General features: G+C 40.3%; 2 protein-coding genes across 2 annotated transcripts in view; both read left to right on the top strand.

Annotated features, from left to right (window-relative positions):
* Positions 1 to 14,107: 14,107 nt before the first annotated feature.
* Positions 14,108 to 44,584, top strand: LOC149281734 (solute carrier family 22 member 6-A-like). Its single transcript, XM_089499039.1, has 10 exons — positions 14,108 to 14,494; positions 16,902 to 17,005; positions 17,471 to 17,625; positions 27,174 to 27,342; positions 30,111 to 30,234; positions 41,122 to 41,237; positions 41,523 to 41,737; positions 41,866 to 41,974; positions 42,950 to 43,153; positions 44,434 to 44,584. Exons 1-10 carry the CDS (start codon positions 14,108 to 14,110, stop codon positions 44,582 to 44,584), a joined length of 1,734 nt encoding a protein of 577 aa, XP_089355165.1.
* Positions 44,585 to 59,734: 15,150 nt separating this feature from the next.
* Positions 59,735 to 72,089, top strand: part of LOC149281733 (solute carrier family 22 member 6-B-like) — a 15,305-nt gene continuing 2,950 nt past the window's right edge. The window contains exons 1-10 of the mRNA XM_089499038.1: positions 59,735 to 60,097; positions 60,375 to 60,478; positions 63,594 to 63,748; positions 64,019 to 64,187; positions 64,428 to 64,551; positions 66,411 to 66,529; positions 66,647 to 66,861; positions 67,393 to 67,501; positions 68,118 to 68,329; positions 71,824 to 72,089. The exon at positions 71,824 to 72,089 is cut by the window's right edge and continues 33 nt beyond it. Coding sequence (XP_089355164.1) covers positions 59,735 to 60,097; positions 60,375 to 60,478; positions 63,594 to 63,748; positions 64,019 to 64,187; positions 64,428 to 64,551; positions 66,411 to 66,529; positions 66,647 to 66,861; positions 67,393 to 67,501; positions 68,118 to 68,329; positions 71,824 to 72,089 — 1,836 coding nt within the window. The remainder of the gene's footprint in view (positions 60,098 to 60,374; positions 60,479 to 63,593; positions 63,749 to 64,018; positions 64,188 to 64,427; positions 64,552 to 66,410; positions 66,530 to 66,646; positions 66,862 to 67,392; positions 67,502 to 68,117; positions 68,330 to 71,823) is intronic.

Below are 72,089 nucleotides of genomic sequence, written 5' to 3'. Positions count from 1 at the left end.
TGTATGTATGTTCGAGGTATTAGAGTGGCTATATGTATGTATGTGTTAGTGTAGAGCTGCTCCCATCATCACCAACCCCCAACATTCTAATTCATCATTATCTTTATATACATTCTTTAATTCCCTTAGTACCCTTCCCTTAGCATGCCCCCCTTCATACTTCAATACTACAATATTCAACAATACATTTCATTAACTCATACAATTTAACACAGGGGTGTAACTAGAAACCACAGGGCCCCAGTGTAAAAATTGCCCCCCCTCCCTACGACTTAACAAGCAACATGCGCCACCTTTGTGAGTCCTACCCATGCCCCTACCTTTTGCCCCTCTGTGTAATCAGCTTGTCTGTGTAATAGCACCCAAAACAGCTTATTTGCACGATCTTTGCTCACCAAATAGCTTACTTGTGCCATCCTTGCCCCCAAACAGCTTGTCTGTTACATCAATAAGGTATAGGGATATAGCAGGGAACTAGAACAATCAAGCAATGAAGGTACATAGCTGCAGGTTTAAATAGCCCGCCAAAGCCTGACTCTTCCTATACGCCCTCCTTCCCCTATATGCCACATTAATGGTGACTGTCCGTCACCGCTTTATCCCGCCTCCCTGCCTGCCCACCTACGTCACTGGACCACAAGACACGCCTCCCGGCCGTCACTCTCCTTCTGGCGTGAGCCCTACATTAACACACATCATTCTAACAAACATTCATACATACTCATTCCTTTACCCTCCCACTCTGAAAAATGTTATTCAAATAAATGACACTAAACAGAGAGCTTCTTATATCTGATCACAGAGGAAGAACCCTCACATTACGAATATGCAGCTACACAAACAACTTTTTATTTTGTTTATATTGACAAAAGGATTAATCCTCATCCTATAGTCCACATTCACTATAATTATTTATATTAGATCACCCATGCAGAAGGATTAACCTTCACTTCTGTACCAAAAAGGAATTAAAATAAATAGAGATTCACTCACAAGCACCTTTCTATATCTGAAGCTGTAAGGCGAAATGCATCAGACCAACCACCGAAACACAAAAAATATTTGTATTGAAGAACTTCTATGGATATTGATCAACTGTGTAAAATAATTGTATTGTTTTATGTGTCTTAATACGCCTGATTTTAAGTAAAATATTTTACTATACTAAAGGATATATGGAAATCCCTACCTATCCCTGGCACTAACACCCACTACATTCACTTTACCATAATAAATCTACCCCAATTCATCCACCTTTTAAATTAGGAAGTATTTTATCTACGTCTTAATATAATCAGTACAGAATTATTTGAGAACATAGTCATATACATCATTAACCAATAATAATCTCCTGGCGTGATCCTATGGATCTCCATTCTCATTAACCCTTGTGATGCTACGTAGACAAGGTAGACTAGAGGCAGTGACTTCGTGTACGTTTACCCGCCGCCATATTAGTTTATTCAGTATTTGGTTTGAACAACGAAAATGCAACATTTGTGTTTGTTTTCATGTTCTTCTGAATCCCAATGCACAAGTCAAATATCAATTATAGTAACAAGACAATACACACATAATATTCAATACACTACAGTATGTAATTAAAACATGTTTTTTAAATATATTTTAATGGCATTTTTTTAGGGCTGAAACAACTAATCGATAAAATCGATAAAAATCGATAATGAAAATCGTTGTCAACGATTTTCATTATCGATTAGTCGAATCGATTTTTATCGATTATAAAAATTATAATCCGACCTCAAACAGAGATCGGATTATAACACTAGAATCCAGATCCCCCGCAACGCTGCAGGGGACCTGGATTCCCCTCACTGTCGGCCGGTCTCTCACTTCCGTCTCTCTCCCCCTCCCATACATCCCTCTGACTCCTCCCCCCTCCCATACATCACTCTGCCTCTCTACCCGGCTCCGTTACTGACTTCATAGAAGCCTCAGCGTAAGTGAAGAGCAGTAACGGAGGCTGTCTGTGCGCATCGTTTAGACCCCCACCGGCTGACAGAGGATCATCCTCTCTGTCAGCCGGTGGGGGTCTGCATCGCACAGACAGCCTCCGTTACTCACCTTCACTTACGCTGAGGCTTCTATGAAGCTGCAGTGAAAGTTACTGTCAGTAACGGAGCCGGGTAGAGAGGCAGAGCGGTGTTTGGGTTCTTGTAGCTTTTATTATTATGTCAGTAAAATAAGAAGGTGAATAGGGAGAGGCCATTGTGATAAAGAGATGAAAGTGTAAATTGTACGTTTTTTATTACATTATTTTAAAGTGGAAATTTTTTTTTTTTATCCGATTAATCGATTAATCGAAAAAATAATCGGCCAACTAATCGATTATTAAAATAATCGTTAGTTGCAGCCCTACATTTTTTTATTCTTTTCTTTGTTTCTTTATTTAGCTATTTGTGAACTACAACCCTCACAGTCCTGTTAATCAGTTACATACTGGCTAAGAATAATAAGAGTTGGAACACACCGAATCTAAAGACACAGTTACATATTTCCAACCATGGCTTAATGTTTTACCATCCTTACTATTTATTTACCTTTACTAGAGTAAAATTTCAAGCAAACGCTTACTACGCTTCCTCCTGCCGGGACACCAGCAATTAACCCCTTCAGCTGCAGACAGAACCAGCATTGTAGAGAGAAGGGGTGTGCCGCTGCACTGGAGCTGCGTTGGCGCTGTGGCTAGCCATGACTTAATGTATTCAGCGTATGTACTGTCCTGAAAAGGACAGTGAGTTATTACAGCAGCCCACCCCATGCATCAGACCGTACCAATGTTGAGGTGTACACAGGACTCCGTTTATTTGGAACAAGCATAGCTATTTATACACAGAAACATAATTGGATCAGCAACATAATCCCATCACTTCCAGACAGCCCAGGGCCTTCATACCGTACTATGGCCAGCAATGCCAACCAGACAAAGAGTCACTTTTCATGGGTGATCCCGAGGGAGCGGCATCAATCCCGGGGTACCAATGGAGAGTTTAGGGTCAGAGGATGTTATATATAAAGCAACTTGATCCAATGTCGGGACCCTGAGCGATAGCGTTGGAAACATCCCTGGGAATAGTCTGTGCGGGAGTTTCATAGCCGCGGCTGGGTAAACCCTGACCCTAAAGATTGGTTACCCTAGGAGCAATGGGTATCTTAATTGGAAAAAGCTGGTCCAACAGGAGGTAGAGCTGGACAACCTCTGGCCTGGACTATTCCCAGGTAAGTTTCCAACTCTGTCGTTCAGGGTCCCCACATTAGATCACGTTGCTTTATGGACCATGCGCTCTCCATTGGTACTATGGTATTGACACCGCTCCCTTAGGATAACCCTAAAATAGTGACTCTCTGTCAGGTGGGCATTGCTGGCCATACACCTGTATGGCGGTGCCGGACTGTCTGGTGGTTGATGAGATTATACCCCTAATCCTATCATATGTTGTATATAAATATCTGTGCTGTCTTCAATAAACTGAGTTCTCAGCTAGTGCTAGGGGGAATATGAAGGGTTTATTCCCTGAGCAATTGAACTTTCAGCAGCAAGGAAGATCTCTACGGTGAAGCTACTCAGTCAGAGCACCGGTCTCCTTCACAAGTAACTTTAGCATTTTTATGCTTCACCCTAGTATTTGCCTATCCCTAATCCTCTTGTATTTGTGAAGGTAGTTCTTGCAACTTTGAAGTCCCTTGGAGATTGGAACATGACAACAATTGTGTCACATGTGAAGCAGTGTTCAACGATATTGCATTTATTTATGCCTAATTAAGTCGGTCAGGAAAGGCCACCTCTATAGTGAAGTATAGCGAACAGTGGCTTTGCAGCTGGTAAATCACACTGTGAAAACAGAAACTAAGGGTCACCCATGAAAAAAAGGTTATATAGGTTTTCCTGCACTTTTGCTTCCAAAAGCGACAACATACTTACCACATATTGCTAGATGCTCCATTGATAATATAAATGTGACACCAATAGAAAGCAAACCAAAATTGTCAGGAGAAACACTTTACGTAAAAACAATGTGTAAATAAGATATATAAGACATATCATGCATATAGGAGATTTAAATGTGAAAAAAACACATCTTAACTATATCCTTCATTGTCATTGAAATATCCCAAATTCTCATCTTCAATTTAGGAAAGAGGCCCATTCACATACAACAAACCCAGTAGTGTACTAAAATGTGTAAGACAATGCAAAAAAAGTTAGTCTTTAGCTAGGTAGTATGACTAGGTGCTGTTGTATGCAAAATTTGTCAGGCCACTACGTGATGGTTGAGGACAGCAAAACTAAAGTTGTGTGAAAAAGTACACTCCTTGAATTTAAGGGTTGTACATATCAGGACAACAACAATCATGTAGGTAAATAAACCCTTTAGATGAACAACAACATATTACATTGTGTCATGGTTTGTTCAGCGAAAAAAAATAAAAATTGAGAAGACGTGTGAAATACATAACGTATACTTTTTGGTTCCATAGCTTGTAGATTCACCTTTAGCAGTAATCATTTTCTGTAGTGTCTCACACTGTTGTGGAAGAATTTTGTCCCACTCTTCTTTACAACGATGCTTCAGTTAATTGAGGTTTCTGGGCATTTGTTTATGCACAGCTCTCCTAAGGTCCCATCACAGTATTTCAATTGGGTTGAGGGATCATTGTCCTGTTGCATGACCCAATCTCGGACAAGCTTTAGCTGTTGAACAGATGGCCTCGGATTTGACTCTAGAATACTTTGGTATACAGAGGAGTTCATGGTCCTTTTAAAGACAAGAGGCTTTCTCCTGGCAACCCACCCAAACAAACCATAGTTGTTTATTTTTTTCCTAAATGTACTATCATGAACTTCTTCAAACCTCCCTACAACACCTTGCATTTAAACTCCACAAAGATGTTTGTACAAGACTAAACTCTATCCTCCTTATTCCTTATCACTCAGCAGATGTGACAGTCTCTGGGTCACTCTGGCAGTGGCTGCTTCCAAAGTCATGCTGGAATGTGACATGTGATAATAATGACAAAAGACTGTGGGAGACTAGTGACCTTAGACTGTTGGACCTAACAGTTGGACCCATATTTGCCTATATGTATATATCTATATATGTTTTTCTATTATCACTTGCATGAGACATCAATAAGAAAGAGAAACAGTCTGAGATACCTTCCAAGCAAAATATTAGTCACTAGGAGGCACAGTGGCTGTAAACCTTTTAAAAAAACATTTGTACATGCTTTTCTCTACATTACTGTTTGTCTCTTTAGCTTATTTATGCACTTAAAAATAATAAATACCCCAATTTAGACTATTACATTGTTGTTTTCACATATTCTTGCAGTCTTTTTCATTACTTACAGCAGTCCAGTGGCCCTACATAGTTACTAGAATCTGTGCAAGTGTGTGCAAAAAGAATTGCAAAGAGCAGTAAATTAACAAACTAAAATTAAAGTAAATTATATTGTCAAGGAGCTGGATAGTCCAACCGACTACCTCTGCTGACTTGTGCTCCCTTAGCCTGGGACAACATTATTATTATTATTATCTTTTATTTATATAGCGCCAACAGTTTACGCAGCGCTTAACCCCTTCAATCCCAGGGGTTTTTGGTACCTCAAAGCCCGGAGCAATTTTGCCATTTTTGCGCTATGTTGGTTCAGAGATTATTCTCTTTTCCTGTGAATAGTGTACCCATGTAAACTATATATTGTTTTTTCAAGTAGAGATAGAGCTTTCTTTTGATACCATAGTTGGATGATTAGCTGAAAATTTAGAATGAGAAATTTAGTAAAAACTAGAGAAAATTAGATTTTTTTTAAATTTTCCCTCGGAAGCCTCACAAAATTAGGTAAAGTGATGGAAAATCCCCTCCAAATTTATCAATTCAGGTGTCCTGATTTCAGAAATACCTAATTTATATAGATTTTCCATACTTTCCCAGCACCAGGGAACATACTATAAGGTGTACATTTTTTGTATAATTTTTATGCCTATGGCTTAACGGGTTTGGGGGTTGTGAATGGAGGCAGGAGGGTTATACTGGCTAGATGTTATGCTAGGGCAATGGGATGTAAGGTTTTTTTTTTATTATTTTTTTTAATTATCTTTTTTTATATATTTTTATATAATTTTATTTTTTTTCTATTTTTATATATATTTTTTTACACAAAAATGGTTAGAGGCCCTCTTAGGGACCTCCTGAACATGCCAGTGATGTCACAATGACATCACAGCTCACATTATTTTTTTATTATTATTATTTATATTATTATTTTAATGATTTTTTTTACTATTATTTTTTAAATGAATAAACTTTTTTTTTTCTGCTTTTCTGTTTCAGGACGGGAGGGGGAGTGAGAGACCTGGTTTCTCACTCCCCTCCCCAGGATTCCCCTGCACCGATCACACTGTGATCTCTATGCAGGTCCTCACAGACGTGCATAGAGATTGCAGCGTCTGTGCCTCATCGGAGGACAGGATATCCCCTGCAGGGGATATCCTGTCCTCCGATGACCTTCCGGTATCGCGCAATCGGGCAGTTTGAAATGTAACAGTATAGGGTATAACCAAAATGACGACTACTTTATTTTAAACACACAGGGCTAGATATATCCAGCGAAACACACATTGACATAAAACAAGATATTGGGATACAAACCGCCCGCTTAATCTGCCTCCCAGAGACAACAAGGACAGTAAAGGGATTAAAATCAGTTCCAGCGATTGGCCGGGGTTAATGTCTATAGTGGTGGAATTGGGGATTGGGGGGTTGTGAGACTAACTTATACAACATTAAACTGAAAGAATGGCGGTCACCCCTGGCTGCAGATCATGTCTGTCTGCCAGAGATAATCCCCTCAGCAAGTTATGAGATGATATACTGCTGGGGGTAGCCACACGAGTCTTTACAAAATCAGGGCCCATAGTCGGTAGGGAGGAGGCTGGCTGTCAGGCCTCTCCAGTGGCCCGAGTGCTGGAGAGTTCTGTCACATATATATTCACGTCATCTGTTGTTAGTGCCACACAACTTACCTCCAGCAGCAGATCGGGTCCAGCAATGCACTCTAAATGATGTATGTACATCTGGATATGCATGCCGGCATGCTGAAAGATATAAAAATGTAACATATATCTGTGGGTATCTAGCCAGCGATCGCTGGTCTTAAAAGTGCCAGGATCTCATTCCAGCCCTGGATATATCTTAGTTGCACAATTTACATTAAAAACACAATTTTCTAATACTGTTTAATACTTTTAGGTTTGCAGGACATGCAAACCCCCTCTAATAGTCTGAGCTCCTTGAAAAGAGGGAAATCAGGGAAGGAAAAAGAGACTGTCTCTTCTTCTCTCTGGGATTATGTGTAATGGTTTCTGAGAACAGTTTAGCAGGATGTTGATAGTTATGCTTAGCTCTGTAGCCCTAACATTATGACTTTTTAACAAATATAAAGCTTTTAACACAAAACAGAGTGAACAGGCTAGGCAGACTAAACCTTGTATGGCAAGTCCAAAGCCCATAGCCACTGTAGGTGCTTTGGTTTGTTTTATTTAGGTGAAACCAGGTTGTCTCCTTTCATGAGCTATATCACTCCACTACATACTAGCATCATGGCAGAATCTTACCCTTGGAGAAGGAACCTCGTAACATTTAGCCAGGTCAAGAACACTCTCCAGAGGATAGGCATATCATTGTCAAAGTATACAATCAAGAGATAACTTCATGAACGTACATACATACAGTTTACCACAAAGTGTGATTTCTAGACTGTACATTTCCCAAGAGACACAGATTCACATGTGAAGGAAAAGAGATAGTGTATCTCCATACTAAAAGTTAAACTTTTATTATAACAGACTCTCAGAAGTAGTATTCAGAGTCCAGCTCTAGTGCAAATAAAGCATATTGATGCAGGTTACCAGTCATATACTCTCCGCAGTGGAATGCTTGGAAGTTGGGTGCTACCTGACGAAACGTGTAGTGTGTAGAGGTGTCATAATTTATTAGCTTATTTATTGATTTTTCAGAGTAATATCTCCTTACATCAGTTTTTTTTCTCTCATATGGGTTCTTTTTTCAGTGATTTTCTCTAAGAGCAGTCTTGTTTTTTTCCGTTGCCCTCTGTAAGGAATTTTAATATGTTTTCATGCAGCTTTGCACATGCTGACAAATCCACTGGACTGTATTATTCACAAAGCATTGTGTGTTTATGCATGGAATACTGACTGTGTGCTAAGCCTAGTTTAGGGATGAGTTTGTTAAACATAAAAGTGTGAAATACCTTTCTTACTCACCCTTTCTGTACCTATTGTTTTTGCTTGGGTGCCACTTCTTTTAGACTCAGTGAAGGGATATATATATATATTTAAAACAGTACTAAGTAGTTCCTGTAAGTTAAAATGTATTATGATGAATCAATCTATTCCCTTTACAAAGACCTAAAATATAAATACTAATGGACATAAATACACTTGGCCCTACACAGACACAGTTGTTCATGTTTGCCCTTATACACAAACATCCAAGAATACGCTTGCTCTTACACAGTCAAACATGCAAACTTTCCTTCACACACTCTATCTTCATTTTCTCCCTCTCTTCCCTTTCTCTCAGAATCAAGCTGGTGCACAGTAGTCATGTCCGGATCATGAACGAATCGTTCTTTTGATCCGATTCTTTTCAGTGATCCGGTTGAATCGGTTCAGTAGACTGAACGATTCATTTGTAGCAGTTCAGTCTGTGAATCATGCAGTTGTAGCCTGATCCTAGAGTGAGTCATCTGCACAGCACTCAGAAAGAGACTCTGGGATCAGATTACAGCTCATTGATTCACAGAGGAACGATGACTCATAGAGTCAGTGTCATTCAAAGATTCGAATGATTCGAATCTTACAGAGATTCAAATCATTCAGAAAATATCACTGACACCATACTTTTATAAATAAATACATTAATAATCTTCACTGCCCCCAGGATTTAGATTCCCCTTAGTTTGCCCACCTTTACCTCTAACTGCACCTTAAGTTAACTTTATTAAATTAATTAAATTAACCCTCAGTCATCAGCATTAAATTAACCCTAAACACCCCATTAACCATAACTGCCCCTAAATTAACCCTAAAGACCCCATCAACCATAACTGCCCCTAAATTAACCATATATACCCCAAATTTTACATGTTACATCACTTTTTAGATTATATTTATATACATATACTCCACACACTCTGCTGGATCCACTCTGCTGTCCATCACCTTAAAGGGGGAGTACTGCCCTAAGTCAGTACAGTGTTCTTTATCCCTGGAGCCAGGTTATAGGCTCTAGGCAAGATATCTCCATTCAAGTACAGTTGGGTGTGGGATTCCTAATCACACCAGGCGCTGATGATTTGAGTCAGTCTTTTACTCATCAGAATGTAAGTTTTTTATAAATGTTTTTTTTAAAAATCGCTATATTTTATCATACAGAGTGCACTATTATCTTTTTTTTTCTCGTCATTTTTTTTTTAATGTCATTTATTCTACATAACACATTAGGGTGAGTTACGTTTATAGTTACTTCTGTCGCTCCGCTCACTGTTGGTGGGTTGCACCACCAATACCTGTCTTTTATTTTGTTGAAGTGTGGGAGAGTGGGATTCCCACGGAGTGTTGTAGCGCATGTACACTTTAACCTATTGTTCTTTTAATGTGATAGCCTAATGACTGATCTTATCATAAATCTATGGTCAATGTACTACACTTAATAAACGCAATACATGTTTCACTCACTAGCCTGTTAAATCAAAATTGTTGTCACAATGCCAGTCAGCAATCCATTAAACTTTACCATAAACTCAAGGGTTTGTGAAAAGGAAATTATGAATAGTGAATTATTAATTGCATAATCAGTAGCACAGCTTTCATTTATATGTTCCTGAAAAGGTGGCAGCCATAATAATAATGTATGCACACACAGAGCCCTAAATAAAGTTAATATACACATGCTCACAAAACAATTATTTAACCCCTTAAGGACAATGAGCGGTCCCTAAACGCATTTTGAGCCCGTACATGTATGGGTTTTGTCATTAAGGGGTTAATTTATGAAATTATTTTAGACTCAATAAAGGGCAATATACATACCGTATTTGCTCAATTATAAGACTACCCCCCCAAAATTTTAATATTAGTTATGCACAACTGCCCCCAGATATGCTTTATATCCCTTATATATGCCACTCTGCCCCAGAAATGCCTTATACCCCCTATATGGCACTCTGCCTCCCTGATATGCCATTTTACCGCCAGATATGCCTTATACTCCCTATATGCCACTCTGCCTCCTAGATATGCCTCTTGACCCCCCATTTGCCACTCTGTCCCCCCAGATATGCCTTATACCCCTATATGCCACTCTGCCTCCCTGATATGCCATTTTACCGCCAGATATGCCTTATACTCCCTATATGCCACTCTGCCTCCTAGATATGCCTCTTGACCGCCCATTTGCCACTCTATCCCCCCAGATATGCCTTATACCCCCTATATGCCACTCTGCCTCCCTGATATTCCTTTTAACCCCCTATATGCCACTCTGCCTCCCTGATATTCCTTTTAACCCCCTATAATCCACTCTGCCTCCCTGATATTCCTTTTAACCCCCTATATGCCACTCTGCCTCTCTGATATTCCTTTTAAGCCCCTGTATGCGACTCTGCCGCCCTGATATTCTTTATAACCCCTATATGCCACTCTGCCTTCCTGATACCTTATACCCCCCCCATATGCAACTCTTACCCTCCCCTGAATTACCAGTGCTTCCCTTGACTTGTCCCCCGTGCTTCAGATTCCTTGTGTGTAGTGGGGCACAGACAACCTCCGCTGCTGCTGCAGGCACTTCCGCCCAGGGCTTCTATGAATGAGCACCGGAAGGTCATGTGATGCCGGTGCTCCGTCATAGAAGCCCCAGCAGTAGTGCCAGCAGCAGCAGAGGTTGTCTGTGCACATTGCACAGACCTCCACTGGCTGCCGGAGAGGAGCATCCGGGTCCCCTGCAGCGCTGTGGGGGATCTGGATCCTAGTCTTGCAGTCAGCCCTCTATTTGAGGTCTGATTAGAAGACGACCTTGAATATAAAAAAATATATTTGTTCTGAAAAAACCTTGTCTTATAATCGAGCAAATATGGTACATCACTTTTCTACATAGTCACCTTCCTTTTGCGATGCAATTTTCTCAACGTGGTAATAACTTTTCAATGCCATCAGCAAAAAATATTTTTGTTTGAACGCGTAGCCGCTGATGCACGGCTGCTTTCACATCATCATCATGATAGATGTTTCCACTGCATACTCGTAATAGCGAACTCATGTTCCATCACCATCTTCTGCAAAAAACTATCACCTTCTTCACGATAACGGGCCATGTGTCGGGAACAAACGTCCAAGCATTTGCGCTTATGCTCCTCTGTCAGCTGCTTAGGCAACCACCTGACACACACTTTACAGAACCTAAGGCTGTCATGAATGAGGGCATAGGCAGATCCAACACTCACATTCAGCTTTCCTGCAACCTCTTCAACTGAGCACACAATATGCGTGTGACAGAACGCTGTTCCTCTTTGGTACAATTTAGTTTTCTTTAGCCATCTTCACCCCTGGGTGAAAACTCTTATACTAAACTGCAAGGGCAGCCGGCTTGCCAGACAGAACTAGTCACATGACATGCTAAGACACCACCAATTACTACTCCCGCCTTTCCAACCAAAAAAAATATAAAAGTGCGGAAACGTTTCAAATGTCCCTTGTACAAACTTTCCTCCACATACTCTTTCTTCCCTTTCTCCTCTCTTTCTCTTTCCTTTTTCTCCATTACATTAAACATATAGATTAGTGTATCATCACAATTTTTATTTACACTTTTAAATCAGCTTTTGGAAGAAACAAACAAAAAAAAGGATTTGCCTGTCAACAGTTTAATAATTCTGTCCATTTGTAAACTTCAGGACTCAGCTCTCAATCAGGAATACAGAGTAGTTAATGGACAAATGTTCATGGTGGGTTAGAGTTCAAGCTTTTGAAAACAGTGACATTTTGAATAAATTAATTTAGTTACATGTGAGAGTGAATCAGCATTAATATCATTGTCTGGATGGCTGCCTATAAATTGTGCTGAGTTTGTACAGCTCCGAAAGTAAGGTCATGTAATCATCAATGGTATAAGAAAAGTGTTAAGTAAAGGAAAAAAAAGGTCTGCTCTTGTGCATTAGTGTACGCATAAAAAATACAGTGAGCAAATATATTGGTGGTTATTTATAATGGTGTGCATGTGGTACGTTATAACAAATTAGCTGGTATGTGAATGCTAGCTGACCTGCTAAGGCCATTCTCAGGGGATGATTTTAAGGATATATTTTAAAAGTATATTACTTGGGAGGCATATTAGTAACAGTTTACGACTCCTCAAGTCAAACCACTATGAATGCTGATTCCTTTGAAATTCAAGGAAGAAGTTTGTTCAGAAGTATACTTATACTTGGGACTATATTTGCTCATCCATTTGCCCAGGGAGACAATACCAAAGGCAGATATTACTGCCTCACTGCTTCTACCCCTTTCTTTATTTCTTAAATTCAATTGTTCACCTACTTTTGTACAACATTCACTTCAGCATAGTTTTTAAATTCTAAGTAATTTACGCTATTTAATTAGCCCGCAATCTGGCAACATTTCCTACTGCACCACCAAGAATTCACATAGCCTTAAAAGTGGACTGCTACTGTTAGCAAAATTCCTAAGGCAGGAAATGCTACCCTTACCTCTTGTTACAGATGACACTAAAATGCAAGATAATGAAACTATTTGTTGAAATTGTGAGTGTTTTGATAAAGAAGTGGTTCTTACATACATTAGAAAATATAGGGACTACAGTGTGCCAAGAGGTTGTCACATTTTGCCAAAGGGTTGTCCCATTTTGTGGGGAAATTCATTGTAAATGTCTCCTGGCTTGGATAATATGGTGTGGTGCATTTGTGTTACACACACACATCCATGAATGTATCTTTTTTGTATACACATGACTTGTGTATTAGCATACTGTTGTCACCATCTGCCCCCCTTGCTCTTTGGCCAGGTCTTAGTACATTCCCCACATTTTCCTCTTTCCCTCATTAATCCCCTACTGATCGCAGTGATACTTTAACTCTGTCGGACTCTGACTTCTTATATAATCCTTCCGGAGTACTAAGGTACAATTACCTGCCATAAACAGTGCTGCCTGTAATCTATATATGGACAGCAAGGAAAACTGATTGGCACCTGAACAGAGGATTTCTGTAGTGGATCCCAACTTTTGGATCTTTACTAGTCTTTTGAATTTGGCATTATTCAATCACCTCTTGTGTCGACTAACTGAAAAACCCAGACAATCGAAAACTGAGCTGACTCTAGAAACGCACAGGTAACTTTATCAAAAGCATTTACAATATTTACATTTTCCAGGTAGCAAGAAACTCTTTCCCCATACATGTTTTATAAGGTCCCACATAGCTTACAATATTGAGGCTGATTATCCTGATTCTAAAATCCTGAGGTTTTTTGTGTGCATTTTTGGATTTTTTTTTTTTTATTATACTAAACAGAACCTTGGAAATTATGAACCCCTGAAGACGCTAAGACAGATATCAAGAATGTTATTTTTTCTAAAGGAAAGTAAATTTTTAATTTTCATATACAAATCCATTTCATTTTCATTATTGTGAGTTTGGAATTCAAAAGTGAACATATCACAACCCCTTTTCGAGAGAGACGATTTTAATAGTCCTCAGTGTACAGAATTCATGCTTGACAAAGTCAGTACAGAATTTCTGAAAGCTGTGTATTAGTTTTTTTATTTAAAAAATTAAAGCACATCGCGTTTTTACAATGTTAGCAAATAAAAGAGCGGAATCCTGGGTGAGAAGAATTAATAATAATCTTAAATTTTTCCTTTTCCTCAGAATGGTGAGAGACTGATCTTCTTTGTAAATACCAAAACGTGAGCCAAATTTGAAAGGAATTTGCAATATTGAAAATTAACAAAATATCTTAGACATACTAATAAAGCAAGAAATTTCAGCCATGGGTTTTGCTGATCTCTTGGACAGAATCGGAGGTATGGGACGGTTTCAAATAACGCAAGTTATCTTGCTATGTATACCAATATTTCTGATGGCAAGTCAAAACCTTCTACAGAATTTTAGTGCTGCAATTCCAGAACACAAATGTAGAATAAATGAGACTGATAATTTTAACACCAGTTGGAGTGAAAGGAAAGGATGGCAGAGGGTCTTCTCCCCAAAGGATGCTGAAGGGAATTTGGACAAATGTGTGGAATATGTTGATGTGCACTGGATTATGGTGGCTTCCAATGTCACATGGCACAACACCACAGATTTGAAAACACAACCATGTGTGAATGGTTGGGAGTATAACAGGGATGAGTTCAGTTCAACAATTATCACAGAGGTAAGTGGAACTGTCATACTGTTGGGGGAGGGGGACATGAGTAATGCTTATCCAATTTGCACTGCACCAGGTAGCCTTTCCACCACTGACAAATACAAAGAACATACAAAAAATGTGATCAGTCATACCAGAAAACAATATGGTGACACAAAATGATGTTAATTTTTAATGTTTAATTTAATGTTTAAGTGATGCAATATAATGGTACCAATGGTAACCACTGGTTAAAGTGGTTAATAAGTGCCAAATGCTTAGTTAGCCTGGCCAATTTTCTAAATATTATTAAAGTTGACAACTGATAAGGCTTTTGACTAATTAATTTGTTTAGGGTCACCCAGCGCACTTCTCTTTCACTTTGAGTCTATCTGAATTATTCTTGCTTTTTTTTACTTTGTCTCCTCGAGCATGTCCCCAGGACACCCGGGCCCCTTATAAACTGTAATAATTTTACCCCCCTTTTTTACATGTGGACTAGTAGGCTAAGCTATTCTACATTGTTTAAAAGACAGGTATTGGTGGTGCAACCCACCAACAGTGAGCGGAGCGACAGAAGTAAATGTAAACGTAACTCACCCTCACCCTAATGGGTTATGTAGAATAAATGACATGAAAAAATGACAAGAAAAAAAAAAAATAATCACCTTTTAGGTGATGGACAGCAGAGTGGATCCAGCAGAGTGTATGGAGTATATGTATATAAATATAATCTAAAAGGTGATGTAAAATGGAAACCCACGGGCGAAACGCGTATCGGAGGATTCACAGAGACACTTAAATAGAGGATATTTTATGATAGTGTTGTAATTTATGTAATAAAGTATTTATTCTACATTTTACATCACCTTTTATATTATATGTATATACATATACTTCATACACTCTGCTGGATCCACTCTGCTGTCCATCACCTTAAAGGGGGAGTACTGCCCTAAGTCAGTACAATGTTCTTTATCCCTGGAGCCAGGTTACAGGCTCTAGGTAAGGTGAGACGTTAACTGTAGCCACCTTTTCCTGGTCCATTTTGGATGTGTTGCAATACTGCTCTATGTGATTTTATCCATTTGTAGATATCTCCATTCAAATATAGTTGGGTGTGTGATCCCTAATCACACCAGGCATTGATGATTTGAGTCAGTCTTTGTCTGACTCATCAGAATGTGAGTCTTTTATACATTTTTTTTTAAAAAATGCTAGATTTTATCATACAGAGTGCACTATTATTATTATTTTTTTTTTCTTGTCATTTTTTCATGTCATTTATTCTACATAACCCATTGGGGTGAGGGTGAGTTACGTTTATATTTACTTCTGTCGCTCCGCTCACTGTTGGTGGGTTGCACCGCCAATATCTGTCTTTTATCTTGTTGAAGTGTGGGAGAGTGGGATTCCCACAGAGTGTTGTAGCACTTGTACACTTTTACCTATTGTTTTTTCAATTTTGTTTGTCTTTCTAAGTACATATAGTTTCAAATCAATTACTTATTGTATGTACCTTATTTGCTCAATTCTAAAACAACCCTGATTATAAGAGGACCCAAAATCTGAATATTAATTCAGGAAAAAAGAAAAAGCCTGAATATAAGACCACCCTGTAGGAAAAAAGTTTTACTAGTATATATTAATTCACATGTCAACTATTTTTTTCATATTTAACAAAAACTATGAGAAAAATGCATTTCCTGTTTTTATTTCCTTTTATTTGCCAATATGCCCCCCAGTTATGCACATCTGCACCACCAGCTTGCCACTCTGCCCCAGATATGCCTTATACCCCTATATGCCACTCTGCCTCCCTGGTATGCCACTCTGCCCCCCAGATATACCTTGTTCCCTCTGATATGCCACTCTGCCCCCCCCCCACTTACCAATGCATCCCCGTGCTTCAGACTCCCTGGTGTCTAGTGGGGGTAGCCGGTGAACGACAATGTGTGTAGACAACCTTCTGCCGTGGCTTCTATGACTGAGCACCGGAAGGTCATGTCACACTAGCATTCCGCCATAGAAGCCCCGGTGGAAATGTCGTCCAGGAGCAGAGGTTGTCTGAAAACATCACACAGATGTTCACTGGCTGCCAGAGAGGAGGATCCAGGTCCCCTGCAGCGCCGTGGGGATCTGGATCTTAGTCTTATAGTCAGATCTCTATTTGAGGTTAGATTATAAGACCACCTTGAATATAGGATGAGGGGTATTTTTCAGAGCATTTGCTCTGAAAATAAGCGTCTTATATTTGCGCAAACACAGTAGTAGGGAACATAAAATAAACATGATAGTCCTATTTGCTAACATTTTAGTATTCTGAATTAAAAAAAAATTAAACCTCTTACTGAAGGGTGATATACAAAATGTAAGAAGGATAAATGATATGCTACAAACAATTCTATGTTATCTTATGCAATGTACTTTTCAGTGGGATTTGGTGTGTGGACGCAAGAACCGACGACAACTGGCTCAATCCATATATATGGCAGGGGTACTGGCAGGAGCTATCATCCTTGGGGGCCTTTCTGATAGGTGGGTATAGCTACTAAACCTTCTGGTTGCAATTATGCTTAATTCACATTTAGGCAAATGACTAATGATATAGTCCTTAAAACATTGGGTGCACAGACACTGCATGTAGCGCAAGACAGCGCCAATGGCACGGAATGAAAAGGTGTCATTCAGAGAACCTTCTTTCTCAGAATACTGGTAGGCTATTGATAAATAATGAGATATTAACAAAGGTGATATGTGGGCTAACGTAGAAAAACTGTAGAGTCACAGAGGCCGCTTCTTCAGATACAATGCAAAATATAGACAGAACAAATAAGGGACAAAAAGGCTTAAAGGGATGCATATATGCGGTACATGTCAAAATTTATGTTACCAAGGCTGTTATTAATGAATAAAAGCTTAAATTGGAGCTATTTGGTCTACTACCTTCTGCTCCTTATTTAGCTGTCCCTGTGCTGTAAAGGCTTTCTTAAATTCTCCTAGGTATGGAAGAAGAGCTTTACTGATCTGGTCTTATCTACAATTGGCTGTCAGTGGGACCTGCACAGCATTCTCACCCAATTACCTCTCCTACTGTGTGTTCCGCTTCCTTAGTGGCATGGCTCTGTCTGGAATTAGTCTGAACACTACTGCATTAAGTACGTAGGTATCAATGATACAATTATAATGTACCTATTTGTCAGGCTCTATTATAGTATTGTAGTGTGCATGGCAGTGGATATACTTGAAATACAGGTAACACACCTCCTAATAATTCCAAAAGCATTCTAGGGACACTTTTCTACTGCATAGGTATATCAGTGTATACCAGCAACCCTGCAGGAGAAAGTTAGACCTCTACTTGTAAGTAACAGCTAAATCAGCATAATAAAAAATATTTATGAAACATAACCCAACATTAACTCTCCAATGGCAATACAGGGTTCAAAAGGCATCTCTTAAGTGATTTTCACAGATAAACGGTGTTTGTATCTATATAGTATGCTAGTTGAAGTGCTTACAGAAGCATGTCTTGTTACTGTCTTAACATTACAAATGGCATAATATAGACATTTTTTGTTTAGATAAATGGAGAAGGGACTAGGGAAGGGGGATTAACAATATGTTTTATGTGACTGTCTGACAACTTGATAGCTATTTATTTAGCTAGGTCATTCGGACTTATTTCTATACACAAACACATTTCTAAACATATTTCGTGCTATACAATTACAGATTACTTATTTTTACAGTGGAACAATTCAATACATTTTTGAGCTCCAAAAAAGCAAAATTTCTTACTGTAAACTTCTTTTCCCCGACACCAAGTGGCACCAAGTAAACATCCTCCAAACTCCGGCTCCTTCCTACCGGCATAAATTCCGCTGTCATGTTCCCAGAAGTAACAAGACAGAGACAACAGAGTGCTGAACAAAATGTATTTATTAGGGAGGTAATTAAGTGCTGCCGCTTGGTGTCAGGGAAAATAAATTTACGGTAAGAAATTTTGTCTTTCCCCTTCCCCTAAGTGGCAGCCTACCTTTGGGATGTGTTAAGGGTGGAGAGAGTGTGTAAGTACCGCCTGCAGGGCCTTACATCCAAAACCAGCATCCTCAGAGGCCAGGATGTTTGGCCTGTGAAGGTGTGTAGAGATGACATGTGGCGGCCTTCCAAATCTGGTCAGGTGAACAGCTGCAGCTTCTTCCCAGGAGGTGGCAAGAGCTCTAGCAGAATGGGCTGTAATAGAGAATGGAGGAGAGAGCCCTTCCAAAACATAGGACAGTTTAATAGTCTCTTTTAGCCACCAAGTGATAGATAACTTAGAAGCCCTGAATCCTTTCTTGGCACCAAAACACAGGACACAAAAATTATTAGATTTTTTAAACTGAGAAGTCCTCTCCAAATAGACAACGGTTTACATTAAAGGAGGGAAATGTCTTCTATAATGGAGTAACAGGATTTGGACAGAATAAATGCAACACAACTTCCTGACTAATATTTAGGGAGCAAGCAACTCTGGACGAAGGTCTGGTAAGGTTCTTAAAACCACTTTGTCTTGATTGAAAATAATATAAGGAGATTCACAAGGTGATGACAAGGCATGCAGTTCTTCCACTCTTTTGGCTGAAGTTATGGCAACTAAAAACAATGTTTTCTGAGTCTTAGTAAGGTGCAATCCGTGAGGGGTTCAGAAGGTGGTCCACACAGCTTATCGAGAACCAGGTGAGGTCCCAAGAAGGAACAGGAGATCGGGAATTTGGAGATAGATTCCCAATAGCTTGACAAATCTCCTAACCAATGGTTCTTCAGCCAAAGAACGGTCTGCAATGGAACTAATAGCAGAAATGTGGACTTTTAAGTGTTGACGGTGTGAGACCTTCTTGATATCCCGTAGAATTGTCGAATTTGAGGAACTGAAGCTTGCAGAGGGGATATACCTATCAAAAGAAGGTGATGAAAACCAGTGTGAAAGAAGGTATATAGAGAAAAAAAAAAAAGATCAATATACTTTCCTATGTGTCGCTGAACCGGATACCCACCTGCAACCCGTAAAACAACACTCTCCGGGTGTGGGAATTTAGAACAAAAGATCACTAGGGAGCGCTTGTGTATACCGGTCAAACCATAAAAACAGAAAGAAACCAACCGTTTGATACCGCACCATTGTGGTCCCTATTTGTTTTTCTGCTTCCTTACATATATCTGCTATACGTCCACCCGGAGGATTTGATGGTTATGAAGCTTGATTACACATATACATTGTGAGTGCATAGCATTGACACACAGTGTCACCATCTGCGCACAATACTACACTATTATTGTTTCTTTCTGTTTTTATGGTTTGACCGGTATACACAAGCGCCCCCTAGAGGGGATATACCCAAAGGCGAACACCATCTGGAAAATGCTTCCCAAATCCTGTTGGAATCCCTAATGGAAGTAGAAAGCTTTCGAGACTGATTCACCCCTTAATGACAAAGCCAGTACATGTACGGGCTCAAAATGCATTGTTTTCAATGGGTTTAGGGACCGCCCATTGTCCTTAAGGGGTTAAGAATTGCAATGTGATCAGGCAAAAACTCCTAGTTTTTTTTAGGATACTCCATTCAGCAGCCATGCCGCCAGCTGCCAACTATATGTCTGCTGACAGGGGAAGTCTCCAAAACCTTCCCCGGGAAGGAGAAGATCAGTGAACCAAGCCTTACGGGGCCAGAACAGCATTATGACAATGGCTCATGATATCTCATCCCTAAAGAGTGTCTCTGATCTTTGAGCCCCACAGTCCTTTTTTTATGCGGCCAGGCATATGCGCCCCAACCTATATTGGGGGCATCTGGGGTAATGTGGCACCATAAGCCTTGTTGGGTGGGCATCCCTTTTTTGAGGTGAGCCTGCACCAGCCACAAAGTAAGGTTGGCCTTCAACGGTCTGGGTATGGGAATACTCTTTTCCAGAGTGTGAGGCTGTCCACCCCAGGACTTTAGGATTACAGTCTGTAGAGGCCCCACATGTGCCTTTGCCCAAGGGACCTCTGAAATGGCAGCCACCATAAGGCCCAATACCCTAATGGTCTTTCAAATAGAACAACGGGAACAATGAATTAAGCTCCAGGCTGATCATCTAAGAACTCTTTGTTGTTAGGAAGAAAAAATTTCATGGCTTTGGAGTCTACCCATTTATCTAGGAATCCTCTGGGATGGAATGAAAGAAGACTTTTTGAGATTTACAATCCAACCATGAGCCTTCAAGGAAGGCTGATAAATGTAGACTGAGAAGCCAGCTGGAAGAAGCCTTTATGAACCAATCATCTAGGTATGGGATGATGTAAATACCCTGTGAACGAAGCAAGGATGTTAAAACAATTTTTGTGAAGATTCTTGGAGCCATAGACAGGTCGTCCAAAAATGGAAGTGTACAATGGAGGATCTTCTACAGAAAGGATGAATAAGGATGTGGAAAAAAACATCCTTTAAATTAAGCGCCCCCATGTAATTTTCTTGATCTAAAAGATGAGCCACTGACATAAGGGATTCCATTCTGAAGTGTTCCTTTTTCATAAGCATTTTTACTTCAGATCACCTGTGTCACGGAGCTGGCTAGTCCGACCGACTACCTCCGCTGTCTTGTGCTCCCTTAGCCTGGGACAACACACTTTCCCCGGTTCCCCAGTCACTAGCCGAGACTCAGTGTATGGTAAAACCAAACGAAGACTGATTTACTTTAGACACACAGAGCTGGATATATCCAGCAAAACACACATAAACATAAAACAAGATATTGGGACACAAACCGCCCCTTAATCTGCCTCTCAGAGACAACAGGGGCAGTAACGGGATTAACAATACAATAGGGGGGGAGACTGTTTTGTACAACATTAAACATCAAAGAATGGCGGCCTCTCCCTGTTGGCAGATCCTGGCTGTCTGCTGGAGATAATCCCCTCAGCCAGTGATGAGATGATACTGCTGGGGGTAGCCACAGAAGTCTTTACAAACCCAGGGCCCATAGTCAATAGGGAGGAGGCTGGCAGTCAGGCTTCTCCAGTGGCCCCAGTGATGGAGGCTTCCGTCACAATTCTTCCCCCTTCGAATTGGACTGACATAGGATGAGACCCCAAACGGGTTGACTCCGTAGTCAGTCAGTTTATTTGGCCCATTAATGCCCTCCCAAAATTGGTGCTCCTGCTGCTGCTGGGGAGATGGCCGGCTGCGCCATCTCCCGGGTACCACGGGGAGTGATGCCGCCTGCATCCCCTCCCTGGTGCTCCTGTTGCCGTTGAGGAGGGAGTTCCGGTTGATCCGGTCCTGGAATTAGGTTCTGCTGCTGGGGAGGCTGGTTGGCCGCTGTATCTCCCTGAATTCCTGCAGCTTTGGTAGGTGCTGGGCAGAGGCCAGCGATGCTCTGCCTGGTTGCCAGCACTTCAGCTGGGGTTAGGGAATCTTGTGGGTCGGCCTGCCGCTGGGGAGGGAGGGCCGGTTCCTCTGCTCCCGGACATGTGAGCTGCCGCTGGGAAGATGGACCGGCTGTCACATCTCTCGGTTCCTCCCACTGCCGCTGGGGAGGAAAAACAAGTTCCTCCGCTCCCGGACATGTGAGCTGCCGCTGGGGAGAAGGGCCGGCTGCCACATCTCCCTGGATCCCTGTAGTCATTGCAGGTGTGGGCAGTAGCCAGCAGCGCTCTGCCCTGTTGCCAGCTTTTCAGCTGGGACTAAGAGATCTGGGCAGACTGCCCAGCATTCTGAGGCCCCCGGTGTGGAGACCGCAGTGTTATCCACTCCTCTTGGGTTAACATCCTCAGATGTAAAATCAGTTAGATCCACAATCTCTGGATCTGGTTGTGGAGCACAGTCGCACAGCTCCAGTATCAGATCTGGATTAGCTGCCCAGCATCCCTCTGACTCAGGGGTGGAGACCGCAGTCCCATCCACCCCGCCTGGGTCAACATCCTCAGCTGACCACTCAATCACATCCACAAAATCCACACAATCCCTGGACACCGGGGCATTCTGTTGAACGCGGTCAAACAGTTTTTTATACGCCTTCTCCAGTTCCCACTCCTGTGTAATTAAAAGTCTAAATCACCTTTAAGTCCTAGTGCATCTGGGAGGTCCCACTCCCTGAAATCCCGGATGTCCTCAATCCGCCACTCCGCTGTGCTGCCGAAGTCCGGATCCTCCTGAAGACTATCCCATAATAATCCCGGGCCACCAAAGTCATAGCCCTCTGGAGAACAATCTTTCGAAGTTCCCCAATATGCTTGCTCTGTATACCACTGCAGAGCCCTATAGTGATCTTCCAGCTCCACCTCCTGTTGGACCAGCTTGTCCAATTCAGATACCCATTGCTCTGGGGTTGCTGTCCCAGGAATGACATCCGTAGTTCCCGCTGGTCTCTAATCTTTTGTTCGGAGCTTGGAAGACACTGACCCCGGCATATAACAGCCCTCTGCCATACTGACCGTCGAACCACTTGCCTCAGGTTCTGGTATTGTTCTGTAGGCAGGGCAGTGGTGTAGCAGGAGAGGATGACCCGCAGCAGCCCCTGGAATTCTGATACCACATCCATGTCCTCGTCAAGGCGACCGAAGTCTGCCGTCCTGTCGGTTAATCCCGGTAGAAAGTAATTGTCCCTCGGACTAAGAAGCAATCCCACCGCTGCCACCAATGTCACGGAGCTGGCTAGTCCGACCGACTACCTCCGCTGTCTTGTGCTCCCTTAGCCTGGGACAACACACTTTCCCCGGTTCCCCAGTCACTAGCCGAGACTCAGTGTATGGTAAAACCAAACGAAGACTGATTTACTTTAGACACACAGAGCTGGATATATCCAGCAAAACACACATTAACATAAAACAAGATATTGGGACACAAACCGCCCCTTAATCTGCCTCTCAGAGACAACAGGGGCAGTAACGGGATTAACAATACAATAGGGGGGGGAGACTGTTTTGTACAACATTAAACATCAAAGAATGGCGGCCTCTCCCTGTTGGCAGATCCTGGCTGTCTGCTGGAGATAATCCCCTCAGCCAGTGATGAGATGATACTGCTGGGGGTAGCCACAGAAGTCTTTACAAACCCAGGGCCCATAGTCAATAGGGAGGAGGCTGGCAGTCAGGCTTCTCCAGTGGCCCCAGTGATGGAGGCTTCCGTCACAACCTGGTATTCCCATGCAGTCTCCCACCCAAGTTCAAACGAGGCCCATCACTGCTTACCTTCCAAGATCAGGCATAGTCAGGTTGGTAAGGCCATGGACCATAATCTCATAAAAAAATGGATGTAAAGGAAAATCCTAAAGTCTGTTAAGTGGCAAAAATTAGGTGCCCTTTACTGGTGTGTTGTAATATTTCATCATACTCTGAACAGCCCTGATCAATCTGGGTGTATCCTCTACAGAAAAAAACAGACATCATCAACAATTTCCCCTTCTTCTAAGGTAACGTCTTCTTAGAAAACTGGAAGTCTGATTTTTGTTCAGAGGAAATATCCTAGAATTCCTAAATTTACATTTTACATGAAGGTTGGGAGGGACTTACAAAGGCTCAATGTAAATTTGACTTAATACAAGCTGCACAGGATTTACTCTTATAGCCATTAGGCAAGGGCTGATTGCAGGACGAACAAATCAAATGTTTGATTAAAAACAGGTTCTAGAGGAGGATCATTACAGACTGACATCCTGAAATAATTGAAAAAAGCTCTAAGGCTAGGTTTCCACTTGGGTTTTTGTCCGGCGTTTTTTTTCTTGATGAAAAACGCCAAGAAAACTGCCACTGCATTTTCCTGCGTTTTGGCGTTTTTTTCTGGAGTTTTTTCTGGCGTTTTAGCCTTTCTGTGGAAATTGCTTTTTTTGACCTTAGGCAGTTTTTCCAGCCTTTACAAGTTAGAAGTTTCACCCAGCTAAAAGGGATTAGGATAAATGGCAAGTATCTGCCCTCTCCTGATGTCATTTACTTGGTAGACCCTTTTGTCTCTTTTCTGTGGTTTGTAAGGCATGCTTTATTCCGAATGTCTGCTCCTCTGGGAAGATTGGCCCCAAATGATGGTGCAAATTGTTTGCTGTTGCTTTTGGCACGCAGGATCCGGTCGCGTATGTTTGTTTGTAATGGCATGTTTGTTCCAAATGGTGTAAAATTCAATATGAACCAGTCCAGGACTTTGTTTTGTGTGAAACTGTTTGTTTTCAGCCTATTTCTCGTAGGACACACAGATACTGGGTCCATCCTCTGCATTGTAACTGTGGAAAAAACGCCATAAAAAACGCCAAGGCAATAAACCCACATGGCTTTTTCATGGCGTTTTTTCTCTCCCATAGACTTCTATTGGAGAAAAAAAGCCAAGATTTCTTGCAAAAAACGCCAGAGTGTGAACATGCTGCAGTTTTGAAAAACTGCCACAGAGCCCAAAAAAGCAGAAAAACGCCAAAGAGGACTGAAAAAACGCCAGACAGAAAAACGCCAAGTGGAAATGGCATTTTGCGATTTCCTATTGAATTACAGCTAACATCTGGCTGCAGCCGTTTTTCACAAAAAAAACGCCAGGTGGCGCTATTGGCGTTTTTATAGGCGTTTTTAGCAAAAAAAACCCAAATGGAAACCTAGCCTTAATGAAATACACGAAACCTTGTATATAAATAGTCCAGAACATAATAATATAAAACAGGATATCAGCTTGAGGAGCTGCACCAAAACACAATGTCAGGGAGCACTCAATTCACCCAAACACAGCACTATATTGCTTCTAGGATAACCATTCAGCTTTAAGATTTGAATCTCGGACCAAAAAAGTTGTCAGGGCGCACAGTGAGTCATCAGTTCAGGTAATCATTCATGACCACACATTTACCTGAACTCTGCCAAACACCATAAAGCTGGCAGATGTCTTTGGCAGCTTCCCTTAGAAGGCTGCAACAAATAGGAGCCAAACCCATCCCGGAGTCCACAGGAGGAACTCTGAGTGCCTGCCCAAGCAGGAGGCACCTTCGCGACCTCCAAGCTGGGTAAGTACCTGCAAGAAAAACTGTGAGTTTCTGTTGCCAGCAGGATTTATGATGGTAGGAAGGGGGCGCGGTTGGGGGAAGTTTACTTAACTTCCATTTTTTCCAGTTTTTTGTCCTGCCCGAAAGAGTAAGGAAGAAACCCAAAGGTATGCTGTCGCTTGGGGGAAGGGGAAAATATGATCTACTGGGCAAAAAGTACTTCAGGGTATTATGAAAAAGTAATTCGTTGCCTCTGTCGAAATGCAAATAGGATTGTGATGTCCATTACAAATCAATAGACAGTTTAATCATTGGAGATGCCAGTGGATGCCAAGGATCTTTAAACCATAAGATCCAACATTTTTAAAGTTTCATGTCTGAACACACTAGTGAGCACTGAGCACTGTTGATATGATTCCAACAAGTTGTAGGCAATGTACTGGGAAGTAAACACTGCATTTGCTGACATTAAAACATATCAATATTGATATTTAATTGAGATTTAATGTTTTTTAATCTTATTCAATATCACTAATATATATGACATATTCAGTAAAACAAATTGGTAGTTTAGGGTTTCTTTTCAGATATAATTTAGTTTTTAGACAACAGTCTAAAAAAAGGGTATCTCAATCAAGAGACTGCCCTCTAAAAATGGGGATATCAGATCACCCTATTTAATGCACCAGCTTCAATTTACTTTTTTTTTAAAAAATATATCAATTCATGTAGAAGCCTAATTGTCAATTTAATGCCTAGTGTAGCAATTATATATACACAACCTATCTTTTCTATATTATATAATATCATATTATGCCAATCTGTATTTTGAGGTTTTTCAGGGTCTGCTCTGGGTTTTCAGAGACCCTATTTAAACATTCAGATGCCCCCCCATATCTAAAAACTAAATTATTAAACACTCAGCTAAACACACATTCACTCACACACAAAAAGTCAGGTTATCTGTAAGGCCCTGAGATGAAGTCCCAATCCCACTCACATGGTGCTGTTACATAAGCAGTACAGTGAAATATAACATGATGTGGCTAAAAATCCACCTCGCTTATGCTTCACTGCTGGTTAATAAGAAAGTGGCAGACAGCTACAGAGACTCAACTATGAAGTATACCTCAGACCTAGCATCTCCATTCACCAAACAGATTTCTGTAATCACAGACACACTAGTCAGTTTTCAGAATGGCCTTGGCAGCACTGGATACCAGGGGGACCCTTGATAAAATGGGGACTATAAGTGTTTGTTTAATCTGCTGATATGGTAGCAATGCCACAGTGGTTTCTTTATCACCAGTTGCATGAGTACCAGAGCTCTTTGTGGTTGGCTAAGGATCAATTACTTGAGAATGTTTATATTTGTTTTAGTCTTTTACTTTGTTATCATTTCTATATTAGTTTTTTTTTTCTTCACGCATTGTCTATTATAGTTGATAAGCCAGTGTTAAATGTTAACTATTAACTATTACATGTAGAAGGCAACAAATCATGTTAACCAATTTTCTTGCATGAGGGGAAATTGCAACACCAACCATTTTACTGGTATGGACACATATTACCGGTACTTCAACCTTCCTGGTAGGTAATTTCACCAGCGATCAGGGGATTGAAGTGTATTTACCAGTAGCGATGTTGCCATGTTACATTTGTGTACATATATTTCATGGGGGAGCACAGTAGTTAAATGTTTTTGTTTTAATCTTTTTCTCACTTGCAGTAGTGGAGTGGATTCCTACCAAAGTTCGGACTATTACAGGAACAATGGCAGGATATTGTTACACAGTTGGCCAGCTCATCTTAGCAGGACTGGCATATGGGATTCGAGACTGGCGCTGGCTGCAGCTAACTGTTTCTCTACCATTTATTATCTTCTTTATGTATTCCTGGTAAGTATCATGAAGCAAGTTTATGGACCATACAATTATACATCTTTATTTGGAGCTAGTTACAGTCCATATTGTGCTAAATCTGACACTAAAGCTCAGCCAACAATAAAACAAGACATAATGTAACTCAATTAATTGTATTATAAGCTCCCATAGTCTGATAGTCTCATATATAGAGGGGGCACATTAGATATCACAGTCAAAACTGGGGGACATTAATAATTTCCACCATTAAATCATACCACTGGAAAAAACATATATACGGTGTATATATGTATATGTGTGTGTATATATATCTCTTCTTAAAAGGGGTGGGGCGAAGAGCTGATTTCCAGGTGAGCCGGCTGGTCCGTGGGAAATTTCCCGGTATCCCGGTGGGCCAGCCCGGACTAGGGAATAGGAATAGGAATAGGCACGCTGGCTGCTTTAAAATAATTAGGCGGAGGCGGTCTTACGGCTGCTTTAAAACTCGCTGTGCCGGCCCTTGGACCAGGAGCGTACCTAGAGTATTTGGCACCTGGGGCAGATCCTGTATGTGGCACCCCCCACACACACACACTTTAAAAGCATAGCTTCTATTGTTAGGTAAACATTGACAGGGGTACAGCATAACACCTATCACTATATACTGAGGCACGCACTGACGGTGGTACAGCATAACACCTATCACTATACATTGCGCCAGACATTGACAATAATGCAGCATAACTCCTATCACTATATACTAAGCCAAACATTGATGTGGTGTAGGCCTACCACTTCAGTGTCTGGCTTATTATACAGTAGGGATGCACCGATATGAAAATTCTGGACCCAAACTGAAAATGACCCACACCTTTAAACACAAAAACAAACAAAAAACACTTACCGTATTTGCTCGATTATAAGACGAGGTTTTTTTCAGAGAAAATGCTCTGAAAAATACCCCTCGTCTTCTAATCGGGGTCGTCTTCTAATCAGACCTCAAATAGAGGTCTGATTAGGAGACTAAGATCCAGATCCCCCGCACCGCTGCAGGGGACCTGGATCCTCCTGTCTCACCCGACTCCCCCCCCCCATCATACACACACTTACCGGTGCTTCCTGCTGTGTTGCCGGGGCAGCGGGTTGACGTCTACGCGATCCGCGTAGACAACGTCCGCTGCAGCCGGAAGGAGGTGTGGCTAGCAGCGGGGGTTGTCTGCGTCCGTCGCATAGACCTTCCCCGACTGTCAGAGATCAGAGTTCCCCGCACCGGTGCGGGGAACTCTGATCTCTGACAGCCGGGGAAAGTATACGCGACGGACGCATACAAACCCCCGCTGCTAGCCACACCTCCTTCTGCCTGCAGCAGAAGGCGACGTCAACCCGCTGCCCCGGCTGGAAGCACCGGTAAGAGAGGGGGGAGAGCGGGGGAAGGGGGGGGGAGAGTGTGTGTGTGTGTGTGTGTTAGTTAGTTAGTTAAATGGGGGTATAGGGTGTGTGTGTTAAATGGGGGCATAGGGCATTTCTGGAGTGGCGTTAAGGGGGCATTTAATAGAGCACTCTGCCTCCTGAAATGCCTTATACCTCCCTATATGCCACTCTGCCCCATAATATGCCTTTTAACCCCCTAAATGGCAGAGTGGCATATAGTGGTATAAGGCATTTCTGGAGGCAGAGTGCTCTATACAATGCCTTTTAACTCCCTTAATGCCACTCTGCCTCCTGAAATGCCTTATACCTCCCTATATGCCACTCTGCCCCATAATATGCATTTTAACCCCCTAAATGCCAGAATGGGATATAGGGGTATAAGGCATTTCTGGAGGCAGAGTGGCACATAGGGGGTCAAAAGGCATACCATGGGGCACAGTGGCATATAGAGGGTTAAAAGGCATATCATGGGCCACAGTGCCATATTGGAGTGGCAAGCCTGGGGGCAGATGTGCGTAACTGGGGGACAGGTTGGAAAATACAAGAAATAAAAACAAAAAAAATCTTTTTCTCAATCATAGCTTTTATTAAAAAAAATAGTTTACATGAATTAACATTTACTGGTAAAACTTTTTTCCTTTGGGGTCGTCTTATATTCAGGCTTTTTCTTTTTTTCCTAAGTTAATATTCAGATTTTGGGGGGTCGTCTTATAATCAGGGTCGTCTTATAATCGAGCAAATACGGTATTAAAAGTAAGTAACACACCAAAATTAGAAAAAAAAAATCAATAACAATATTAATATATATGTATATATATATATATATATAATTGTTAACAGCAATCACACTCCTATAATGCCTAGGCAGCCAGTACATGCTAGAACCTGTGATTACCCCACCAAGGAATAACCTAGGTGGGGCAATTGCCCCCCCCCATACCCACCTGTAGCGATGCCACTGCATGTAGTGTATTGGGTTATGTTATGGTGAATTAGACACACAGACACCAGGTATAAGGATAGCCCATTAAAACAGCACCTTATACTTTTAGATCCAACCAATACAGTTTGGGACCAGTAGAACTAACACAGACAAAAGTCTGGCAGCTGAAGTTCTAGTAAAGTAATATTGTCTGGCGGCTTAGAGTCTGCAAATACTTTACAATTCTACTTGTCAAAAAGGCTTGGAAATAGAGATTCTAGATTTCTACAATACTCTACAACCTGGTACCTTGAGGGATATTTAAAGCAAGCTCTGCATGATATAATCCAAATTCACGTATAACCAACAGGAGGTACAAAGTTTAGATATACCAGAGACTGAAATAAGTATGGTTCGCACAAAGGTATAACTGGGTTTTTTTTTTTCTCAGGTGGTTTCCTGAATCTGGTCGGTGGCTTGTTCTTTCTGGGAAACCAGAGAAAGCAGTGAAGGAGATAAAGAAAGTAGCAAAGTTAAATGGGAAGACTGACGAAGGGGAGAAGATAACATTGGAGGTAATTTAAAAAGAGTATACATCGATTTTTTTTATATTTAATTTTTTATTTTAAATTCTTACACTGCTTCTCCGGTTCTCCGGGTCAAGACCCGAATGCAGTCCTGGCCGCGTCCCGCAAAGGAAGGCTCTGGGTAGCCGGAGTCCAGAAGTTCCCAGGTATGGATACAACTGAAGGTGAAGGTTTAGGATCTATTGATTAGGCATCTAGTGATTTGTGTGCTTTAACATAAGAACAGTGACTGAGTCAATACACAAACACAAAACTTTTAGATTATACAAAAACTTACTTTTTAAAAATTAGAATATATGTAATGGAGCCATTCTCAGACTGGAGCAGTTTAAAGGGAGACCAGGAGAAATGGGATTATTTAAAAAGGCTTGTCAGTAATGGCAAAAAGTTTTACTCCGCAGAAGTGGCCAAAATAATAAACAACAAAAAGTTAGCATTTAGTAATAATAAAAAACGCAAAGTAAGAAAGATACACAGATCTATAAGATTAGGCAGGAAGAGGCAAAGCAAGTTATAAGAGCTTCCAAAGCACACGTAGAAGAAAAAATAGCCAAGTCAGTAAAAAAAGGGACATTTTTAGATACATTAATGAGAAAAGGAAAGTAAAATTAGGGCTGCAACAACTAATCGATAAAATCAATAATAATCGATAATGAAAATCGTTGTCAAAGAGATGAAAGTGTACATTTTAAGTTTTTTATTCTGCTGTTTTTTTTTAACATCCAGTTTGTTCATTACATTATTTTAAATAAAAGAAAAATTTGCATTTTTTTATCCGATTAATCGAAAAAATAATCGGCCAACTAATCGATTATTAACCCCTTAATGACAATTGCCGGTCCTGGCACGGCACGGCAAAGCATGTGCTTTACGACAATTGACGTGCCAGGACCGGCACGTCTTTAAAACGGGTGCAGAAAGCGATCTACTATCGCTTTCTGCACCCAAAAAGCGTTGCTGAATGCCTCGACCTCGAGGCATTCAGCAACGCCGCGATCGGCACGAAGGGGCCATCTCTGGCCCCTCCACGGGGCGTCAACATCCGCCATACTTTGTATGGCGGCGGACGCCCGTTTTAAAAGCGTTTAGGAGGCGATCGACGATCGCCTCCTAAACTTAAATGGTGTCGCTGGAATGCCTCGATCAGGAGGCATCCAGCGACACCAAACACTAACCTTTTGATGGGCTGTGACCGCTCCGGAGAGCGGTCACAGCCGCAGCTGCCGGCAATCTTCGCCATCAAGGAAGATGGCCGCCGTCCTGTAACAGGAACCACAAATTTTAAAAGTTCGCTAGATGGTCCAGACCATCTAGAGAACTTTGGCTCCACTTGCAGGTTGAATACAGGTACTGCATTCACCATGCAAGTCAATGGAAGCCAGCTTTCTAATCACAGTGTGATTAGTAAAAATAAATTAAAATTTATAATAATTAGAAAAAAAATAGTAAAAAACTAGTAAAATGTAAAAATCATTTCCCACTGATGTCACTATCAGGGGAACCTCCAAGTTGAAAAAAAATGTTAAAATTTTTTTTTTAAAAAGACAAAAAAAATATATATATATATAAAAAATATATTTTTGTGAGCAAGTCCTAAAATTAGCATATTAGCTTAAAACAATTCTCGCATGGAAAGAGTTAAAATACTGGCATATTAAATGCCCGTGGGGTGTCTACTTTTAAAAAATGTATGATTTGATGGGGTAAATTGAATGGGCCAGGTTCAACAACGTCCCAATTAACAAGGGGGGAAGGATGGCCACACATCTAATTTCCAATTAGAAAAATGCACACGTACCAAATGTGGCCTTTTAGTTCCCCCAAAAAATGACACACCCATGCATGTGGGATATCACTGCACTCAGGAGATGTTGCTGAACACATTATGGGGTGTCGTGTGACAGCGGCATATACCAGGAGCTGTAAATTCATACATAAAGTAGGTGTGTGTGGGAAAAATACACACACAAAAATATTACTGCAAACTTTGAAAAAATGCTGGTGGTAAAATATGTGCATACAAAGAGTTAAAATACCAGCATTTAAAATACCCTGTGGTGTCTAGTTTTGAAAAATATATGGTTTTGTTGGGCACACTGAAATGGCCCGGCTCAAAGATGTACCAAATAGGGCATGGGCAGTGGATCCCAAATGCCAAAGTTCAACATTGAAAAAAGCGCATGCCCCAAATGTGGCCCTTTTGCCCCAAAACAGCCAGGCAAAATCATTCATGTGAGGTATCGCTGTACTCAGGAGATGTTGCTGAACACATATTGGGGTGTTTTGTGATAGTGACATATACGAGAACATTTTAATTCATACCTGAATTAAAATGTGTGTGGAAAACCAAATGCAAAAAAATGACTACCACAAAGTTTGACAAAGACTGGTGGTAGATATGGTGCATGGAAAGAGTTAAAATACTAGCATTTGAAATACCCTGGGGTGTCTAGTTTTCAAAAATATATGGGTTTATTGGGCACACTGAAATGGCCCGGCTCAAAGATGTACCAAATAGGGCATGGGCAGTGGATCCCCAAATGCCAAAGTTCAACATTGAAAAATGCGCATGCCCCAAATGTGGCCCTTTTGCCCCCAAACAGCCAGGCAAAATCATTCATGTGGGGTATCGCTGCGCTCAGGAGATGTTGCTGAACACATATTGGGGTGTTTTGTGATAGTGACATAAACTAGAACATTTTAATTCATACCTGAAGTAAAATGTGTATGACAAAACAAATGCAAAAAAATGACTACCATAAAGTTTGACAAAGACTGGTGGTAGATATGGTGCATGGAAAGAGTTAAAATACTAGCATTTGGAATACCCTGGGCTGTCTAGTTTTCAAAAATATATGACTTGATGGGGTAAATTGCATTGGCCGGGTTCAAAGATACCCGAAATGGCACATGGGGGGAAGAATTACCAGATTTGGAAAAAATGGCTTTGAAATAGCAAAACGCTACCTGTACTTATTGCCCCATAATGGGTAGAAAAAAGCAAAAAAACATAAAAACATTGGGTATTTCTAAACTCAGGACAAATAGTAGAATCTATTTAGCAGGTTTTTTCATTACCTTTTATAGATGAGTAAAAGATTTTTCAACTAAAAGTTAGAAACAGTAATTTTTTTCTAAATTTTTCACCATATTTTATAATTTTTTTAATAGTAAATAATATGATACAATCAAAACAATGTCATCTAAAGAAAGCCCTTCTTGTCCTGAAAAAAACAATATCTAATGTGTGTGGGTTCAGTAAACGGGAAAGAAGAAAATTACAGCTAAACACAAGCAGCGCAGAAATGTTAAAAAGGCCATTGTCACAAAGGGTACAAAAAGTAAAATCAGCCTTTGTCTCGAAGGGGTTAAAATAATCGTTAGTTGCAGCCCTAGATTAAAAACAAAAGAAGGGTATTATACATGGCATTCTACAGAGGATAAATGTTTAGCTGACTGCCTCAATGGAAATGCTCAAGACAAAAAGACTAATGAGTCATTTGATACATGAGTTTATTGAGGAAAAGATTCTATTTTACCTGTCTAAAGCAAAGACAAATAAGTTGATGGGGCATGATGGGATACACCCAAAATGATTAAAAGAGCTTAGTGGTGTACTACCAAAACGTTAGCAGATGTATTTAACCAATCCGTGTTTACAGGAGTAGTCCCAGAAGATTGGAAATTAGGAAAATTGTGCCCATTTGTAAAAAAAAGGCAGTAGAGAGAAGTCAGCCAACTATAGGCCTGTGAGTCTTACATCTGTAGTGGGGAAATTAATGGAAACTATGTTAAGAATAGGATTGTTGGACATCTAAACCCAATCTTATTGAGTTGTTTGATTGGTTGACTAAAATAATAGATCAAGGAGACAGCAGAGTGCAGCAGACATTGCTTATCTACATTTCAGTAAGGTTTTTGACACTGTCCTGCACAGAAGATTTATCAATAAACTGCAATCTTTGAGTTTGGATCCTAATATTGTTGAGTGGCTTAAGCTTCGGCTGAGTGACAGAAAACAGGGCGTTCTAGTCAATGGCGTATATTTGGAGCAAGATCTTCAAATATTGATATTCATTGGCGTCGCTAACGGGGGGCAAGGTGGGCAAGTGATGAGGGAGGGAGAAGGGGTAGAAAGTGATAAGGGAGGGAGAAGGGGTAGAAAGTGATAAGGGAAGGAGAGGGGGTAGAAAGTGATAAGGGAAGGAGAGTGTAACGGCCGAAGATAGTCAGGGTCAGTAGCCGAGGATCCACAGTGCAGAACCCGTGCACGAACCAGAGGCAGGCGAAATGGTACTGGAGAAGTTCGGATAGCCGAGAGACGAAGCTGAAGTCAAGGGTTGGAGAAGTCAGGATAACCGTGGTACAAAGCCGGAGTCAGAACTGGAGCAAACACAAAACCGCAACTGAGCCCAGAGAAACAAAGCATGAAATTCTTTGACAGGCAGTGAGTGGACAGCTAAGGAGCCCTCAAATAGCCCCAGGCAGATAACCCCGCCTACAAACTATAGCATAAATAAACAGAGAAAATGTCCGGCTATTTTAGTTGTGGCGTGCGCATGCGTGAGGGTCTTGTCCGGCAGTATCTGCGGGAGGCTGCTATGGCTTTAGCAGCTGCAGGTAAGTTGTTAGCTGTTACAGAGAGGGGGTAGAAAGTGATAAGGGAGGGAGAGGGGGTAGAAAGTGATAAAGGCGGGAGAGGGGGTAGAAAGTGATAAGAGAGGGATAACATAGTGAGAAAAAGGGTAGTAAGCATATTGAATAAGTAAAGTGTGAATGAGTGAGTATGAATTAATGTGTGGATGCATTGTGTGAATGAGTGAGAATATGAATTAATGTGTGAATGAATTGTCTGAGGGAGAGTATGGATTAATGTGTGGATGAATTGTCTGAATGAAAGAGTGAAGTAGTGAGTGACTGTAAAAGTGTTTGTGTGTATCAGAGGTATAATTGTGGAACGGCAAAGAGGGCAGTAGCAGGGTGTTTGAGCCTTGGGGACCAAGATGGCACAGGCAGGGTGTTTATGGGACAAAGATGGCACATGCCGGACTGTTTGGGGACAAAGTTGACTTGTGCTGGGCTGTTTGGGGACAAAGATGGTAAATCCTATGTGTGTTATCTGGGCGCTGGTTAGGTTCTATGTGGGCAGTGTGGACGCCAGGGCTGGCTTTGGGGTGTGCAACCTGTGATCAATACCTGTAGTTTAGGGGTTTTTATCTGTCCCTTTAATGCCATGTTTTTATGTGAATTCCAATTGATCTATACCTGCAATGCTGTTTTTTGTGTTATTCTGTAGAGCCATATCTGCTATGCTATGTTTCCATACATTATTTATGTATAGCTGTAAATACAGGGTTTGTATGTCTTATTCAGCTGATCAATACCTGCAATGCTGTTTCCATGTGTTTATTTGATCTATACCCTCAGTGCTGAGTTTACATGTGCTTTCCAGTTGATCTATACCTGCAATACTATGTTTCCATTTATTATTATTGTATACCTGCAAATACAGGATTTGTATGTCTGATTCTGTTTATTTGATCTATACCTTCAGTGCTGAGTTCACAAGTGAATTTCAATTGATCTATACATGCAAAGCTGGATTTGTGTGTTAATGTGCTGATCTATACCAGCTGTCGGCAGCAGGGTCTAATATATATATATATATATATATATATATATATATATATATATATATATATATATATATATATATCGTCAGCAGAATCTAATATTAATATATATCGACAGCAAGGTTTAATATTAATATATATCGGCAGCAGGGGCTAATATTTATATATATATATATCGGCAACAGGGTCTGATATTAAAGAAACTACCAGTTTAGCTGTTATTTTGAAAGTATATTTCAATCATATTCTTTACTTACAAGAGTACTAATTATGTAGTTTAAAATGCATGTCTAATGCATATATGTGATGGGGCCATCACATAAATCAATGATAAAGGGAGGGGCTTGCTGGGGGCATTAATACAAATAGTGCTGGCTGGAGGCAATCATACAAGGGCGTGGGGGCACCACATTAATCAGTAGTAAAAGGGTCCTGGCTGAGGCAAAAACACTAAGGGGGGTATAAACGATCATAGATCGTGTCCTGCTGTTTGTGTGTAGCATAATCTGTCCTGGTGTGTGTATATGGGTGTTGGTGTAGCAGAGCCTGTCCCGGTGTGTGTGTTTGGGTGTCTGTGTGGTAGAGCCTGTCCTGGTGTGTGTGTTGGGGTGTCGGTGTGGCAGAGCCTGTCCTGGTGTGTGTATCTGGGTGTTGGTGTAGCAGAGCCTGTCCTGGTGTGTATGTTTGGGTGTCTGTGTGGTAGAGCCTTTCCTGGTGTGTGTGTTGGGGTGTCGGTGTGGCATAGCCTGTCCTGGTGTGTGTGTCTGGGTGTCGGTGTGGCAGAACCTGTCCTGGTGTGTATTTGATTGTCTGTTTCCTGGCACTTTACTTACTGTAGGAATAAATAGAACTATTTAATTTTTACTTATCCAGAGATAAAACGTCCTCCTGAATTTGTAGTCACTTCAGAGGACAAAACTTTCTAGGCCCGGAAATCAGAGAGAGGAAAAGTAAAGGTTTTGTGTTATTTACTCTTTTTCAATCTGCATATTTTATTGAAAAGGATTATTGGCACTAAATTGTGGTTTCAGACACCCTGTGTTTGATGAGTTTTTTTTGTGTACTGACGTACTCCTTATCCCATCACATTACATCATTATGCGTTAGAAAATCAGGAAAAGATGGGCATGGATGGTGGACTGATTCGATGGCGCAATGGGCCACTTGAGTAGACTTGCCCCCAGGCCTTAGGCTGCCAGCCCTCCCCTGTTTTGCAGCAACAGGACCTGGGAACCTTGAAGTCATTGAGTCAACCATTAACTCCTCTGTATACCAAAGTATTCTAGAGTCAAATTTGAGGCCATCTGTCTGATGTCTAAAGTTTGGCCGAACTTGAGTCATGCAATAGGACAATGATGCCTAACACACCAGCAAATCTACAATAGAATGGCTGAAAACGAAAAGAATCAAGGTGTTACAATGGCCCAGTGAAAGTCCAGACCTCAACCTGATTGAAATCCTGTGGTGGGACTTTAAGACAGCTGTGTATAAAGAAATGCCCGCAAACCTCAATTAACTGAAGTAATGTTGTAAAGAAGAGTGGGCCGAAATTCCTCCACAACAATGTGAGATACTGAGAAAGTCATAAGGAAAACAATTACTTCAAATTATTTCTGCTAAAGGTGGTTCTACATTTTGGCTTTATTTTTTTGAATAAATCATGACATGGTGCAATATGTCATGTGTTGTTGTTCATCTGAGGTTGTATTTACCTAATTTTTAGACCTACTAAGGAACAGATGATCGTTATTTTAACAGGACTGACCCGTACCCCAACTGGTATTGAGGTAAAAGAGGAACTGACTTTATTGGGAACAGCACAGATATTTATACAGACAACATAATTGGATCAGGAGTATATTCCCATCAACTACCAGACAGCACGGCCCCCATACAGTTCTATGGCCAGCAATGCCCACCTGACAAAAAGTCATTATTTCAGGGTGATCCTAAGGGAGTGGCATCAATCCTGAGGTACCAATGAAAAGCTCAGGGTTCGAGGATGTTATGCTTAAAAAAGTGACTTGATCCAACGTCGGGACCCTAAGCAACAACATCAGAAACGTCCCCAGGAATAGTTCAGGCGGTACCCGGGCCAGAGTGCCATAACCGTGGGTGGGTTAACCCAGTCGTAAAGACGGGTAATTAAACCAGGGTTCTCAAATGAGGGGTCTATCCGTAACCACCTCTTAGTTTTGAGGGCATAGTATAACCACGTGGTGGGACAATGGGTGTGCGCAGCAACGCAGTTCCAATTGTCGGCGATCAGGCGTATGGAGCATTTTTGCCCATATAGAGCCCCCATAGCTGGCTAGTTCATGGGAGTCTGGTTAGAGCACACCAGACAGGGTGTTCCGATCACCCTGTGCCCCCAATAAACACAGGGTGGCTTAGACATAGGAGGGGACTGGACAGGCAGGCTGAGAATCTCCCCAGGAATCCATCAGTGCCCCCTCACAAACTCAAATCTACCCCATGTGTTCTCAGCCTCAGGGGGTTAATGTGACAGTTATTATGTCCTAATATGTAAAACCATTTTACATTTTAGCTTTGGTTAGAGAGCGTATAAATCTAAATAAGTATCTTTGTTGGAAAAACACAAATCCAAAATGCATCTGGTTGTAGGGCAGTAAAGTAAGCAGCAATATATTAGTAACACCCCTTACGAAAAATTACTGCAGTTTTTCTGAAGTAATACTGCAGTTTTTTGGACATGAAAAAACTGCAATACTGCACTTTTACTGCAGTATTACTGCACATTTACTGCAGTTTTACTGCATTTGTACTTCACTGTACTGCAGTATTACTGCACATTTACCGCACTTTTTTTTTATATTGCAAACCTGCAGTTGTACTTCAATGTACTGTAGCTTTATTGCATTTGTACTTCCGTACAAAAATAACTGCAGTAAAACTGCAGTACAGTGAAGTACAAATGCAGTAAAACTGCAGTGAATGTGCAATAATACTGCAGTAAAAGTGCAGTATTGCAGTTTTTTCATGTCCAAAAAACTGCAGTATTACTTCAGAAAAACTACAGTAATTTTTTCGTAAGGGACACCTATTATGTACAATTGCTCTGAGCATTTCTTTGGAATAGATGGGAGGATGGGTGGTTTCTTCAGGATGCAGTTTGTGGGAATTAGGAGGCTAGATTGTATGCTTTTATGAATAGGTAGGTTTTTAGTAAAAATGTACGTGGCAAGCAAAATCGCTTCGGACTAAATTTTCATATAGTTTTTACCTAGTTTGTTTTCCCCAGCAAATTTCATTTCCTGGCCTTTCGGAGGCCTTTTTGGAGGGGGGTTCCCAAAGGAGAAGGTCCCTGACAGTAGGGGACTGGGCCTAGGCAGGGACTCACTGGCAGTAGGGTGACCACATTTTATTTCTGCCATTCAGGGACATACTATGAAGCACATGAGATCACACACACAGGTGTGTATATATATATATATATATATATACATAATATGTACTTATCTCTTTGAAGTAAAGACTATGGTTTCAAAATAACAGCTGAACTGACAGTTTCATTAATATTAGCCCCCTGTTGCCGATATATATTACTATTAGCCCCTGGTGCCAATATATATAAATATTAAATCCTGCTGCTGATGTTAGCCCCTGCTGCCGATATATATTACTATTAGCCCCTGCTGTCAATATATATATAAATATTAGATCCTGCTGCCAATATATATATATATATATATATATATATATATATATATATATATATATATATAATGTAACAAGGTGTGGAGTGTTGTTGTGGAAGGGGTATACATTCCCCCTCGATTTTGCAGGATTTTATATGACATATAGGGCAGGCTGGTGCTCCACCCCGCAGTTTACATGCACCTGGACTGACACAGGATCCAGGCCAGGAGTTGAAGCTGACTCTAATGCACTGGTCAGCTGCAAGTAATTAGCTGCACTGACTGCAATAAAGCCTGACCTGTTGGACAGAGAAAAAGAGAGAGAGTTTGTTTGGAAGCACCAGAGCTATGCACAAAAGAGACCATCAAAAAGGTTGGTGGGATTATGTTTTGTTTAGTTTGGACCCTGAGTAGTGAGGAAGTTATATGTTATATGAGTAAGTGCTCAGACGAGCGAGGCTTTTGTTTGTAGGGAATTTGTGTACTATGTAATTCTGTAAATATCTGCATACGTGGACTACAAATAAATTGTGGTTGATTACCTAACTGAGATGTGGCATTAATACCCTAGAGGACTGTTTGGTACCCTGTGTGGGTGCAGGATCACAATATATATAAATATTAGCCCCTGCTGCCAATATATATATTAATATTAGCCCCTGCTGCCGATATATATTACTATTAGCCCCTGCTGTCAATATATATATATAAATATTAGATCCTGCTGCCAATATATATATATATATATATATAATATATATTAGACCCTGCATTGGACAATGCATTGTCCCGGATTGGGGCTGCCTGGGACCCAGGACTTAAAGTCCCATTGCGGGACTGTCCCAGGTAATCCGGGACATGTGGTCACCCTAACTGGCAGATGATAGCCGCATGCAAGCCCGTGGAGCAGGAGTGAATTACCATTATATTATTCCAATATTATAGGAATCTTTTTAAGAAATGTCCCCAGAGTAAGGATGATCAAAGAGGTGCAGCAGTAGTAGTAGTAGGGCACTGGGCCTAGGCAGGCAGACACTAGCACAAGCAGGATTGAATGCAGGAAAGATTCCATACACAGTATACTGCCAATGATTTATTTATGAGTGATAAAAGTCCAGCATTAAACGTGTTAAATAATTTGCACTTTAGCACTGAAGAGGTTAACTACACACAGAGGTGTTTTGTACTACAGCATTGAAGAAGTTAAATGGTCTCTTACACAATCCCTTTTAATTTTATATTTTTTTTTTATTGCCAGTGCTGCTTTTATGTTAGCGAGGAGCCAGCATTTCCAGCTCCTGCTGTCAGAAGGAAGACAGCAACAACTGGCTCTCTATATAGACCTTGGAAAAAAGAGTCAAGGCAGTCAAATACCAATGTTGTGCTAATATAATGACCTTAATAAATGGAACATTGGGGATATATATATATATATATATATATATATATATATATATATATATATAAAATGTCTTGTCACAACGATAACCAATTCAGTGTTACTGCTAATTTATTTATTCAATTGGTTGTTAGATTCGCACCAGAATGACATTTTATCTATAATTGCCTGCGTATTCTCCTAGACTCTGAAATCTGACATGATAAAAGAGATGGCTTGTGCGACATCATCCTACAGCATTATTGATTTGGTTCGGACCACCACTTTGCGCAGAATATCATGTGGTGTGAGCTTTATATGGTAAGATTCCAACAATCTGTCCTATAACTGTACCATGTTACATCCTTGCCCTTCAATTCAGCTTTCCACTTCATAAGAACACATTATTTGTACTTAACCATGTAAGAAGTAAAAACAGTTGTCATGCGGTGGGTAAATTTAAATGTGACTTAGATGCCAACTTAGTTGTGACTGAAAGGTGTTTCAGTGTTATTAAAGGAGTAATAGGTTTAAGACTCGCTGATCTAGAGACAGAAAGTATACACACAATGTTTAAATCTTACTCTGTTTTACTGATGATTTCAGGTTTTCCACTAGTTTTGCGTACTATGGTCTAGCTATGGATCTGCAGAAGTTTGGTGTCAGCATCTACCTAATCCAGGTTATCTTTGGAGCTGTTGACATTCCAGCCAAACTGATTTCCACCACAAGCATGATCTATATAGGCCGCAGAGTGACACAGGGTGTCTCCCTCATTCTTGGTGGACTTGCTGTCCTCGCAAATATCTTTGTGCCAACTGGTAAGAAACCAACTTTCACTAATACACCTCTGGGGTAATAATGCTATCTCACTGTTTCTAAAGAATATCACATTTATTGAAATTGTTACTCCCTCGCCATCACTGAGTAGTTGTTTTATATGATTAAGAGTTACAGGTGCTCAGAACCAGTTTGGCAGTATTTGGAAAGGGCTGCTTTGCGGCATCATTTAGCTGTGCTTTTCTTTTCACCACAGAGCTGTACCCCACAGTTATAAGGTGAGTATTAGGTCCAAAAGGTATGCTTTTTTGTGAGTCTGTTGTGTACGCATTATCACTGTTTTGTTTAATAAATGCATGTTTTGTCTAACCATAAAACACATGGCTAGCAGAAGTAGTGCAGGTAGGGAGGTTGGTTACACTGTTTGGTTTATACACTAAAAAATGGAGTTAAGGGTTAACTTGACCACACCGCTAACATTTGCAATTCACAATTGTCTTTTAAGTTGTTTGTACAGTACATCTACATTTTGTGAGTTTCAATCGAGGGCATAGAAGATAAATCGCAATTTGCATTTTCCCCAAATGTATATATCCTAAAAAAGTTAAAAATAAACACAATAACCCCTTTTGTGCGACACCTGTGCCCACCCTGATCACTTAGATTATGTGAGGTTGAAAGGGTCTGAAAATACTTTATGGGAGGTGATGAGGTCATACTGTGCCTCCTCTCACCCTCGTCCCCTGTTTAGTCCCCTGCTCACTGGGATTGGGAGGGTGCCAAACTGGTAAATAGCCCATTTGAGATGCATGGGCCCTCTGTCAATGCTGATAAAGTCCTCCATAGACTTTCATTAGTAAGAGTGTCCAGTTGAGTGATTAACACTAAGCCCATCCATTGTTTACTAAGGCCAGTATGATAAAGAGTAAATTGTTAGATTGGTCTAAAATAATAGATAACATACAGCTATTTGCAATACAGGAGGTGTGTTCGCCTGAACACATCCCCCTGCATGGGATGTACTGACCACCAGTCAGCTCCAGCACTGTCTGTAAGTAATAAAACTAACTGAAGTCAGTTTATGCTGCTAACATGGAAGAAATTAACTAATCTCTCAGGGTGACAGTCAGACTAAAGATGCCCACCCTTTGTCGGGTACTTAAATTACATGAATAAAATATACCTATGAACATTCAGTTGTCATGTGTTGTGAGCCACAGTGTGCTTATAAGGATAATATTATGTATTATTAGACAGAGTGGCCTTGGGCTGGGCAGCACCATGGCACGTTTGGGTGGAATCGTTGCTCCTCTCGTGAAAATGTTGGGAGATTTTTATCCTTTCTTACCACTTTTAATCTACGGAGGTGTCCCTGTTTTATCTGGGCTAGTAGCCTACTTCCTGCCAGAGACTGTCAACAAACCTCTACCAGACACTATAGAAGAAGTGGAGATGGGGTAAGTGTATCTTTGTAATTATAGCTAATCCATCGCATTATCGAAAGGTAAGCCAGTCTCTTTATTCTCCGGTTGTGAAAGATCTACACAGAGACAGCATGATCCTATTTTCTCCTGCAGTTGTTGGTAAGTCACCCTCTACTCCTTGGTTTTTCCTGTTTCCCTTGGCCATATCCAACATTGTAGCAAACTAGTTTGTGTATCATACAGAAAGGGAAGACAGAAACAGGACTAAACTTGTTATATAAAACTATACATTTATTTAGTCGCTACATTACATGCAAAAACATTTGAGAAAGTATGAAGGAGAAATGCATTAGACTGATCGGAGAAGGCACTGTGCATATTATTTGTAGCACATAAATACATACATATTCAACTATATTACTAGACGCAATATACACAAATCAATTAGTTACACTGTCAGATAGGGATCCAACACCTGCTGAGGTGAAAAGCTGCCAGCTGGCCAGGGGAAGACCGATAACAAAAGAGATCACCTGCAGGCTCCATGCAATTCACTATAAAAATGTGCTCTGATGTTTTCTGTAGTGCAGAGGAGTAGAAGGAATTTAACCATCACAGGAGAGAGGGGCATCACATGTACTATGTGTAGATAACCTGGTATAAAGCAGGCTGGTTTACCTCTATTTTTAAACACTTACATTTTAGAGAGGAAGAAGCATATCTATTTAAAATACGATAAGGCTTATAGTGTCTAAATAGATATGATTTCTCTCAAGTTATTATACATGATTACAATATCATATGACTCTTCTATGCTAAAAAAGATATGGGGTGGTTATAAAAGGAATATTAGGTTCCCATTAAAGGTTTTTGTTAGGATTGTTTACTAGCGCTTACAACATTTCCAATAAAGTATTCTAGAAAGAAATATGATTTATTGTATATTCATTATATTCATATATTATATTCATTATATAAATACAGCACATCACATACTTAATTTTGTGCTTAAAAGTAAGGTGAGTGTGCTGATTAAGATAAAGATACCTGCCAGTGGCACCTCTTTCCAAAAATGAACCATTTGTTGTTTCCCACTTCCAAGAATAATAGAAATTTCCAGGTTACAACATATGAAAGGTCACAGTAGTCAATTTATGTCGATTTAACATAAAGCCACATTTATAGGATGAGAAGGGTCCACAAGTTAACCCCAATGTTTATTCTGGAGTATGTGTACCTTGCCAATTTATAGGGTCAAGGATGTTTACTTGGTTATCTTGTATTGTAAGGTTTTTTTCTTTGTCTTGATGCAGCAAGAAAACACCAGCAAAAGAGAAGGAAATTGTACCCTTACAGTCTCTGAAAACTAAACCTGGAGTGATGGAAAAAAAGGACATTTTACCTTTACAGCCACTGAAAATTGACCCTGCACCACAAGAAGTATGGGGACAACATGACAAATAACATAGATAAATGGAACATTGCGAACTCTACACAACACCTTTTAACTTGGAATCTTAGGAAATATCATGATATATAGCCAAGATATTTTGGTGACTTGTGACAAGTATTTCTTCCTAAAGTATATTTGAGGGTTTACAAGTCATTTTTTTAGCAATATGATACTTGATCCCTAATACATTTGTCTTATTGCATAAGAGTCTCTTTGAAAAACAGTAACAGTAAGTGAGATACTGATTTCCTCGATGTCTCTGAGTGGAGTCCTGATATCAGTGTGTTACTATAGGTAAGAAAGATGGGTACATTTGATGTCTTGTGTGTTACTCTAGCCAGGGGAGGGCAGGCCCCATTAAGCCCAAGGGCAAGTTTGGCCAAATGGCTCAGTAATATAGCTTCCAAAAGAAAATTTGACAGATAATGGGTTTCGTTTTCTAAACTATAGGCTCAATGAGTAAACAAAATCCAACTAACAGATTCACTAAAACCAACTTGTATGCACAGGAGGATGTAAGGTGACTTGCAATTATCCCCCCAAGACATCAGAAATTATCTTAGAGAAGCAAGAACTAGATATAAGATAAGGCCAGGGACTAAGGGAAGTATTCAGAGGTTGGGTAAAATAGTTCTTATCTGCCATCACTTTCTATGTTTCTACTTGATGGGTTAAATTGAATTGGCCAGTTTCAAAGATCTCCCAAATAGGACAAGGGGCAGAATTTTGAACATGTCAAAATTTAAATTTGAAAAATGCACGCCTCCCAAATGTGACCTATTAACATGCAAACAACAAACCCATGCATGGGGTATCACTGAGATGTTGCGGAACACATATTGATGTGTTGTTTGACAGTGGCATATACCAGGAGATGTAAATTCATACCTGAAGTAAAAAGTGTGTAAAAAAAACGCCCAAAAAAATACTACCATAAAGTTTGACAAAGACTGGTGGTAGAATTGGTGCAGGGAAAGAATTAAAATACTAGCATTTGTCTAGTTTTCAAACATATATGGTAAATAAAATTGGTAGGCTTTATAGATTTCCCAAATAGGACATGGGGGCAGTATGACCATATTTGAAAAAAAAAATAGTTTTGAAATAGCAAAAAAATAAAATAAACATTGGGTATTTCTAAACTCAGGACAAATATTAGACTCTATTTAGCAGCTTTTTTCATTAGCTTTTGCAGATGAGTTATAGATTTTTCAAACAAAAGTCAGAAAAAGGCCTTTTCTAAAAACAAAATCACTATATAATTTAGTTAAAAGTAAATTAGATGATAAAATAACACCTTTGTCCTGAAAAAAAACAAACATGATATTATATGTGTGGGCACACTAAATGAGAAAGAGGAAAATTACAGCTAAACAGCAACACCACAAAAAAATATTAAAACAGCCTTTGTCCCAACAAGTGTATTAGAAGTAAAAAAACAGTCTTGTCATTAAGAGGTTAAAGTCCATCATTCTACAGTGAGAAAGATCATTCAAAAGTGGAAAACATTCAAGACAGTTGCCAATCTTCCCAGGGGTGGATGTCCCAGCAAATTCACCCCAAGGTCAGACCATGCAATGTTCAGAGAAATTGTAAAAAAAAATCCCAAGAGTTACATCTCTGACAATGCCAGTTAGCATGTTAAATGTTAAAGTTCATGATGTTTGGAAGGAACATGGCAGTACAGTTGCATCTGAATAAACCACAAGACTTCTGGAACAATGTCCTTTGGACAGACGAGAACAAATTGGAGATATTTAGCCATAATGCACAGTGTTTGGCGAAAACTAAACACAGCATATTAGCACAAACACCTCATACCAACTGTCAAGCACGGTGGTGAAGGGGTGATGATTTCTGATGATTTTGCAGACACAAGACCTGGGAACCTTGTGCGGGGGGATTTAGCAAGTTTTAGGAGGGGACATGTGAAAACTCACAAAAGGTTAAGTTACAGGCGTTGGCATGCAGAAATATCTAACATTTCAGGTGTCCAAATCAGGACACCTATGGGGCTGGGTGTCACACTTATTGGGTGTGACCAATAAGTGGGACGTATTGGGAATCATAGACACCTGCCTGTCATATTTTAATAGCCACGTGAGAGCTATGTGCGCCATTGCTTATGGCCTCCATATTGTTTTCTAAAGCTTGGAGCTTTTTTCTAATTTTTGCTTATTCAACCATGATTCCCCTTTTAATTTTTAGTGTACCACTATAAAAGTTTTTTAATGGACAGATGCAGCCTTTCTTTGTGCACAAGGTTAAAGTCATGCTGGAACAGGAATGAGGCTTTCCCAAACAGGTGCCACAAAGTTGGAAACAATTCTCTAAAATGTCTTTGTATGCTGTAGGATCAACATTACCCTTCACTGGAACTGAAGAGCCCTAGCCCAAACCCTGAAAAACAACCAGACATTTATCCCTTCTAGAACAAATGTTACAGGAGGCACTATGCATTCCAGTAGGTGTACACCTACTTTACAACAGGCGTTACATGCTGCTTATAATGTGCCTTTATGATTTAAGTACTTGGGGTCTGGACCTTTATATTGAGGACTGTTTGCAGGTATTTAATACAAGTATTGTTATCAGGGCCTTCTTACCAGCTTTGCAAAGCAATGCACTGGGGCCCCTACGCAACTTAAAAAAATGATGTCAAGCGAGGATTCATGAACAGAAACAGGGGGAGCTATGTGCGCCATTGCTTATGGAGGACAGACCTGAGGCTTTCCCAAACAGGTGCCACAAAGTTGGAAACAATTCTCTTAAATGTCTTTGTATGCTGTAGGATCAACAGTACCCTTCACTGGAACTAAAGAGCCCTAGCCCAAACTCTGAAAAACAACCAGACCATTATCCCTTCTAGAACAAACGTTACAGGAGGCACTATGCATTCCAGTAGGTGTACATCTGTTAGCAATGGGTGTGGTTGAATCAAAAAGGAGATGGATATTCTCACACTTTTGGTCATACAGTATATATATATATATATATATAATTTTGAGGTCCTGGGCACCTTTATTGTAAAACAATAAAGTGTCGCAAAAATACCTTACTGAGTCTTCGGAAGGTCCCACGCAGCTGTAAGAGCTTCTGAAGCAGACCACCATAAAATGAGTCCCTCTCATGAATACAGACGCTAAAAGGTGTAAAGCAGAGTCTGCGGAGGCGACATACAGGGGCTTTGGGAAAACATGATGGGGCTGGTGAGGGCACGACAGAGAATGGTGGGGGACATAACTGAGAGGGTGTGGAAGGGACTGGTGGGGACAGGGCTGAGACGACATGGCAGGGGCTGGTGGGGACATTACAAGGTCTGATGGGAACAATACAGGGGCTGTGGGGAGAATGGCAGAGGCTGAGGTGGGAACACGACAGGGGCTGATGGGGACAATACAAGGGCTGATGGACATTTGTGTATCAAAGTTAAGGGCTAAACATTTACATGTTTGAAATTTGATCCTAAATTCAAATTATTGCTACATGAACACATGTATGTCCATCTGCCTTATACTTCATAATTCTTCTGTGAACTACTATGTACTGAATGTAACAGTAAATCCCACATAATAAATACCAGTACAGAAGGAGAAGAGGGGCCTTGCCAGTGTCTAAAGTCTACCGGGATATTCTGGTGTTTTATTGTTTTTTATTTGATATCACCCTCTTTACAACAGGCGTTACATGCTGCTTATAATGTATCTTTATGATTTAAGTACTTGGGGCCTGGAACTTTATATTGAGGACTGTTTGCAGGTATTTAATACAAGTATTGTTATCAGGGCCTTCTTACCAGCTTTGCAAAGCAATGCACTGGGGCCCCTACGCAACTTAAAAAAATTATGTCAAGCGAGGATTCTTGAACAGAAACAGAAATATGCATATATGTGTGTGCACATGGAATGGAAAGCAGTGAGGGATAGCGGGCAATCACAGGCAAGTGGCCACAAAAGTAGGGCGGGCCTTAGCATGGGTCCATTGGACCCAGGCGGCACTTTATGCGGCACTTGAGAACCACATGGAAACAGAGATTAACTAAATAATACATGCAAACCCTGCATTGCAGATATGGATCAAATGAGAACCACATGGCATCATAGAGATCAACTGAATATCACATTTAAACCCATCATTGCAGGTGTGGATCAAATGAGAGCCACATGGAAACATAGAGACCAACTGAATGGCATGTGCAAACCCTGCATTGCAGGTATAGATCAAATGAAAACCACATGAAAACAAATCAACTGACTAACACATGCAAACCCTGCTTTGTGAGTATAGATCAAATGGGAACCACATGGAACGCTTAGCGATCAACTGAATATAACATGCCAACCCTGCACTGCAGGTACAGATCAGCTGAGAGACATAGATTAACAGCAATGCCTAGAATATTTTTTAATAAAAATCCAAACAAAATCTACAATTTTATTTAAAAATGTGTGTGTGTTTAATTTTAGAGAGGAAGTGTATATGTGCATGTATGTGTAAATTGGAGTGGTTGTATGTGTGTGTGTAAGCGTAGAGTTGCCCCTGACCATCATCACACCCCACCCACTCACATCATAATTCATATAAATCATATCCCCCAACCACCATATTCATACCTCCCACCATTATCATATTCCTCCCCACTATCATTTCCATCTCCTATCATTATCATTTAATCCCCTTACCTCCCTGTCCCCAGTCTCTGAGTCTGTTTGCCTGATGACATATCTGGTGTGATGCTGACTGGCAGACGCACGGAGGATTATGGGAGATCTGTGTCTCAATCTGTGCAGATCTCTTTTACAACTGTAGCCGCACATATTGTCGGATGGCTGGTCTCAAGACTGGTAGCTCAGCTGTGTGCGTCACCGCGGGGCCTAGAACCTGGGGCAACTGTGTCAATGCATTGAGATGGTACTGATTTTGATTGTGGTAATAAAGATATACAAAGGAAAAAATATTTTTGTCTTTGAGAATAAATTACAGTGCTGTATATAGTAATCTATGTTAGCATTGACAAAAATACTGGTTTATCTATTTTTTTCTATTATCTTTGCCTCTGGTTGGCTGGATCGCAGGTGCCAGCTCTTCCTGTGGTTGGCAGGTAACAGCTCAGTCTCTGGTTGACTTGTAAGAAGCTAAGTCTTTGGTTGGCTTTATATGTTTACTGCTGGATGCTTGCAGAGCTGCACTGAACCACCCAGACTGAGTCAGTCCCTGTGTGTTAAAGCCAAAGTCAAGTTCTTCTACACCAAACTCATCCAACCTTGCTTTGTGCCCTTTGGCACAGTCATACTGGAATAGAAAAGGGCCCCAAACTGTTCCCACAAAGTTGGAAGCATAGCATTGTCCAAAATGTCTTGGTACAGTGAAGGAAAAAATGATTTGATCCCCTGCTGATTTTGTACCTTTGCCCGCTGACAAAGACATGATCAGTCTATAATGTTAATTTATTTTGAACAGTGAGAGACAGAATAACAAAAAAAAAATCCAGAATAACGCATTTCAAATAAATTATAAACTGCTTCGCATTTTATTCAGTGAAATAAGTACTTGGTGGCAAAACCCTTGTTGGCAATCACAGAGGTCAGACGTTTCTTGTAGTTGGCCACCAGGTTTGCACACATCTCAAGAGGGATTTTGTCCCACTCCTCTTTGCAGATCCTCTCCAAGTCATTAAGGTTTCGAGGCTGACGTTTGGCAACTCAAACTTTCAGCTCCAGACACAGATTTTCTATGGGATTAAGGTCTGGAGACTGGCTAGGCCACCCCATGACCTCCATGATGTTGTATCTTTGCCTGTATTGTCTGGTTACTAATGTGACGGGACCGACCTGTACCCCGACTGGGTACTCCCGCCAAACGTTGCTTCCTCCTGCCGGGACACCAACAAGTAACCCCTTCAGCGCCAGGCAGGACCAGCGTTGTAGATAGAAGGGGGGACGTCGCTGCACCGAAGCTGCATTGGCACTGTGGCTATCCGAAGCTTAGCTACACAGCGTGGCTACAGCCCACCCCAAACATCAGGCAACACTCATGTTGAGGTGAAAACAGGACTCCTTTATTAAAACCAAAGACAGAGCTATATATACACAAGTAAGAAAAGGGGCAAGACAAATATCACATGATCTAATTACCATGGCAGGAAGGAAGTAATTAGATCAAATCCTGCAACACAATATCCGGGGGAAGGACAGAATGACATGAGACATAAATAATTACATTAATTGGGGATGTAGACGTGGAATGACGATAGACATATAATTGGCTTGAGACAGACAATGGCCAGGACACAGGGATAACCGGAGCTCACAGGATTAACAGCTACCTGTTATGTAATTGATAATTAGGTATGCAGCAGTGACACCTAGTCATACCTACAGGGGGTTTTTAAGACAAGGGCTAACTCACACAATAACAGGGGAAACACTTCACACCTATACAATCAACAATGCAAAGACAATCAGCCTTCATCCTACCACAGGATGTCCAGCTGATGTTACATTTTTGAGTGCTAAAACATGGGGAACATCAGCAGAAACTGAACCCCTGTATCCACACACAGAAGTCTCTACAAGGCCTGGGCCCATAGTCGATAGGGAGGAGGCTGGCTCTCAGGCCTCTCCAGGGGCCCCAGTGATGGAGGGTTCTGTCACAACTAGTTTGGCTCGTCTGATAACCCGCTCTGAGATTGACCCCCAGCTTGTAGGACTACCCGCTTTGTGTACCGACACGGCTATCCTGACTATCCTGATTGTGTTAACTCCTGAGTTCGTTCTTGGATCCTGTACTACACTGATTCCTGCTCCTGGCATTATCGACTCATATCTATATTATATCCGCTAACACCTGGCCTCCTCACTGTTGGGATCATCAAAGTCCTGGGTTACGACTGCCAAGTGCCTCCTTTGGTAGCGGTCTTCTGGGCGGAAGAACTTCTGCGATGAGTGCATTGGTGTGAGTGGTCGTGACATCATGTCTTTGTCAGTGGGCAAACATACAAAATCAGCAGGGGATCCAATATTTGTTTCCTTCACTGTATGCTCAAGCATTGACATTTACCTTCACTGGTAAGATTTACCTCCACAAGTAAGAGGCCTAGCCCAACCCCTGAAAAACTGCCCCATACCATTATCCCTCCTCCACCAAACTTTACAGTTGGCACAATGCAGTCAGGCAGATAATGTTTTTCTTGCATCTGCCAAATCTAGACTCATCAGCCAAACAGAAAAGCATGATTAGTCACTCCACAGAACCATGTGCCATGGGCTCCAGGAGGGGACTGAGTGCCAGCCTCAGACTATGGGCCCTGGTAAGGAGTGCCACGTTATCCAAATCATAAGAGACTCGAAAGACTGTGGCGCTCGGAAACAGATTTGGGGTTCCTGCATTTTGGGACTTTGACGGTTCCTGGAGTCACCCTGCCCCTCAGCTGATGTTATCCTTTTGTGTGTTGTTGATAAAGGTGTATTTTACGATTTCTTTGTTTCCTGGTTGTTTGCACGCGGCGCGCTAAGGTCTGGGAGATAATCTAATCAAGACAATGTGTATTACTTATTTTAGTGGCATCTGTATCCTTTTGTATTGTTAATCCCTTTACTGCCCCTGTTGTCTCTGGGAGGCACATTAAGGGGGGTGGTTTGTATCACAGTATCTTGTTTTATGTTAATGTGTGTTTTGCTGGATATATCCAGCCGTCTCTGTCTAAAATAAATCAGTTCTCCTCTTGTTGTATCTAAAGACTAGTCTTGCCTGGTTATTTGGGGACTGCATAGCGATATTGCATACGGATTGTGGGGAATTATTGTCCTGAAGGGAGAAGTCGCTCTTGGCGAAGAGGGACAACCTGAGGCCCCTGGTCGGTCCGTCACAGGGGGTTACAAAGAATATCAGTGAGGCAGAGTGGCATAAAGGGGGTAAAAGGAATATCAGGGAGGCAGAGTGGCATATAGGGGGTTAAAAGGAATATCAGGGAGGCAGAGTGGCATATAGGGGGTATAAGGTATTTCTGGGGGGCAGAGTGGCATATAAGGGGGTGTAAGGCATATCTGGGGGGTTGGCAAATAAAAGGAAATACAAACAAAAATGCATTTTTCTCAATCATAGTTTTTATTAAATATGAAAAAATAGTTTGCATATGAATTAATATTTACTAGTAACACTTTTTTCTTATAGGGTAGTCTTATATTCAGGCTTTTTCTTTTTTCCTAAATTAATATTCAAATTTTTGGGGGTCGTCTTATAATCAAGCAAATATGGTACATTTATTTATATAGTGCCAGCAGATTCCATAGTGTTTTACAATCAGGTGGGATAAATTTAAAATCACAAACAATAACAAACTAGTACAAAAGACAAAGAGGGCCCTCCTCTTGTGAGCTTACAATCTAGTTGGTTGAGAGGAAGTGAAAAAAGTAGGAGAGGACTGCTTGGATGAGGATAAGTCGTTCGAGTCAGGCTGAACTGTCGAGGTTGTTGGTTGTTCAGATGATCTTATACCCCCCCTATATGCCACTCTGCCTCCCTGATATGCCACTCTGCCTCCCTGATATGCCACTCTGCTCCCCTGATATACCTTATACCCCTTATATGCCACTCTGCCCCAGATATGCCTTATACCCCATATGCCCCCTCCCCCAATTTACCAATGCTTCCCTACACTTGTCCCCCGTGCTCCAGACTCCCTAGTGTTAAGTGGGGGCAGCCGGTGGACGTCTGCACAATGCGTGTAGACAACCTCTGCTGCTACCTGGCACTTCCGCCGGGTCTCCTATGACTGAGCACCGGAAGGTCACATCGCGCTGGGATTTCTTATATTAATATGATTAATAATAAAATTAATTATCAACTTCTAGCTTAAGCTTAAGGGTAGTAGTGGACTGGTTAATATTTATGTGGGATAAATTAACTCTTCTACCTGACAGAATGCCTCAAGCAAAATAAGCTAATATAATATAGCTAATTTAGCTAGCTAAAATGAATTATTATTATATATTATATTATAGTAGTAGTACTATTACATTTATAAATTATATTATTTAATTAATAATTCAAACAGTTCAGCTTAAATAACTAAATTATTGACTGACTGACTGTCCTGATATTACAAAATCTAGTTAAAAAAAATACTTTTGGCACTGCCATCCCAGGGCAAGGGCACCGCAGTGCCAGTGAGGCACTGTGTGCAGTAAACTGTCAGCTCTACACAATTGACACAGACAAATTGACAAAAAAAAACCTACTTCAGTAAGAGTACACTGTGAGAAATGGCGGGCTGAGGATTACCAGTCTCACACAGAACAATCTCTCTCTGTAACGCTCGGATGCAGCACAGCAGTGTAGCAAAAGCAGTCACAACGAAAATGAGTGGATTCAAATGCAAGCTGTGTGTGCTCTTATATAGACTGTTTCCGATTTAAAAAAAAAGCAGCACAGACATTGGACAAGCCCTCAGCATGATGTCACAAGAGTGAGCTGATTGGACAAATGAAGATCAGCTCACTCAATCTGTGTCCTCCTCTTCTTTGAAAAATTTTCGGGCGCGCCGCAAAAACGAAGACGAACAATTCTTCGTTTTGTGCGTCTTTGTCTTCGTTTTGCCGCCTCCACCTTCGCTCGCCACTATTCATGTTCATTTTCATGTTCGCCCGAAAACGAATGCACAAGTCTAGTTTATATGTCTTATTCAGTTGATCTATACATGCACGTACTGTTTACATGTGTTGTTTATTTGATCTATACCTGAACTACAGGGAGTAAGTAAAAGAGAGGTATGGGTTAGTGAATGAGGGGACAAAGGGACTCTGGGGATGATTACGGGGGGAGAGGACCTTTCAATGTCACGGTAGGGTCAGTAAGAGGGAAGACTGCACTGCATAATTACAAAAGTAACTATATTAATGGAGGTCTTACATAGATCTTAAAACGGTCCGATGCCCACCTACCAATACCCTTAATGCGCTCAGCTGGTAGTCCACTATTAGAAGCCTCCATTGCCATACCAATTCTAAAGTGTTGGTGAGTGTGAAGTAAAATGTCTAGGATTTAAACCACACACTGTGGCAAAAAATGGTAGTAAATTGATAGCGAGTAAGTGAGTAAACAATGGGCCATTAACCTAAAGCCTGACTTTCAGGAATGACCAAAGGATTCTAACCGGACACCAATACCCACCTATCTTCCTACTTGACACTTTAGCACCCTTGCCTAACTGGTCCGGCCTAGTCTGCCCAATAAATAAATGTAGCCCATTCTGTCAACATAAGGCCCGCAGGGCTATTAGAGCTAGGCGAGACCAATTTACACAGCTGAAGAGCGCCAAAAAATGCTAGCATAAACGAGAGCTGAAAAAGTAGTACCTCATATTCAAAGCGGCATACCAGACCTACTTGAGACAACACCTTGTGCAACAAGGAAACTGGACGACACTTGTGGATGTCTACCTTTTTTTCTATCCTTTTAATATTCTTCTGATGAAAAAATCAGACGAAACATCACACCAACCTAGAGCTTTGAACAGAAAAGATAATGCAGAGAGGTTACGCTCTCCTGCTGGAACACCCTGAAACATCTAGAAGTAGGCCGATTAATAATAACATGAACCACCCTCATGTTATCTGTCCAAAAAACACTTGCTGGTTTGCCAATTCTGGAACCCACAACTCGACGGCCACAATGATTGGAAAAAGCTTGAGTAAAGCCAAATTCCTGCAGACCTCCAAACCTATCCAATCCAACACAATATGTCCAAAACATCTAAACTGATTGAGAAAAATAACAAGCTATATGTGGTTTCAATAAATGATTTTATACACTATATACTTCAGGCATGAAAACTTCTTCAGTTATATGCCAGAAGATGGCAGCAGAATATCCCATATTAAAACCCAGGTAGCTTTTTTGTTCCCTCAGACACCAGATTTTGTCCACACTTACGTTAAATCATATGAAACCTGGTTAGATTACTGGTGAAAATAATCTGTCAATTTGTTAACTTTTTAATATTTATCATGCATCATCCTCTTCATACTATTGGTTTGTTGGTACAATGTTTTACAATGGCAAAGGTAAAGCAAATAGCATAACATGCACTGATTACCTCCACTACCTTCTCTAATATATCTTAATGGACTTCCAGGGTTGTTTACAAAGTCTACCATGTAAATAGGTGTAGATGTAGATGACAAAAATGCTCCACCGCCTTCCTGAATAAAGAGTCTTTCCATTTCCATTCCAAGGGGATGCCCTAAGGAGCAACTCATAGGGCAACATGCCCCTCCTTTTTTACACTGTATTTTCAATATAACTAGGTTCTCTAAACATAAAACAACAATTAAAACAAAACAAGTTGATTTACCAGTCCCTTCACACTTTTTGGAATCATGTGTTATCAGATCTGAAATTCCTTTGTATTGATCATGTTACAAAATTAAAAAGAGGCGGTGATAGAGAAAAGATATTGAAAAAGAGAGAAGCATTGTGGATCCATGAGTTGGATACCCTCTTACCTAAGGGTTTAAATAAAGATTTAGATTTATTTTTAACTAATAGATATTAAATGTATTTACCATTATAGTACCTCTATTATATATAAGTATAAGACCCATTGATATAGACCTTGGCCATAAAGTATTGCAACCATGTTTTTTGATCCATCTACCGTATTTTCCCATGTATTATACGCACCTTTTTTTAGAAAAATTTGGGGTCTAAAAATTGGGTGTGTCTTATACAGTGGTGGTATATATATATATATATATATATATATATATTTACTAAAAAGGGGACCTGCTTACCTGTTTTGCTCAGCAGTGTCTCCTGATCCGCCACAGAGACACAAGAACCTAGTGGAGTCACGTGAATGCACATCGCATCACATGACTCCACTCAGTTCCTGTTCCTGCTCGAACAAAACAGAGTTCAGTTCAGGTAAGGTGGGGGAGTAAATTAATGTATGTGTGTGTGTGTGTGTGTGTTAGCATGGATCCGTGTGTAGGGGGCACAGGGAGGCTGAAAGTGATTTGCATGTACTGGCAGCCTGAGCATGATAGGAGTGCGATTGCTTACAATTGCTAGCAGCTAACATCAATCACACTCATATCATGCCCAGGAAGCCAGTACAATAACTTCATGTAATATTTTTTTTTTAAAAAAAAATTCGGCCCCCTTATACAAGGGAGCATCTTATACTTAGGAAAATACAGTAATTCAGGATGCTAGAGTTGTCTTTATTAATATATTAATATGTTCTATGTTCTAATATATCTTTATTTGTTACGGGTTATATATAATCTGAGAACAACATCTGGTCAAATTTGAACTGGATTAGCAGCTGTTCCTGTTTAAAAAATGTTGCTACATTTGTGAGTTAATAGCCATTACAGAATATTCATACTAAGTTATTATTTACAGGGGCAGCTGCATCCACAGTATCAATTGTTGTTATTAGTATTTTTTACTTTGTTAGTACTGTTTGGTGTGGAATTGTTTTTAACTGTGTTTTTTATTTATATTTTTTACATATATCGATTTTTGCTGATTGATTTATGAGAATTTGTCATCTTCACTTAAAATCATGGATGGAACATGTATACTTTATATTATAAACTGCTATTGTCACTTTAAATGTTTCACTTTTGGGAATGTGAAATCCCGCCTATGTAATTAATTTACACAGGTATTCAATGCATATATTTGTATAGTTATCGGACACTTTTTTTTCACGGTTTATGGCTTGATAAAGACCTCTAGGGGTCGAAATGTTGCCACTGTTTGTGTGTGGACATTAAAACACCTCACTTGAAGTGCTGAGCCTTCATCTGTTAATTTATATACTGAGCCAGACATTGACAGTGATAGAGCATAACTGCTATCACTTTATGCTAAGCCAGGCATTGACTGTGGTACAGCATAAGTGGCTATAAGTGGCTATGTACTGAGCCAGACATTGACAAGGGGTCAGGTGTACCTAGAGTATTTGGCACCTGGGGCAGATTCTGTATGTGGCACCCCACACACTTTAAACTGTAAACACTCAACTCACATAACGTGACCTCGATACGTTCCTGTCTTCCTGCGCTGGTTTAAAATAGTTTAGGAAAGGCCCATCTGATCTGAACAATTTTGAAAAGGTAAAAGAAGATAGGAACGTATTGGGGTCACATGACCCCTCTGTGAATCCTAGACTGCTCGCACACTGGACAGACAGCTGTAGTTGCTCCCCCTGTAGTTAAATCACATTAATTACACAACAGCAACCCATTCACAATTTTCCCTCAAAGCTGCTTTCATTTAAAGGGGATGGTTAGACCCCCAATGTAGCCATACAGGGTACATTAAATGATTCTAAAATTCTGACAGCACAGCTTCAACTGTATTTGCTTAGCAAATGTGTTGAGAAGCAAAAGGATGAGTATTTTGAAGGCAATCGTGTTAAATGAATGAATTAACAGAATATCATCTTCACATTGCGGATAACATGTTATGTCACTCATAATTTTAATAATGGTCCCAAACTTGTCACTAAGTATTGATCTTTACTTTATTTTTACCTAGGAGTCGGGGAGGACTGGGCCTTCCTAAACTACTTAACTATTGGTATGCATCTATGTTATCCCATATATATAAAATGCAACTGTTGCAATCTAAGGAGTCGGACTGGTATCTAATTGAAAAAACTATTTTGGGCTTGAAAGATCTAGAAATAGCCCTTTGGCTGCAGAAAAGAGATTTAAAGGAATATACGAAACATTTCAAAGGGACACTACTTAATTCAATACTATTATTTTGGCAGAGTTTTAAGAAGAAAATTGGTTTAAATGATCTTATAATTAAAAAGGCCCCGCTAAAGAGTCTAAATAAAAATATTCAGGATATAAACCTCAACGAGTGGGAAAAATGTAGGATAAAAAGAATAGAGGAACTTATGATAGGAAATAAACTTAAAGATTTTTCTACCTTGTGTATCGAGTTCAGTCTTACTAATAAATAAATATTTAATTACATGAGAATTAAGAACTATTTATCTCACTCTCTTGTTGAGGAAAATAAAGATGAACATGTGATAAAGTTTATGATAAAAATATTTGATAACCAGACTAAACAGAAATCTTTAAAATTTTGTTCAGACTTAATTGTGGATATAGATGATCTTAAAGCTCCACCTGCCTGGAAAAAATGGGAGAGAGATTTAAATATAGATAATGCCTCCCTCATAGCAGATCGCTGGATAAAAGCTTGGAATCAAGTTATGAAAAATGTCCATTGCCTGAACCTACAGGAGATTTATTTTAAAATTGTCAATCGATGGTATATGGTCCCAGAAAGGCTCCATAAGATAAACCCAGCAAATCAAAATCTATGTTGGAGGTGTCAAGAAGCCGAGGGAACATGGATTCATATCTGGTGGTCGTGTACTAAAATAACGGAATGTTGGGACAAAATATTTAATATCATATCTGGTATAGTGGAGAAACAGATAGATAAGTCACCGCTTAGAGCATTATTACTTCAAGATTGGGAGATGATTCCGGTAAAACAAAAAAACTTGATAGATCATGTGATCCTAGCGATGCTGGTAGTTATAGCTAGAAATTGGAGGCAAAAAAAGATAATCTCCTGGACATATGTCAAAAATCAAATTCTTAATCAAAAGAATATGGAATATGGTTATTATAGAGCTAATGGGCTTATGCATAAATACTGGGAAATATGGGGAAGACTTACCCTATAAATATTTAAAAATTAGAGGAGAGAAGATCAACCCACTTTGGAGATACATACATGAAAGGATTTTACAGATACCATAAGTTATTTCTGTCCCTATTTTTTTTTTGTCATAATGTTATTTATAATTGTAATATGCATGCATGGAAATTGTAGTTACAATGAATGAAGAAACTAAGTATTGATCTTTACCCTTCATTCATTGCACTTTTCTATTTCTCTCCTAATAGTTGTTGCTTCAGTGACCAAGTAAAACTTTAACAATATTTCTACTGCTCTTACTTTTTTATGCCCAAACCAAGTCCCCTACTTCAAATAAATTTAGTAGAAGATTCGACACAGCTCAGAAGCCCAGTGTGTGTCATCAGATTAAAATAAGCAAAAATTTGATAATCCAGCTAGACTTTTGAGTGGTGAAGGTGTTGGTTATATTAATAGCGATGGCATTTCAGGAATTCCTGGAGAAAGTTGGTGGAATGGGACGTTTCCAAATAATTCATGTTGTTCTGCTGTCTCTTCCTATATTTATGATGGCTAGCCACAATCTTATGCAGAATTTCACTGCAGCTATTCCTAAACATAGATGTCGACTCAATGCTTCATGGGAAAAGGACAACTTTACCATTGAGGAGCTCCGGACCTTTATTCCTATGGATCCTTCAGGAGAGACCTCTAGTTGTTTTAGATACATCAGTCCCCAATTTAACTTTCACAATTCTACTGCTAACAGCACTGATACAGAATTATGTGCAGATGGCTGGGTATATGATCACAGTGAGTTTTTATCAACCATTATAACACAAGTAAGTCATACTCATTACATCTTTCTCGCATCTATATTACTGTTCAGCTGTTAAACCTCTCTTTTGTCTCTGTTGTCACTGAACTTTTATCATCTACTTATATTATTTTTCTAGCTTTTGTAATTTTGGCATTTCTTACTATATCAACTACTAGTCCTCCTTTAACTTTTTACTCTTTGTTTTGTTTTGCTTTCTCTCTGATGTGTTCTAACATGTATTTACATTGTTAATATGCCATGGTTCTTACCCCGTTTCTGTAACACTGTTTTTTGTTTAGTGGGACTTGGTCTGTAAACACCGCCGAATGAGACAAGTGGCTCAATCCATTTACATGGCAGGGGTTCTGGTTGGGTCCATTGTATTTGGGAGTCTCTCAGACAAGTAAGATTTAACAGATCTAACTAAAAGATTACTCATTTTTACTTTTGTTGTTATTTAAACTAAGACATGCTTTAACAAGTTTTTTTTTAAAAAATCTAATGAAAGGATTAACTGTTGTTGTTTAAAATCTAGTCATGCTTTAACATAGTTTTAATGAGATTTAATTTTCACGGGACATTATCGGGAAAATACATTTGTTTTGCTTGAGTATTTAAATGCCAGCTAACATGCAGCATTTCTAAAATTTAATTAAATTCCAACTCATTTGCCTTGCTACTCTCCAAGTTTGGTCCCCCCAAGCTGCCTGCTGCACGTTAGTTACTAAAACTTCAAGAAAGTTGCTCGGATTAGATTCTTTATACAAAATCAAAGTCCACGGGGAACAGCATTACTGCCATGACTATATACTGAGCCAGACATTGACAGTTGTACTGCTTAAAATAACATCATTTTTAATCAAAAATAAAAATCCACATATCAACGTGTTTTGTCCTTTAGCATGAATTTACTTATAGGTCAGGTGCTGCGTTGGATCTGTGTGATTAAATATGTTGTTCCTGGCTACATGCTTACCTGTAGCTTACTTAATTACACCACACACAATTGTTACAGAATCATGTTGACCTACATTGTACACAGACTAACAGTCTAACTAGTCAACTGATTTGACGGATACCAGTAGGCAAATAATTAATTAAATAAATATAAATATCCATACACATCTCAGTTTCCTGAGATATTACCACATTTGAAAATAATTCATAAGATGCGTATGGATAGATCATGTAACATTTGGCCATTCGTGGATTTTTAATAATGGATTCAAAGTTATGTTTTCTACAAGGACTCCCATGAACTTAGATTTTGTATAAAGAATCTATTCAGGGCAACTTTCTTGAAGTTTAGGTTTGAGTAGAAAATATACTTTCATTAAATTACCGTATTTGCTCGATTATAAGACAACCCTGATTATAAGACGACCCCCCCAAAATCTGAATATTAATTTAGGAAAAAAACAAAAAGCCTGAATATAAGACTACCCTATAGGAAAAAAGTTTTACTAGTAAATATTAATTCATGTAAACTATTTTTTTCATATTTAATAAAAGCTATGATTGAGAAAAATATATATATTTTTTTATTTCCTTTTATTTGCCAACCTGCCCTCCAGTTATGCACATCTGCCCCCAGGCTTGCCACTCTGCCCCCAGAAATGCCTTATACACACCTATTCGCCACTCTGCCCCATGATGTGCCTTTTAACCCTCTATATGCCACTCTGCCTCCAGAAATGTCTTATACCCTCCTATATGCCACTGTGCCCCATGATATGCCTTTTAACCCCCTATATGCCACTCTGCCCCATGATATGCCTTATACCCCTATATGCCACTCTGGCATATACCCTCTATATGCCACTCTGCCTCCAGAAATGTCTTATACCCTCCTATATGCCACTGTGCCCCATGATATGCCTTTTAACCCCCTATATGCCACTCTGCCCCATGATATGCCTTATACCCCTATATGCCACTCTGGCATATAGGGGGTTAAAAGACATATCATGGGGCTGAGTGGCATATAGGGGGTTAAAATGCATTTCTGGAGGTATATATATATATATATATATATATATATAACTGCTAACAGCAATCACACTCCTATCAAGTCAAGGCAGCCAGTACATGCTGGAACCTGGGGATGATAGTAGTGTGATTACAGCCTCCCTATGCCATGCTACCATCCCCACCCCCCTTACACATCCATGCTATCACACACACACTCATTCACAAACATTTAAATACTCATTCATTCCATTAATCACACATACTTGCTCAAAAACCCTCCACCACCCCCTTACCCGAACTCCAGATCTCCCACTCGCAGACTTTTGCAGGGGCCCGGCTGTGCGAGCAACTTCTCTGGCCCCGTCCCCAGAGGAAGGAGGGGGAAGGTAGAGTTATGTGAGGACGCTGCTAGCTTCCTGTTCTCCTGCTGCTAGTAGCATGGTCTGATTATAAGACGACCTTGATTATATGCTCTGGAAAAAACCTCATCCTATAATCGAGCAAATACGGTATATATTTTTTCTGCTTTGTTACTTGCTAGTCACAGGGCATTTTTGGTCCTTATCCACTCAAAATATTGCAGAGCTGCTACCTAGGGCACTTTAATATAATACAGTTGTTGATAATATAGGTGGGAAAGTTAGTTTATGAAAGCTACAGTGTGTTTTGACAGGATGTCAATTAACACATCCAGATATTGTATTGTTTCAGGAAAGCAGTAGCATGGGATTTTAATGGATTTTGGCACAAATAAATAGATATTTTAAAACAGGTAACATTGAATGAAAATTACGGTTATGGAGTATTAATTTTGGGTACAACATATTTACAAATTTTAAAGTATGTTCAACAAACCATTCCTTGGAAGTGTCCATTTCATAAGAGAAAATGCTCTTAGTCTTTAATGCAGTCTTGACTATAAGAAACTTATTTTCTAATACAGGTGGAAAATATCGTTTACATGCATTTTCCTACGCTGCTCATTATCCTTACTTGCAAGTTACAGGTCTAATTCCTAATTAACCCTGTTAGGACCCCATTCTTTTTTTACTGATATAGGTCACCTATGTCACATACAGAGTAGCAACAGGAGTAAAATGTACCATTACTTACATAGTAACATTAGAACACAAAAATGTGATTAGTGATCCAGCAGTTCTTGAAATACTCTATTCTAAGTGACATCTTAAGCACCTTGCCTAGATGTAGTCTGGAGACCTCTCTGCCTGTACATTAAAAGATAGTCTTCAAACATTAGTTAATGGGGTTTTTTTAAACTTAATTCCATGAGCTAATAAGCAACCTTGCTTGCTTTAGACCTGTGGACATTTGGAGTCCTTGTGACTTTGTGATGCCATATGTTGGATGTTGGATCCTAGAAACCCTGATAAATGCATAAATAAGAACTTCTGAAACGTTATTCTATAAGCTGTTTTAACCACATTTCCATCTGCTGTTTTAACCACATTTGTTACAAATTAGCATTATTTATTTAATGTACTTATACATTTTATATCGTTTTAATATAAATATATAAATATATATAGGTTTGGACGTAGACCCCTAAATATTTGGTCTCAACTTCAAATGGCTGTGGCTGGATTATGTGCAGCGTTTGCACCTAACTACATTGTGTACTGCATCTTCCGATTCCTGGCAGGGACTGCACTCTCTGGCATTGTACTGAACTCCTACTCTTTGAGTAAGTAAACAATTTTTCAAATCATGTTTCAAAATTATTGATACAAAATAAAAAGGTAGTAGTTCATAACGAGTAATTGTGATGCGAAATTAAAAATATATTCTTATTACCTCAACAGTTAATGGGACATTGCTGCAGGTTGGATAATTCTATTAGCTGCAATGGCAAAACTGTGGTTATTAATAAGCACCAATAGATTTAAACGTACTACCTAATGGTACTTGGAGCAGAGATACATACATAAAAATTGAACTTAAATCTTTTGTCCAGTTGTAGAGTGGATCCCCACAAGATCACGTGCCTTCACAAGCACGGCCACTGGATACTGCTACACGCTTGGTCAGCTGGTACTGGTAGGGTTGGCATACCTGATCCGTGACTGGCATATGCTACAGCTAGCATCATCCCTTCCTTTCTTTATCTACTTTCTCTATTCATGGTATGTTTTTTTTCCACCATAGCTTTATATATTTGATTTAGAGGAAATTCACTACTTTAACTTAGTAGAGTTGGGTTCAGTGGCATTTGTGACAACCAAGATCAATCATTATCCTACAAGAAGGAACAAAATATAAATGAGAATTGGTTATTTTCAGTTGAAAACAACATGTAGTTGAAATAGAAACAACACCAAATGAGCCTTCTGGTACACACTAGATTTATCATTTACACTCTATAGGTGGATTCCGGAGTCTGGACGTTGGCTTGTTCTCACAGGGAAACCTGACCAAGCTGTCAAGGAGCTGAGGAAAGTGGCTAAGCTCAATGGATTGAAAGAAGAAGGCGAAACGCTCACAGTGGAGGTATTAGTATCATGTGTATATGATAATTCAAACCTGTGCTTGGAAGGTGATTTATTTGTACAACATTAGTGAAATAAATTAGGAGAGGTGCATCCAGCATAGGGAAATAATTAGACTTGGGCGCCGGCCAGCTCTTCGTGTTCGTGTGCAGCTGCTCTTCAGCTGCACAGACCAATAGAGTCGTTCGTATGGACATTTAAAATCCTTGCGCCGAAACTCTGCCTGGGCCTGCTCCAGGAGTTAAAGGTCCGTACGAACTCCGGATGGCGGAACTTGACCTTGGGAGGTTCCAGGAATTAAAGGTCCGTGAGAGCAACTCTATTGGTCGCCAACAGGGGGCTGCTCTGGCATCAACCAATGAAGGAGCTCACTGCCGGCTACCAAGAGTTGCTCGAACAGACCTTAAACTCCTGGCAATAAAACTCCGTCTGCGGAGACCATTGGTCTCCCTGCTCCAAGAGTAAAAGGTCCATACGAGCGACTCTATTGGTCGCCGGCAGGCAATTGGTTGATGCCAGAGGAGGCCCCTGAAGACAACCAATAGAGTCGCTCGTTGGTTGCCGGCAGGGAGCTCCTCTGGGAATAACCAATGAAGGAGCTTCCTGCTGGTGACCAATAGAGTCATTCGTATGGATCTAACTCCTGATGCCGAAACTAGACCTGGGAGTCTCCCCGCTCCAGGAGTTAAAGGTCCGTACGAGCAACTCTATTGGTCGCCGGCAGGCAATTGGTTGATGCCAGAGGAGGCCCCTGAAGGCAACCAATAGAGTCGCTCGCATGGACCTTTAACTCCCCGGGCGATCCTTCAGATTTCCGCTCCCGTTAACCCCTGTGATGCTGCGTAGATAAGGTAGGCTAGAGGGGGAAGGGACCAGGGAGATTAATAATCAAGGTCGTCTTCAAATCAGACCTCAAATGAGGTCTGACTATGAGACTAAGATCCAGATCCCCCGCAGCACTGCAGGGGACCCGGATCCTCCTGTCTGGTAACCTCAACTGCTCCCGGCACTTACACCGGTGTCTATCACGGAACACCGGCGCAGGTGCCAGCAGCAGTGGAGGTTGTCTACGTGCATCACGCATACCTTCCCCGGCTGCCAGAGAGGAGAATTCCCCGCTCGACGAACACAGACAACCCCGCTACTGCTTGTACTTCCACCGTAGCTTCTATGACGCAGCACCGGTGTCACATGACCTTCCGGTGCTCATAGAAGTTCCGGCGGAACACCCGCTGCCCCATCAGACACCAGGGAGTCACAAGCACTGGTAAGTCGGGGGGGAGTGTTGTATGGGTGGCATAAGGCTTTTCTGGAGGAAGAGTGCCCCATGATATGCCTTTTAACCCCCTGTATGCCACTCTGCCTCCAAAAATGCCTTATACCCCCTTATATGCCACTCTGTCCCATGATATGCCTCAGGGAGGCAGAGTGGCATATAGGAGGGTATAAGGAATATAAGGGAGGCAGAGTGGCATATAGGGGGTATAAAGCATATCAGGGAGGCAGAGTGGCAAGGCTTGGGGCAGATGTGCATAATTGGGGGGCAGGTTGGCAAATAAAAGGAAATAAAAACAAAAAAAATATTTTTCTCAATCATAGCTTTTATTAAATATGAAAAAATAGTTCACATTAATTAATATTTACTAGTGAAACTTTTTTCCTATAGGGTCATCTTACATTCAGGCTTTTTCTTTTTTTTCCTAAATTAATATTCAGATTTTTGGGGGGTCGTCTTATAATCGAGCAAATCCGGTACTACTTCATGTTTCAATAAAAATTTGTTTAAGTATTATTTTATTGCAGAAAATATATGCCCATGTTCACAATATTTATATTGAGCCATTTCATTCTCCTTTTTAGATTATTAAATCTGGCATGCAGAGAGAAATCAATGCTGCTAAAAAGTCTACCTATTCCGTCGTAGATCTGGTTAGGACACCTTTGGTTAGACGGATATCCTTTTGTATATGTTGCACTTGGTAGGTACTAATGTGTTTTCACTATAATGAAGATGAAGTCAGATGCATCCAGCATGTATTTGTGTGCATTCAGCTGAAGAGATTGATCTTGACCTTTTGTTCACTTATACCTCCCAGGTTCTCCACCAGTTTTGCTTATTATGGGCTTGCTTTAGACCTGCAGAAATTTGGAGTCAGCATCTATCTCATGCAAATCATATTTGGGGTTGTAGATATCCCTGCCAAATTTATTTCCTACTTTGTGATGTCATACATTGGACGTCGTGTCCTACAAAGTGGTTCCATGATCCTGGCAGGCATAGCGATTTTGGTGAACATATTTGTGCCATACGGTAAGAAGAAAAATCCCTGTTGTGGAGAATTAATGTGATGACAATAGTTATATGACAAAGCTACTTTATCAGCCTTATTGAAATTACAAGTTGTAATTCCAATTTCTATCCCAGACCCTAGTCCCTCACTTTCTTCTTGATATAGAAACTGCATATAGATATGTGAAGGTGTCATGGTATAGACTGTATTATAAGCCTATTTTTTCAAGGACATAAACATAGATCATCGTTCAGTTATGAAACTACAACTAAAATAATGCAAACTTACAAGGAAAACGAGTGTTTCACTAAAAATTATGATCTCTATCTACAGAACAAAACGTAAGGTGAAAACTTTTAATATAATATAGTTATTACTAAAGGTAACGTTTAATATATAATGTTATAATTAATTGATAAAAGGCCAAAAGGTTCTGCAACATTTAATTGGCCACTAAACAGTTCTATACATTAGCCTGTAAGTTAGTATAGGGGTCCTACTTTATCAAAATGTCTCTTATTTACAAAAATACATTTGTGTGTTTATTTTAGAGTTTCAGGTTGTACGAACATCAATGGCGGTTTTTGGAAAAGGGTGTCTGGCAGCATCATTCAACTGTCTCTATCTATACACTGGTGAAATGTACCCAACTGTTATCAGGTAACAAATATTTTATTAATGTCATGCCCTGGAACCCCATAAAGCTAAATCACACTTGGCAACAACAACAAGACATTTTCCTGCAGTGTACTTTTCTGTCTCCCAGAAGCAGGAAAAAAAACTTCAAAAATATTTTTGTTTCATTCTATGGGGAAGAATTGTTGTCAGCATAAAGTGTTATTTATGCTTTATTCATGTAACTTAGCAATAAGAATGAATTTATAGCTTTGCATTACTCTGAAGTGGGAATTACCTAAATAATTGTGATTATGAGACTACTCTGGAATCAGATTCACAGGCCAGTTATTAACATGTCACAAACCTTTGAACAGGACAGTCAAGGAACTTGGATGGACACTCCTATGTGGACACTACTGAATACAACTATAATTATAATTTACCTCTACCAAGATATCCAAATGTTTAAAATAAGATGAAGCACTATTCTGTTTTGTGGCTATGTGTGTGGAACAGGAAAGAGTTGTACTTTAGAACCATTCTACCTGTGCAACCTATAAATTCAATAAACCAGATCCCTATTACATATTTTACCCCATACCAGTGGACAGGTCAGACTCATTGATCCTCTCTGACCGCCACTTTCTTTCTTTTGCAGACAGTCAGGAATGGGGCTTGGGACCATGATGGCACGGCTTGGTGGAATTGTTGCCCCACTTGTTCAAATGACTGCAGATTATTACCAGCACCTCCCACTGATTATTTACGGCTGTTCGCCTATCATTTCTGGCATTGCAGGATGTTTCCTTCCAGAGACACTTGGTGTCCCCCTTCCTGAAACAATAGAAGAAGTGGAAAGGTGCATAAAAGACTAAAACAAGATTTAACCATAGATCTCATAAAGTACCGCATTTGCACAATTTTCTGTATAGTACATCTATATATATGTTACGTTTATGTATCTGGACTATGTACTGTATCTCAATACTAGGCCAAAGCATAGGATAATTACCTGTTCTGACAGATTTTCCTTTCCTTCTCAAACAGGATCTTAAAAAGGGCCACCTTCTAGGATACTTGCTAAACCATGGAGATCATTGGGGTAGACTATCAATTTAGCCACATCCAGAGATTCAAATGGTTAATAAGCAATCACCACTAAAAACTATTGTTATATTAATCTAGATGATATTGATATATAGATAGATAGATAGATAGATATATTCCCAGATATATTCCCATGGTCTAGTTTAAGCAAAGAGTCCCCTGATATTGCACATAATTCCACACCTTATATAACCTTTTTAATTTTATTCATTCTACAGGTCAAGTAGTAGAAATACAGATGCCACAATCGGTGAGAAGATGACTTTAAAATCACAGGAATTGACATTAAAAAAAGCAGAAACTTAACCTTGGATAATCAACTTTTTCTACCCATGCCTAGATATGGCACAGAAAATGGTTAAATACTTCCTGATTTAGAGGACAGTAGATTACCAGACTGTTAACTGACTTCACAATCCTCTTTTGATAGCTTGCAATATTGTACAATTAAGCTTGTGTTGTGTTAGACCGTCAAATATACAGTGATATGCACGAAAGGATGAATCATATGTGCACATGGACTGAACACCAGATCAATGGAATCTGTCCAATTGATTAAATAGAAGACCTGAAGGGGCTTCTGCTGGCCTTTACCTTTCAGAAGTGCTCGGAGCGTTGGGATACCTGGCACACAGCAGAACCCCCATTGACCCTTACAGTTTGGCTACTACTGATAAAGCAAAGATCACAATTAAAGCTTTTTCAATTTTTAGAACCCGTCAGATTGTGCTTTGTTCATTAAGAGATGCTTTCATTATGCAATTTGTGTTATAATTGTCAACCGATTTTATGTGAAGCAAAATATGATGAACCTGTTAATAAACACTGTCCTCGCTACATAGGGTGATATGCTCTTTATTGTTATATACATTTTTGAATGCCTCCAAGAACGTTTTCATGGCTGCTGTAATTGCAGCTTCATGCACCTTGTAATTGATTGGTGAGATTGATTTCTCTGCAGGCACGAGGAGCATATAGTCCTAGGAAAAGCTGCTAGAGTCTTTTAGGTCGAGTTAGTCTAATATACGTTTGCATTTTTCTTAAAAAAAAAAAACCAGTAAAACCAACAAATACAATTGTTTGTTTGAATGAGTAAGTTCAATGGAAAATAGTGTTGCGTTTTCAACTTATCAATGTTAAACAATTGGGTTGAAAAAATCATCATACACATTTTGCGTCTGTATTAGGCCCAAAACAATTATATATCACAAGACTTCTGATGAAAAACTTTAAACAAAGGGGCATTTCAGTTAAATGTTTCTATATTCTGTAACAACACTTGCAACAGCACAAAACTGTTAAATGGGAAGATCGATTAAAACCGGTATGAGTGGACTTGACAACTTATTTGAACAATCCTCTTGAAAATTTCATGTAGCATGTCTTGTAAAGTTTAGAAAGTTTAGAAAGTTGGGTTTAATTTCATTGGTACAAAACTTCTTCCAAAATATCATATTGACCATAATAAACACAAAATACTAATAAGAAACATTGGTAAAGTACTTACCCTACCTGTAGAGATTCCAAAGATTCTTGAAAGAACAATATAAATAGTGGTAATTAAAATATAATTCTACACAGAATTATGGCTTCTATTTTTCTGAAAAACCACCTGCATAGTTTTGCATAATAATAACATAATAAGAACTCCTTTACAAAGCTCTTTTAGTTCCTAAAGAAATGTTACTTTTCTCAAATCTTAAATTGTGCAGTCTATAACAATAGGTTTATAAACACAACAACTAGATCTAAGTTGTAGAAATCCCTATTATTACTGGCTCTCCCAAGAACAGTCATGAGTATTCCCATTCCCATTCCCATTACATTACCTCCCTGTTTGTTTTTGTCTCCATTTAGCGTGGCAAATTTGGTTTGGCTGCTTATGTAAGGAAGTGGATGGGGAGATATCACAGGATAGGAAATTGATAGGTAGTTTGCCACCTTGTGCCTCAAGTTCATACTTTAGTCCCTAATAGTCAAACAACATGCACATTAAGTAGTCTTCATTTGTAAATTGTTATCATAAAGATGTGACACTTCCTTTAAAAACAGCCCCTCTGTCATGCCCCTCTCACCCTTACCTGCTCTCCCCTGCTGTCCTCCGTTACTGCATGTCATTCAAAAGCTCCGCAGAGTAGGCCGAAGCCGCGGTCTGTAGTAGCGGCATCTACCCGTGATCGCGGTAGGCCAAAACTGCGGCCTAAAGTTTCAGTAAACCCCCACTTCCAGGTGTTTCCCAAGCATCAACACAATACAGTACACCTGTACAAGTGTCACGGTCCGCGTCACGGACCGCAACGTAGTGATTCCCCCGAGTACCCGCGGCTAGCGGGTACTCGAAACTTACCTCTCCCGCAGCTCCGGGACCTTGCTTCGAGGTGCCAGCAGCCAGCAAGCACCCGGGGCAGGTCCTTCAGGGTATCCCCATCGCTAGTGATGGGCGGTACGTACGGGGGCGAACCACGCCCCCTCTCTTGTAGCTTGCCTCCCTGGAGACGACGTAACGTAACTAACGTTGCGTCGTCCGCTGGGGGCGGAGCCTGGTCTGAGCGGCAGATTCAAAAGCCGAGCACTGACTTCCATTCAGTGCTCGGTTATTGTTCCTGCTGAGTAGTTCGTTCTGAAGTTATACTTACCTGATTGCCTCTCCGTTGCTGACCTGTGCCTGTTCTTGACTTCGCTGCCTTCTCTACTCCTACCCGGCTTGTATGATAACCATCTCCGTTGCTGACCTGTGCCTGTTCTTGACTTCGCTGCCTTCTCCACTCCTGACCTGGCTTGTTTGACGATTCTTGATACTTCTGTGCCTTGCTGCATACTGGGTTCCTCACACAAGAACTTTGTGACAGAATAACCGAGCCATTATGGAACCCGCAGGATTGGCTGAAGCTGTTGCAGCACTTACCCAGCAGATGAGTACATTTACTCAGTCTCTGCAAGATATCCAGACAGGACAAAATCAACTCAGACAACAGATGCACCACCTGCAGTCCAATCCTAATATTCCAGGAGATCCGTTTCAGGCTCCCTCTATGAGTCAAGAAAATTTGGGTTTCCAGGGAGCATCTGCCCCTGAACCACCTAAATCTTTTTTAGACAGGGAGCAATCCCGAAGAATCAGACATATAGAAACAGATCAGCCTCTCCATCCAACACTTCAGGACAGCGAGAGGAATTTTTTCCAAACAGGTTCACCAGTCAAAAAAAGAAAAGCCACCAGATATTTAGAGGATCACGAGGACAGGGAAATAAATTAACCCCCAAAAATGAACATAAAAAGAATGAAATAATTAATTTATCTAAACACAAATTAAGCCAAACGGAACTATCCCTTTTAAATAAAGGCCTCAAATTCGCACCGAATAGAGGGCCTAATAGCTTTCAATTGTTTATAGATGCTCAGAAGTTTCTGAGAAAACTTACTATCAAAAGATTCTTCTTAAAAAATGAGAACATTGACAACACAAAACCCCAAGATGGAGATCTTTTTATACACACACCTTTCAAACCTAGGTCTAAATTC

Source organism: Sceloporus occidentalis, unplaced genomic scaffold (genome assembly GCF_023333645.1).
Source record: "Sceloporus occidentalis isolate IW3139 unplaced genomic scaffold, rSceOcc1.0.p SCAF_128, whole genome shotgun sequence".
Classification (NCBI taxonomy): domain Eukaryota; kingdom Metazoa; phylum Chordata; class Lepidosauria; order Squamata; family Phrynosomatidae; genus Sceloporus; species Sceloporus occidentalis.
The sequence above is the reverse complement of the archived record's forward strand: the minus strand, read 5'-3'. Positions and strand labels throughout refer to the sequence as shown.

Coding starts and splice junctions, on each gene's coding strand:
- LOC149281734 (XM_089499039.1), top strand. CDS start 14,108: ATGGGTTTTGCTGATCTCTTGGACAGAATCGGAGGTATGGGACGGTTT. Junction 14,495..16,901: donor GTTCAACAATTATCACAGAG/GTAAGTGGAACT, acceptor TGTACTTTTCAG/TGGGATTTGGTGTGTGGACG. Junction 41,238..41,522: donor TGTGGTGTGAGCTTTATATG/GTAAGATTCCAA, acceptor TGATGATTTCAG/GTTTTCCACTAGTTTTGCGT.